Source organism: Acipenser ruthenus, unplaced genomic scaffold, assembly GCF_902713425.1.
Source record: "Acipenser ruthenus unplaced genomic scaffold, fAciRut3.2 maternal haplotype, whole genome shotgun sequence".
NCBI classification, from domain to species: Eukaryota; Metazoa; Chordata; class Actinopteri; order Acipenseriformes; family Acipenseridae; genus Acipenser; species Acipenser ruthenus.
In genome coordinates, this window is record NW_026707532.1 from 3,251 (window position 1) to 64,756 (window position 61,506).

The 61,506-nt window shown below is 42.3% G+C and overlaps 2 protein-coding genes across 2 annotated transcripts; both read left to right on the forward strand.

The window, feature by feature from the left end:
* Window positions 1-2,029: 2,029 nt before the first annotated feature.
* On the forward strand, window positions 2,030-17,676 carry LOC117967999 (plectin-like). Its single transcript, XM_059018953.1, has 6 exons — window positions 2,030-2,362; window positions 3,045-4,124; window positions 4,452-5,826; window positions 7,212-7,214; window positions 10,435-10,568; window positions 16,577-17,676. Exons 1-6 carry the CDS (start codon window positions 2,332-2,334, stop codon window positions 17,341-17,343), a joined length of 3,390 nt encoding a protein of 1,129 aa, XP_058874936.1. The 5' UTR covers window positions 2,030-2,331; the 3' UTR covers window positions 17,344-17,676.
* Window positions 17,649-60,497, forward strand: LOC117432672 (rootletin-like; the record flags this gene model as incomplete). The annotated part of the gene is made up of 11 exons (XM_059018969.1): window positions 17,649-19,036; window positions 22,395-22,458; window positions 23,976-24,060; window positions 27,192-28,097; window positions 31,445-32,728; window positions 33,079-33,734; window positions 34,903-34,960; window positions 38,865-38,939; window positions 41,121-42,224; window positions 52,141-53,001; window positions 58,293-60,497. Coding segments are annotated over 11 exons (7,491 nt in total), but the record flags the coding sequence as incomplete, so codon positions are not given.
* Window positions 60,498-61,506: the final 1,009 nt, after the last annotated feature.

Below are 61,506 nucleotides of genomic sequence, written 5' to 3' on the forward strand. Positions count from 1 at the left end.
TGCACTGGATCAGGGATTCAAAACAACTGGCTTTACAAAGAGAGAACACAAAGACCCTTGCTTACTAAGAACCTTCAGTATACACAGGATGACAGCGTGGATCCTATTGCAGAGCGGTTTGAGCCAGTCCAGGTTTTACATGAAGAAGATTCCCATTGCCTACCCTGTGGGAGTATTTACAGCTTCACAGTGATTTGATCAGTTTCACTTCTGGCGTTTCAACAACACTCTGCAGCAGTTCAATTAATTAATTAATTAGTCAATCAAACCCGATTTTAAGAAAACATTATTTTTGATGTTCATGTTAAATCATTGTGTTACCAGTTTAACCACAGCGTTTATTCCCAGCCCGAGTCTGGTTCCGATTAACCCTTTACTGTCCGGGGCGCTGAAACTCAAACCGGGACGAGCAGCCAGAGAGTCCCCCTGCAATTCCAGAGACGAGGCTGCGCTTGATACGCAAAGGCAGGCTGTGCTGTGCAGGGGGTCAGTCTGGGGGGTGCAGATTTAGGCTGCAGCGCGAGCATCATTCAGCTTCAAATGCAATCTATTTATTAACCTGAACATTTACAAAAATTAAAAAAAATAAAAGCTATAAATGAAATTAAGAAATAACAGTCAAACGAAAAAGCCTACCCTTAACTATTACATATAGAACTCGTGTTTTATATCGACGTAATTAGAAAAAAATACAAATAGAAGCTTTGATGCCTCCTCAGTATTATTATTATTATTATTATTATTATTATTATTATTATTATTATTTCTTAGCAGACGCCCTTATCCAGTGCGACTTACAATTGTTACAAGATATCACATTATTTTTACATACAATTCCCCATTTATACAGTTGGGTTTTTACTGAAGCAATCTAGGTAAAGTACCTTGCTCAAGGGTACAGCAGCAGCGTCCCCCCACCTGGGATTGAACCCACGACCCTCCGGTCAAGAGTCCAGAGCCCTAGAGTGGTGGAGAGTATGAAACTGCCACCATTGCGGCTCCTGTATAGAGTCAGCATCACCTACTAAACTATAGGGCAGCTGGAGCCAACATGGCAGACATGGGAGTCAGTTTCATAACTTTATCAACTGCACGAGCGCGACCACACCTTACGACAAATCAGAGCAAGGCATGCTGGGAGATGAGCAGCGCCCAGCACACAAAATCACAAAGAAAACATCTTAAACAAAGAGCTGACCTGCGCATTTAAATAAACACAAGCGGCGTTTTTAGATGGCATGTATGATTTCACGCAGCCGCGCATGTCCCCAGCTGCTCTCATGCGATTATGAAGTACAATGTCACACGTTTGCGAGCTACGATCATTTGTACTCGTGTGTATAATAATTATAACGAGCGCGTTTTTAATGTATTGGTGTAGTTTATGCGGACTCTGTGTAGACTTGAGTTAGAGATTTCAGAAGGAGTTCGGTCCCGGTAGATTCGAGTCGTGTCTGAATCATTTCATCACTTGTTCCTGGGCTGATAACTCGAATCTCAATCGGATGCAGACGAAAGTCGAAAACTTTGTGCCCGGGGGAGATGAGATATATATTATATAAACTGTGCTAGTTTTAAACTTTTACACAATCTTGACGATTCTGTCCCGGTTAATTGTTCCATATTATTTTAGTTCTGCCTTAACTGGATTCATAGTAACCCTGTGTGTTTTTTAAAATGTTAGGTTTCAGAAGTGAGGCAGCGGTAGAATTGTGCGAGTGAGTGAGTGTGTTTTTTTGTAAAGTTTCAAATGCTTTTGTATATTTTTAGTTTATTTTTGTTTTCGTTTTAAGAGACTTCATTTTGGTGTGCCTTTACTAAGATACACGTGTGGTTTCAATGGTTGTGTAAAGAAATCTGGTTTTGCTCTAGTGTGGGCGTCTGTGTTTCAGTGCGCTTCAGTTCTAGCTGCGCTGTCGTAGTTATTGTGAATCGGGACAGCCCTGGCTATAGGACTACAGCTCCCAGCATGCCTCTGCGCCCGCGGACATGGTGAGGGATGCTGGGAGCTGTAGTTCTTTAACTGCAATGCAATGGCCGGTGCTGTATCACATTTCTACTGGTTCTAGTCCCTGTTGTTTAAATATCATTCTTATATTATCCGCGCATTACAATTTGAAGAAGCCTCGCCAGCGCATTTGATCCAATCCGTTCTCATGTCGGTACAGCAGCAATCCCTTCATATTAACAGATCCTCAGCGGTTGGTTTGATCCGCTTCTGTGCCGGTGTTGTAACACCTGGCTGCGGCTTATCCTGACGTCACGTCCCAGCGACACGCCCCCTGCTTCCTTGCTGTTTGAAAAGCCTCGTCAAAGCGCCGCTGTAGAGAGATGGCAGCTGCGGGTTTTGAACCCGGTGCCGGTGAGTTAAAAACATGACTGTCTTATTAAAGTCGAGGGCGATGTAATAATTACGAGACTGCGTCGAAACAAGAGTTTTATCAGGTTAAAGGAAAGAAAGAAGAACAAGTTTACTTTAGGTTTCAGGTTGAAACGAGCTCGCACAGACTCAGTTGTTACAGTTCATAGTTTTTTTTACAGTCTTATTTGATAAAATACACGCTTTGTTTCTTTCTTTCTAATACATCTCGACGTTGCCTACTTTATCGAGTCGGATAATCTGCAGTATAAAAGCTTCTCCGCGGCTGATTTTCATTCCCCGCGGGTGTTCTACATTACCACACATGTCTGTAATTATACAAAGTATTATTATTATTTGTTTATTTAGCAGACGCCTTTATCCAAGTCGACTTCCAGAGACTAGGGTGTGTGAACTATGCATCAACTGCAGAGTCACTTACAACTACGTCTCACCCGAAAGACGGAGCACAAGGAGGTGAAGTGACTCGCTCAGGGTCACACAGTGAGTCAGTGGTTGAGGTGGGGTTTGAACCGGGGACCTCCTGGTTACAAGCCCTTTTCTTTAACCACTGGACCACACAGCCTCCTTGTGAAAATAAAACGTGTCCCGAGCGCATCACAGCGTCAGCAGCAGCCATGGCTTTCATTTCTAAGAGGAGCAAACTGTTCTTTCTCTTTAACAGGGCGGGGAATCATGGCTGCAGAACAAGAGGCTGAAGAAACTGTTTCTCAAGAGCTGCACAGCGTCTCTGAGCTGAGGATCGTGCTGCTTGGGGGATGGAAGGCTGGGAAGAGTTCATCAGGAAACACCATCCTGTGCAGAGAGGAGTTCAGACCTGAAGCCAGCTCCTCTGCAGTTATGAAAGAGTGTGAGAAGAGAACAGGAGAAGTGTCTGGGAGACGGGTCACTGTGGTCGACACTCCACACTTGTTACTCACAGACCGGGTCGAGATTGAGAGATGTGTTTCTCTGTCTGCCCCTGGACCCCACGCTTTCCTCCTGGTGATACCTGTGTATCCGAAAGAAATGATTGACACTGACCGTGAGTCTATACTAGCACAGTATTGCAAACCCTTTGATAAAGTGCAGGAGCTGTTTGGTGAGAGAGCTGTGAGGAACACGATGATCCTTTTCACCCACGGGGATGATCTGACAGGCAGGACGATTGAGCAGTACATTGAGGAAGCTGGTGAGGAACTCCAGCAGCTTGTTGAGAAATGTGGGAACAGGTATCATGTTCTCAACAATGAGGACAGGGGCGATCGCACTCAGGTCACACAGCTCCTGGACAAGATAGACAACATGGTGAAGGGCAGTGGAGATGGCTATTTCACCAATGAGATGTACCAGCAAGCAGAGAGATGGAATAGACTAAAGGAACAGGAGCTGAATGAAAAACACAAAGAGGAGCTGAGGATGAGAGAAGAGGAGATGAAACAGAAATATGAGGAGGAACAGAGGAGGAGAGAAGAGAAGATGAAACAGAAATATGAGGAGGAACAGAGGAGGAGAGAAGAGGAGATGAAACAGAAATATGAGGAGGAACATAGGAGGAGAGAAGAGGAGATGAAACAGAAATATGAGGAGGAACAGAGGAGGAGAGAAGAGATGAAACAGAAATATGAGGAAGAACAGAGTAGGAGAGAACAGGAGCTGATGAAGTTGAGGAAGCAAATGAAGGAGGAGGAGCTGGAGAAAGAGGCAGAGGAATCCAAGCTGCCTGTCAGGAGAAGGAACAGCAATGATGGAGATCGTCCCAACTGTAAGTATTCCTTTTATTCCCCCGACTGTCAGTTCAGTAAAATCATCTTTCTGAGGTCCTAGAACAAAGAAACATTGATTGATGCTTTAAATAATAGCAAATAAACTACTAGAAAAAATACTAATAAATCATTCTGCATCCTGTCACTCTCTATAAAGAGTGTTTTTCAGTATTGCAGAATACTACAGTAATATTTCATGTAGACATCTGACTTGCAGGTTAATCATAGAATATCTGTGGTGCTTTAGAGACATCGTGAGCAGAGTCAAGCACAGTCACAGATGTGACATTTCACTTTTCTGAAACAATACACTTGTTGTTTTTCAGTGTCTGGAGGTGAAGGAGAGGCTCCCCTTGCAGATACCCAAGCGCCTCCCAGCCCCCCTGAGCTGAGGATGGTGCTGCTTGGGAAGACTGGGTCTGGGAAGAGTGCAGCAGGAAACACCATCCTGGGCAGAGAGGAGTTCAGATCTGAAGCCAGCTCCTCTGCAGTAACGAGGGAGTGTGAGAAGAGAAAAGGACAAGTGGCTGGGAGACGTGTTGCTGTGATCGACACTCCAGAGCTCTCTCAGGACAAACTCCAGATTAGGAGCTGTGTTTCTCTGTCTGCCCCGGGACCCCACGCTTTCCTCCTGGTGATACCGGTGGGCCACTTCACAGAGGAAGAGAGGAGAGCAGTGGAGACAGTCCAGGAGATATTCAGTGAGGAGGCTGTGAGGAGGCACATGATGCTCCTTTTCACACACAGTGACAAACTGAAAGGCAAGACCATTGAGGATTATATTCAGACAGGCAGCAAGGAGCTCCAGCAGCTTGTTGAGAAATGTGGGAACAGGTATCATGTTCTCAACACTGAGGACAGGAGCGATGGCACTCAGGTCACACAGCTCCTGGACAAGATAGACAACATGGTGAAGGGAAGTGGAGGCTGCTACTACACCAGTGAGATGTACCAGCAAGCAGAAGCCAAGATCAGACAAAGACAAGAGGAGATACTGAAGGAGGAGGAAGAGACAATATTGAGGGAGGAAGAGGAACTGAGGGCAAAGCACCTGAAAGAACTGGAGAACACGAAAAGGAAGATGAGATTGGAAATCCAGAAACGAGACGAGAAGATCAGAGAGCTGGAGGAGAGCATAGGAGAGCTGGAGGAAGAGCTGAGGAAAGAACAGGGAGAGAATCACAGGATCAAACTGGAGGAAGAGCTGAGGAGGAAGAGAGAGGAGAGAGAAAGGGCGGAGCGAGAGAAGGAGGAGTGCATGGAGAAGGGGGAGAGAGAGAGGGGAGAGTACGAGGAGAAACACAGGAGAGAGAAAGAGGCAGTCAGGCAGCGCTACCAGGAAATCATTAGACGAGATGCAGAGAGAGTCAATGAGTTTATAAGCAGATATGAAAAGCCAGCTGAAGCGAGAGGAGAAAGGGCAGCACTAGGGGCAGTGATGGGTACAGTAGCAGGAGCACTGAGAGAAGGGGCTGAGGTAGGGGCAGTATTACACACAGTATCCAGAGCAATAAGAGAAGAGACAGCGCTAGGGGCAGTAATGCACGCTGCAAAGGAAGCAGTAAGAGAAGGAGCAGCTCAAAGGGCAGTGATCAGTGCAGTAGCAGCAGCACTGAGAGAAGGGGCTGCGATCGGGACAGTATTGCGCACAGTAGCAGAAGCAATAGAGGCAGCACCACAGGAACCCAGTCAAGAACAGTGAGACAGGGGGTGGGGCTATTGAACAGGGGGTGGTGTTAGTGAACAGGGGGTGGGGCTATTGGAGAGGGGGTGGGGTTATTGGACAGGGGGTGGGGTTATTGGGCGGCATTGTTGAGTAGTGGTTAGGGTTCTGGACTCTTGACCAGAGGGTCGTGGGTTCAATCCCAGGTGGGGGACACTGCTGCTGTACCCTTGAGCAAGGTACTTTACCTAGATTGCTCCAGTAAAAACCCAACTGTATAAATGGATAAGTGTATGTAAAAATAATGTGTACAAAATAATGTAATTGTATGTACAAATAATGTGATATCATGTAAGAATTGTAAGTCGCCTTGGATAAGGGCGTCTGCTGAGAAATAAATAATAATAATAATATTGGAGAGGGGGTGGGGTTATTGGGCAGGGGGTGGGGTTATTGAAAAGGGGGTGGGGTTTAAGGATTAGCCTTGCTGTTGTAACCACATGTATATTTTACACACATTTTAAATGAAAGACAACAGTTCAAATGCAGGCTGCTTGTATGTGTGTGTGTGTGTGTGTGTGTGTGTGTGTGTGTATATATATGTATTGTTTATAAGATGTATTTGTAAGCGAGATAAACACCTTTTAAAATAAAAGGACACAATACAGTTCCTTAAAACTGAGATGAACTTAAAGAAGTAGAAAGTTAATGCAGATTTAATTTTGTTTGATTTCATTCATAAGAATCTTTAGGGGTGCCAATAATTCTGACACCTATCTTTTTGAGAAAATGTTTTATTACTTGTTAATAAAATGTTTTTTTTTCTCTGAGCAATTGTATTAGAATAAAAGAACATGGCTTTCACATATATTTGAGCATAAAATATAGCGCATTACCTTGTGTTGTTTATTTTATAGAGCCTTTTTAGCTCACCTTGATCAATCATTTTGAAGGTGCCTGTATGTGTGTGTATATATATATATATATATATATATATATATATATATATATATATATATATATATATATATAATATTGTTTATAAGATGTATTTGTAAGCGAGATAAACACCTTTTAAAATAAACGGCGTCCTGTGGTGTTCTTGTAAAGATGTGTATCAGTAATCAGCCCGCGTGTTAGCCTTGGGCTCCTAGCTGCAGAACAAGGTCAGCTGCTTCACTATTGAAAACATCCGACTCTATTACAAACAGTGTAGGAGTGTGTGTGTGTCTGTGTGTGTGTGTGTGTGTGTATTGTCTGTGCTCTGATTCCCTGAGACAGCGTTGTAAAGAGATGTCTACTCAGGAGATAATAAAGTCATGAATAATAATACACAATAATATCACACTTTTAAAACCTCGTCCCGTTTTTATTTTTCATTTCTCTGAATGCATATTCTTGTGTAAAATGCTGTTGCCGTCAGCAGGTGCGATAGCTGCTAATGAGATCATGATCATTGCTGTATTTAATCAGCACTAGCGACACAAAGCTGACATCTGTGAAATACTGAAGCCTTTATTGAAGTCTGTGTTGATGGATTAAACACAACGCGGTCTTCAAAAACTGTTGTTCAATCAGCCAGCGACGAGCTGTGACTATCAGACTTTATTTAATTCAGCAAAAACTACTTCATAAAAAATAATAATTTTAAAAAATGCTGAAAAATCTCATGAGTTGAATCTTTGTGTTATAAAAACGCCTCCCAGAAAACGCAGCCGTGTACCAGCGGGTGGGAAATGTCTGCGTGTTTATTGACACAGTTTCGTATCCCGGTGATTTTAAAGGACTCCGCTAACAGAACAGCAGGTTCGGGTCTCGCTGCTGCGGTTTTATATAAGGCTGCTGTTCATGTTAAAGCTTCAGATGCCATTGTCTTGTTACTGTCCCCTTACCTTGTTATGATGCGTGCAATCACTCGCAATGCTTCTCACTGCAATTACTCACACACAGGGTGGTTATTTTTTAATTTAATTGATTGTATTTTTTGAATCCGCAGTTTTGAGTCCCCCTGCAATTGCAGAGACGAGGCTGCGCTTGATACGCAAAGGCAGGCTGTGCTGTGCAGGGGGGGTCAGTCTGGGGGGTGTCTAGTTTAGGCTGCAGTGCGCGCATTGCAGCGGTCCCGCTCCGGGACTGTATTTGAGGTTTCACCGCTCCACATCAAACCCACAGTAACGCCACCTGTTCAAACCCCGATACACTCCTCCGTGACGCTGCAGACGGGAGAACAACTCGGGGGGGAAGAAAATGACGGCGCTGACTACTGAAGAGGAGAGAACTGGTAGGAGAAGCCCCGGGCTGCTGCTGTTTGTATCGACACCTGTAAGGATGTGCTTTTATTGAGGGCTTTTACCGTTTACATCTCCTCGGCATTGCCCGCCAAAAATGAACAAACAACACAGCGGCGCGGACCCCGAGCAGCGCGAGCTGCCAATTCAAACTGGAGGAGTTCGAATCCCAACGGCTGAAGCGGCGCCGCCTGAATATATTAGCGTGGAGTTAAAGATTACACATCAATAAATAAGATATTACTACATACAGTTTAAAATAATATACGGTAGTATCAATACATTTCAAAAGTCTCGTTTACACCGGGTGGTTGTGTAAAAATGTTTCTATTAACGGAATATAAGAATGGTCAACATTAGCCTACGAAGGGGAATCTGTGGAGAAAATACAAGTTATCAGGTAGGTGTTTTTATTTTTATTATTAATATTATTATCGGGTTACGGATGGGTTAAGAGATGTTTTTAATTATGTTTTAAAGTTTGAATATGAATGAAAAAAATAGTTCCGGTTTGAATTTTGTGTTTTGGTAAATTGAGATGACGTTGACTTCTTATTAAGTCAGCGACCGTTGTTGTGTTTAAATGTAATTTTAAAAGTTTAAATATGAATGAAAAAATGTTATATTCAGGTGTGGAGTTTGTATTTTGGTAAAATGTGTGGAAATGTATTTCTTATTAGCCCGGGTTCTTATTCAGAAATACTTTTTTTTTTTTTCGTCGCCTGGCAACGGCGCCCTTTTCCTGTCGGGTGTTAGTAAGGATTGTGATCGGGGCTGCCCCGGTGATATTAGGGTCTGTTGGCATATTCGCGTTGTCTTGGGCCACTCGTGTCAGGCTGAGTTTCTATAAAGAGTGACGCTACAAAGCGCATTCATTTTTAAGGCTGCCCGACACGAAGCGGAATTGGTTCACAAACAGCCAGCAGACACGGCCCAGGGAACACGCTGTTAAACTGAGATATTCTGTCTCGCTGCGCTGGAGTCGCTGCAATAAAAATCACATTCTTAGTTCGGGGCTTTTCTCTTGAACCCTTATTTTGTTGAGGTTAGCTGTGAAACTAAAGGGTTCGGCTCATACATTTACCCATTAGGGGTCTGTCAGTCAGTATGTAACATCTCAAACTCTTTGGTTTCAGTATTGCGTTTATTACATAGAGCGCTGTGTGTGTTGTTCGGTGTTGCTGTATAATGCTTGACTCGGCTGCCCTCTTCAGGACAGATTGTGCACATGCGCAGATCCCGGCTGGAAGGTATTCTGTTCACCTGGCATCTAGCCTGGTTTGTTTGGAAATGTACAATACTGGAAATGAATTGTCTTGCGGGTTCAACAAGCAAACTGGTTGCAGCTGGTCCAGTTTCTCAGGGATATTGTAGTCGCTGGAAAGTTGACCTGTTGTGTGGATTTGTTGATTTCTTCCAAAGTAATGCTTCTGTGCCTGTGGGTTTGCATAGAGTGCAGAATGACTGAAGGGACGCATTGCAAATATGTTTTTAATACATGTATTGGATACACTTCAAAATATATTCAGTTCCATTATTTAATAAATGTACTTGCAATAATAACCCCCATGTTGTTAATGTATGGAGCTCCATCCTTACAGTAACAGAATCGGGTGTGAAACGCATGCAGTAAATATCAGTAAATTATAACTACAGTATACCATGTAATTATTGCACCTGCATTTTGAACTGTATCTCATTTATTGATGTGACTTGAGGTGTGTCTGTGTTTGTGCAGCTTGCTATACCCTCCATTTAAACGAGATCAATCTTTTAATTAGAACTCGGTTATCATTCAGTTTGTCCTGCAATGCGGTCGCTGCCATGTTATTATTTTCTGAATATGGCAGCCCATAGTAACTGCAATGTAACTACAATAGTAACTGTGGCATTGCAGTGCTGTTAATGGTACCTATGAAGTACTGTATGTTGATGAAGCAATCGCTGCATGTTAAATATCCCTTTTTAAAGTGTGTCGGCTCTATTCAGTGAACAGGGATCTTTGCTCACTGGCAGTATCAGTTTGAGATGCACCAGGAGACACGGCACCTTTAATTTACAGGACATGCAGTAATAAAACTGGCCAGAGGGGGGCGCTTGTTTGTAATTGTCATTCTGCCACCACTGCTGCAGCTTCACCTGCTAATATCTCATAAAGCATTTCACATGCCAGCTTCACATTTACAATGCCATGGAAACAATACAGTGTAGACTGATTCCTCTCAATCCGACTCCAAGGATCTCATCCTTAAAACACAGTTAAAGTCTATTGAAACAGGCAGTTTAGAGCCCCGCACACACAGGAGCACACTTTGCACCCTGGCAGTACCAGTGTGTTCATTTACAGCAATAAAACAGAAAATCATATAAGAGGTGGTGTGGCACTAAATCAATAAAAACTGTAGAGATCAAGCTCCCTTTGGACTCCAGCGCCATTGTCTTCACTAGGGAGCAGAAGAAGGGAGAGATGGGGGCCGCCGGTTCAGACCCTGGTGAGTTATTTCTTCAGATCTTCATTTCTGTAAAGAATCGGTTCACTTAATGCTGTGCTGGACAGCAGGACTCTTATAACAAGTATAGAGTCACTGAGTGAGAAACAGTGCAAAGTAACAAGCTAGAAATCAATGTGAGAGACTGGGCAGGGCAGGTTTGCTTTCAAGTTCATGTATTTAATGATCCAGCCTTGTGCTTTTCAAAGCTTGCTCAGGCTGTCGCTTGCTTTCAAATTGTATTGAAAATTAAGTTAAAGTAATCAAACAAAAACTTTATAAACATAAAAAAATATAAATGAGACAATTCATGGAAGCCTGGGCACCCACCATTCCAGCTGGATATGAAATCAGCTTTTAATATACAATGGCATTGTTCTTTAGATTTCCATTACACGAGAGTAGATGTTAAAACTTCATGCTGATTTGAACTCGGCTCTCGCCAAGATAAGCACCAACTAAGACGTAGCTTTACAGTAAGCTAATGTGATCCATCTGTGTCTCCATCCATTTATGTTTCCTTCCATCTGATGATGTAGATATCCTTCTGTCTGGTGTTAATGGCTGAAGTGTAATGCTGACTCCAGGGATCAGCTTATTTTGCCTCCCTGGCGCATCAGCACACACAACGGCTGCGATGCTGGCTCCGGGGATCAACCACAGTGCGGCCTCCCCAGCGCATCAGCATGACAACCGTCTGGATTGAGCTAAGTAGGGTACATCTCTGGGGTTTTCAAGTGGGCACCTTCCATCCTCAGTGTTTCGTCGACTAGCCCACGACACCTCAAGAGGGCTCGACGGTGATTCTGGCGTCCCAGCATCACCCCCCTCCGTCCTCCACTCAACTCAGCCCAGCTTACTTACCTGTACATCAGCGTTTCTTTCTTTCTATTGTGCTTGAGATCCCCAGCCAGAATCTTTCCGTCTCAACCACAGCCAGTTGCTGCTCCTCTCTGCTGCTTCAGATAAGTTCTTCACTGTGCGACGCAACTCTTGGCCACTGAATCCGACGTCTCTGAGAAACCGGGTTGTAGAGTGTGCCACAAATCCTGGTTTTAATATTTTAATGAAATTAATAGAATACGTTTTCCAAACTGAAAATGACACGTCATCCATGGAAGCCTGGCCACACACGATTCCTGTTGGATAAACATGAAGTCAGGGTTTTAACATGGCAAATGTGATCAATTAATTTCCAAAATAAATCTATTAACGAGCAGGGAGGGGAGCCGATATTTTAATCCTTTAGACGGGTTCCCATGTTCTAGATGCACAATGGTGCTTTTTTAATGTAAGAGACCGCACCCTTAATTTACAGGACAGAGTCCAACAGCAGGAAATGTGATATCTGTTACAGCTGCACTTTGGATCCTGATCTGTATCTTATTCTGTTTAGCTGATGTATCGAACCCTCACTCTTCTGTTCAGATATTTATTGAAAGTTTGAACACGTTATCATTGTGAGCAAATTGTTCAAAGTGAATGTGAAAGTAAATCTAAATGTAAAATTGAGTTTGCTGAATCAGAATTAAAAGGGATTGGGGGTTTCTACCTGCATATTATTACAGTTATTAAACATGAGCTCATAACAGTGTAATCTCTTTATAAACTATGGGGCTCCTTTAATTAACATATATATTTTAAACATGAGCTCATAACAGTGTAATCTCTTTATAAACTATGGGGCTCCTTTAATTAGCATATATATATTAAACATGAGCTCATAACAGTGTAATCTCTTTATAAACTATGGGACTCCTTTAATTAGCATATATATTTTAAACATGAGCTCATAACAGTGTCATCTCTTTATAAACTATGGGGCTCCTTTAATTAGCATATATATTTTAAACATGAGCTCATAACAGTGTCATCTCTTTATAAACTATGGGGCTCCATTAATTAGCATATATATATTAAACATGAGCTCATAACAGTGTCATCTCTTTATAAACTATGGGGCTCCATTAATTAGCATATATATTTTAAACATGAGCTCATAACAGTGTCATCTCTTTATAAACTATGGGGCTCCATTAATTAGCATATATATTTTAAACATGAGCTCATAACAGTGTAATCTCTTTATAAACTATGGGGCTCCTTTAATTAGCAGCACACAGTGAAAGCTTGAGCTCACACTGCTGCACAGGAGTTTGGATCCAGACCCATTTCTCATGTTGTTCATTTGAAACCTGGGTTTAGGGAAGGTATGCAGGGACTAAAGAAATAACCTGAACAATAATAATAATAATAATAATAATAATAATAATAATAATAATAATAATAATAATAATAATATGTTCCAACACAAGCCCCTGATTTACTTGTATGTGCATGTGTATAGTTTAGTGTGTGTGAGTGCATGTGTATAGTTTAGTGTGTACCTCCTCTCTGTACACCCCAACCCTGCAGCACGGACAGCTGCAGGTTCTTATACTCTGGCCGAGGGGTTAAGTAGCTGTTAATTATCTTATTACCCCTCGGCCACAGTCTGCACGCATTTGGTAAGGATGCGCGACTGTCTAGCTAGTTAAATAATCAGTAGCTGATCAGTTATGCATCCTCACGGGGTTTTAAATTATAAATAATAACAAAAGACGTGGCACTTTTAAAAATACAAATAATAATAAATAGGGGCGGGACACTCCGCCACAAGAAGTCAGGCTTATTGGTCTGTAGTTACCGAACAGGTTTTTGTGGATCGGTATTACGTGTGCTATTTTCCAGTCTGTCGGTACAACCCCTGTGTCAAGAGACTGTTGCATGATCTTGATTAGCGGTTTGTAAATAACTTCTTTCATTTCTTTGAGTACTATTGGGAGGATCTCATCTGGCCCAGGGGATTTGTTTATTTTAACACTTCTGCCTCTGTTATGCTAAAGTTATTTAAAACTGGATAGGAACAGGTTGACATAGGAAGCAGTCATTTGTCATTTCCACCATTTCAATTTCGTCTGTCGTGCTCCCCACCGGGTTTTGCCATTTTATACAGGGGAAGTTGAAATCCCCCATTAGTATGGCTTCTCCTTTGCTACACGCATTTCTAATGTCATTGTATAACATATTATTTTGCTCGGCGTCTGAATTTGGCAGTCTATAGCATGCTCCTATTATTATGCCCTTTGAATTTTTATCCATTATTCTGACCCATGTTGATTCAGCGTTGTTTTCTTCGTCCAGATTTAACACCTGGGCTTCAAGGCTATTTCTTATGTATAGCGCTACCCCTCCACCTCTTCTGTCCTGCCTGTCTTTCCTATACAGTGTGTACCCACTAATATTATATTTGCCTCCATCACTCTCAGACAACCAAGTTTCTGTAACACCTATCACATTGTAGTTACTTGTTAGTGCAGAAGCTTCAATTTCTAATATTTTGTTTCTGAGACGTCTAGCATTTAGATAAATATATTTAATAGTGGTCTTACCTGAGTTGTTGCCCTTGTTTTGATGTGGTCTCCCTTCTTTTTTTTTTGTTTTCTCCCCCCTTCCTTTCTAGTTTAAATGCTTCTGAACCTCCTCAAGGATCCTTTCTCTGAGTATATTTGTTCCCTTTCTGTTTAAGTGCAGTCCGTCCCACCTGTATAGATAGTCCTTGTTGTAGAATGTGCTCCAATGTTCAAGAAAGGTGAAGCCTTCCTGTGTGCACCACGATTTCAGCCATGCATTTTGATTTCGTATTTCCAGCTGTCCATATTGTCCTTTGCAAGGTGCCGGCAGTATCCCAGAAAATACCACAGTTTTGGTCTAGTCTTTTAATTTCCTTCCTAGATCTCTGAATTTGTTTTGCAGGGATCTTGGCTTGTCTCTTCCAATGTTGTTTGTACCGATGTGGATGACTACTACCGGGTCATCTCCTGTTCGTTCTAGGAGCCTGTCCACGTTCTCAGTGATGTGCATGACAGAGGCTCCTGGAAGGCAGCACAGTGTTGTAGTAAGGGGGTCCAAACTGCGAACTGAGCTTGCTGTGTTTCTCAATATGGAGTCCCCAACAATCATGACCTCCCTTCTTTTTGCTGCCTGGTCAGCACTGTTTATAGGGTCCTGGATGTTGTTCCTTTCATTCTCTTGATGGTGGTTTTGATCATCTACATTTTGAAGTGGCTCAAATTTGTTGGATGTTTTGATTTCTGGTGGTTGTGTTTGACTAAGTTTCTTTTTTTCCCTGCTTCTGCCTATCTGAACCCAGCTGTTTTGACTCTCTTCCATCTCTCTGGTGGCTTTCAGTTTGCTAGGGGTGCTGACTTCCATGAATTGTGGGTGTGCCAGCTCCTCAAGCTCCTGTTGCTGTCTCATTTCCTGCAGCTCCATTTCTAGCATTTCTACTTAATAGTTTAAGCAAGTCCTGGATCGTGGGGCACTTTACACACACTTGGTTGAGCTCTGCTGGGTTTTCTCGGATTTCCCATATCATGCAGGTGTCACAGATTACTGGCTTGACACCTGCATGATGAAGTAGCAGCAACACAGCAGCTAATAGCAGATACCAGGCTTGAAGAGCATGGAAAGTGTGAGAGAACAGGCGGGTCTTGAGAGTTGATTTGAAGCGAGCGACGGTGGGAGCGTCACACTCGAAGCCGGGAGAGAGTTCCAGAGAGGCGGAGCCATGAAGCTGAACGAGCGCTCCCTCCAAGTGGGGATAACAAGCGGGCCAGAGTTGGAGGACTTCCGATTCCGGGCAGGGACATAGCGGGTCAGAGAGGCTGGAAAGATAAATTATCACAAGATGTCGACATTTCAAACCATTAGTAAAATAACTTTTATAAGATACTGGTCATATATATTGTGACAGGGTGTTACGTCACGTGCGTGGATAGCTGCTGTTTACAAAGTACAGAGACATTGGGGGGGTGGAGTTGAAACGCCGGCACAGGCGCGCAGGATTTATTAATACAAAACAGAAATAAAAGTGTGGTCATGTGACGTTACCACCGATGGTAACACACAGAGGACACATACAGCAAACTGTACAAAAGGCAAAATAAAACACAGTAGAAAAACTACAAATAAAAGGTGCCCCAGAGGGCGAGCGCTAGCCTTAAAACGAGGTGTCCCGCTCCAGGAACCGGCTACACTACGTAACCCTCGCTATACATCACATGGGATCACTATCCCCTAAACTACCCTACTCATGAGCCGGTATTCATACAACGACTCGTGTGGTTTCAATGGTTGTGTAAAGAAATCTGGTTTTGCTCTAGTGTGGGCGTCTGTGTTTCAGTGCGCTTCAGTTCTAGCGGCGCTGTCGTAGTTATTGTGAATCGGGACAGCCCTGGCTATAGGACTACAGCTCCCAGCATGCCTCTGCGCCCGCGGACATGCTGAGGGATGCTGGGAGCTGTAGTTCTTTAACTGCAATGCGCTGGGCTGGGCTGTATCACATTTCTACTGGTTCTAGTCCCTGTTGTTTAAATATCATTCTTATATTATCCGCGCATTATGCCGGTGTTGTAACATCTGGCTGCGGCTTATCCTGACGTCACGTCCCAGCGACACGCCCCCTGCTTCCTTGCCGTTTGAAAAGCCTCGTCAAAGCGCCGCTGTAGAGAGATGGCAGCTGCGGGTTTTGAACTCGGTGCCGGTGAGTTAAAAACATGACTGTCTTATTAAAGTCGAGGGCGATGTAATAATTACGAGACTGCGTCGAAACAAGAGTTTTATCAGGTTAAAGGAAAGAAAGAAGAACAAGTTTGCTTTCGGTTTCAGGTTGAAATGAGCTTGCACAGACTCAGTTGTTACAGTTCATAGTCTTTTACAGTCTTATTTGATAAAATACACGCTTTTTTTTTATAATACATCTCCACGTTGTCTACTTTATCGTGTCGGATAATCTGCAGTATGAAAGCTTCTCCGCGGCTGATTTTCATTCCCCGCGAGTGTGATACATTACCACACACGTCTGTAATTATACAAAGTGGAAGTAAAACGTGTCCCGAGCGCGTCACAGCGTCAGCAGCAGCCATGGCTTTCATTTCTAAGAGGAGCAAACTGTTCTTTCTCTTTAACAGGGCGGGGAATCATGGCTGCAGAACAAGAGGCTGAAGAAACTGTTTCTCAAGAGCTGCACAGCGCCTCTGAGATGAGGATCGTGCTGCTTGGGAGAAGCTGGGCTGGGAAGAGTGCAGCAGGAAACACCATCCTGGACAGAGAGGAGTTCAGATCCGGACTCAGTGTCTCTGCAAGAACGAGGGAGTGTGTGAAGAGAACAGGAGAAGTGTCTGGGAGACGGGTCACTGTGGTCGACACTCCAGACACAGACCGGGTTGAGGTTGAGAGATGTGTTTCTCTGTCTGCCCCGGGACCCCACGCTCTCCTCCTGGTGATACCCGTGTATCCAAAAGAAACGATTGATACTAACCGTGAGTCTGTAGTAGAATGGTATTGCAAATCCTTTGATAAAGTGCAGGAGCTGTTTGGTGAGAGAGCTGTGAGGAACACGATGATCCTTTTCACCTACGGGGATGATCTGAGAGGCAGGACGATTGAGCAGCACATTGAGGAAGCTGGTGAGGAGCTCCAGCAGCTTGTTGAGAAATGTTGGAACAGGTATCATGTTCTCAACAATTGGAACAGGAGCAATCGCACTCAGGTCACACAGCTCCTGGACAAGATAGACAACATGGTGAAGGGAAATGGAGGCTGCTACCTCCCAAATAAGATTTACCAGAAGGTAGAAGAAAGGATTAGACTAAAGGAACAGGAGCTGAATGAGAAACACAAAGAGGAACTGAGCAGGAGAGAAGAGGAGATGAAACAGAAATATGAGGAGGAATAGAGGAGGAGAGAAGAGATGAAACAGAAATATGAGGAGGAACAGAGGAGGAGAGAAGAGGAGATGAAACAGAAATATGAGGAGGAACAGAGGAGGAGTGAAGAGGAGATGAAACAGAATTAGTATTCCTTTTATTCCCCCCGACTGTCAGTTCAGTAAAATCATCTTTCTGAGGCAAATACGAAGTTCAGTCTTTCTGTGGGACTATTAAAAAAATACCAATAGACTTGCAGGTTAATCATAGAATATCTGTGGAGCTTTAGAGACATCGTGAGCAAAGTCAAGCACAGTCACAGATGTGACATTTCACTTTTCTGAAACAATACACTTGTTGTTTTTCAGTGTCTGGAGGTGAAGGAGAGGCTCCCCTTGCAGATACCCAAGCGCCTCCCAGCCCCCCTGAGCTGAGGATGGTGCTGCTTGGGAAGACTGGGGCTGGGAAGAGTGCAGCAGGAAACACCATCCTGGGCAGAGAGGAGTTCAGATCTGAAGCCAGCTCCTCTGCAGTAACGAGGGAGTGTGAGAAGAGAAAAGGACAAGTGGCTGGGAGACGTGTTGCTGTGATCGACACTCCAGAGCTCTCTCAGGACAAACTCCAGATTAGGAGCTGTGTTTCTCTGTCTGCCCCGGGACCCCATGCTTTCCTCCTGGTGATACCGGTGGGCCGATTCACAGAGGAAGAGAGGAGAGCAGTGGAGACAGTCCAGGAGATATTCAGTGAGGAGGATGTGAGGAGGCACATGATGCTGCTTTTCACACACAGTGACAAACTGAAAGGCAAGACCATTGAGGATTATATTCAGACAGGCAGCAAGGAGCTCCAGCAGCTTGTTGAGAAATGTGGGAAATGTGAGGACAGGAGTGATCGCACTCAGGTCACACAGCTCCTGGACAAGATAGACAACATGGTGAAGGGAAACAACGGCAGCTATTACACCAGTGAGATGTACCAGCAAGCAGAAGCAAAGATCAGACAAAGACAAGAGGAGATACTGAAGGAGAAGGAAGAGACGATACTGAGGGAGGAAGAGGAACTGAGGGCAAAGCACCTGAAAGAACTGGAGAACATGGAAAGGAAGATGAGATTGGAAATCCAGAAACGAGACGAGAAGATCAGAGAGCTGGAGGAGAGGATAGGAGAGCTGGAGGAAGAGCTGTGGAAAGAACAGGGAGAGAATCACAGGATCAAACTGGAGGAAGAGCTGAGGGGAAAGAGAGAGGAGAGAGAAAGGGCGGAGCGAGAGAAGGAGGAGTGCATGGAGAAGGGGGAGAGAGAGAGGGGAGAGTACGAGGAGAAACACAGGAGAGAGATAGAGGCGATCAGGCAACGCTACCAGGAAATCATTAGACCAGAAGCAGAGAGAGCCAATGAGTTTATAAGCAGATATGAAAAGCCAGCTGAAGCGAGAGGAGAAAGGGCAGCACTAGGGGCAGTGTTGAGTACAGTAGCAGGAGCACTGAGAGAAGGGGCTGAGGTAGGGGCAGTATTACACACAGTATCCAGAGCAATAAGAGAAGAGACATCACTAGGGGCAGTAATGCACGCTGCAAAGGAAGCAGTTACAAAAGGGGCAAAAGAAAAGGCCATTAAACATGCAGTAGCAGGAGCACTGAGTGAAGGGGCTGTGATCGGGACAGTATTGCACACAGTAGCAGAAGCAATAGAGGCAGCACCACAGGAACCTAGTCAAGAGCAGTGAGACAGGGGGTGCTGCTATTGGACAGGGGGTGGGGTTATTGGACTGAGGGGTGATATTATTGGACAGGGGGTGATGCTATGGGAGAGGGGGTGGGGTTATTGGGCGGCAGTGTTGAGTAGTGGTTAGGGCTCTGGACTCTTGACCGGAGGGTCGTGGGTTCAATCCCAGGTGGGGGACACTGCTGCTGTACCCTTGAGCAAGGTACTTTACCTAGATTGCTCCAGTAAAAAACCCAACTGTATAAATGGGTAATTGTATGTCAAAATAATGTGATATCTTGTAACAATTGTAAGTCGCCCTGGATAAGGGCGTCTGCTAAGAAATAAATTATATTAATGATATTGGAGAGGGGGTGGTGTTATTGGACAGGGGGTGGGGCTTATGGATTAGCCTTGCTGTTATAACCATATGTATATTTTACACACCTTTTAAATGAAAGAGAACAGTTCAAATGCAGGCTGCTTGTATTGTGTGTGTGTGTGTGTGTGTGTGTGTGTGTGTGTGTGTGTGTATATATATATGTACTGTTTATAAGATGTATTTGTAAGCGAGATAAACACCTTTTAAAATATAAGAACACAATACAGTTCCTTAAGACTTAAGTACTATGTTAATGCAGATTTAATTTTGTTTGATTTCATTCATAAGAATCTTTAGGGGTGTCAATAATTCTGACACCTATCTTTTTGAGAAAATATTTTATTACTTGTTAATAAAATGTTTTTTTTTCTCTGAGCAATTGTATTAGAATAAAAGAACATGGTTTTCCCATATATTTGAGCATAAAATATAGCGCATTACCTGTGTTGTTTATTTTATAGAGCCTTTTTTGCTCATCTTGATCAATCATTTTGAAGGTGACTGTGTGTGTGTATATATATATATATTGTTCATAAGATGTATTTGTAAGCGAGATAAACACCTTTTAAAATAAAGGGCGTCCTGTGGTGTTCTTGTAAAGATGTGTATCAGTAACCAGCCCTCGTGTTAGCCTTGGGCTCCGAGCTGCAGAACAAGGTCAGCTGCTTCACTATTGAAAACATCCGACTCTATTACAAACAGTGTAGGAGTGTGTGTGTGTCTGTGTGTGTGTGTGTGTCTGTGTGTGTGTGTGTGTGTGTATTGTCTGTGCTCTGATTCCCTGAGACAGCGTTGTAAAGAGATGTCTACTCAGGAGATAATAAAGTCATGAATAATAATACACAATAATACCACACTTTTAAAACCTCGTCCCGTTTTTATTTGTCATTTCTCTGAATGCATATTCTGGTGTAAAATGCTGTTGCCGTCAGCAGGTGCGATAGCTGCTAATGAGATCATGATCATTGCTGTGTTTTATCAGCACTAGCGACACAAAGCTGACATCTGTGAAATACTGAAGCCTTTATTGAAGTCTGTGTTGATGGATTAAACACAACGCGGTCTTCAGAAACTGTTGATCAATCAGCCAGCGACGAGCTGTGAATATCAGACTTTATTTAATTCAGCAAAAACTACTTCATAAAATCCTTAAAAATCTCATGAGTTGAATCTTTGTGTTATAAAAACGCCTCCCAGAAAACGCAGCCGTGTAACAGCGGGTGTGAAATGCCTGTGTGTTTATTGACACAGTTTCGTATCCCGGTGATTTTAAAGGACTCCGCTAACAGAACAGCAGGTTAGGGTCTCGCTGCTGCGGTTTTATATAAGGCTGCTGTTCATGTTAAAGCTTCAGATGCCATTGTCTTGTTACTGTCCCCTTTACCTTGTTATGATGCGTGCAATCACTCGCAATGCTTCTCACTGCAATTACTCACACGCAGGGTGTTTATTTTTTTATTTAATTGATTGTATTTTTTGAATCCGCAGTTTTGAGTCCCCCTGCAATTCCAGAGACGAGGCTGCGCTTGATACGCAAAGGCAGGCTGTGCTGTGCAGGGGGGGTCAGTCTGGGGGGTGTCTAGTTTAGGCTGCAGTGCGCGCATTGCAGCGGTCCCGCTCCGGGACTGTATTTGAGGTTTCACCGCTCCACATCAAACCCACAGTAACGCCACCTGTTCAAACCCCGATACACTCCTCCGTGACGCTGCAGACGGGAGAACAACTCGGGGGGGGGGAAAAATGACGGCGCTGACTACTGAAGAGGAGAGAACTGGTAGGAGAAGCCCCGGGCTGCTGCTGTTTGTATCGACACCTGTAAGGATGTGCTTTTATTGAGGGCTTTTACCGTTTACATCTCCTCGGCATTGCCCGCCAAAAATGAACAAACAACACAGCGGCGCGGACCCTGAGCAGCGCGAGCTGCCAATTCAAACTGGAGGAGTTCGAATCCCAACGGCTGAAGCGGCGCCGCCTGAATATATTAGCGTGGAGTTAAAGATTACACATCAATAAATAAGATATTACTACATACAGTTTAAAATAATATACGGTAGTATCAATACATTTCAAAAGTCTCGTTTACACCGGGTGGTTGTGTGAAAATGTTTCTATTAACGGAATATAAGAATGGTCAACATTAGCCTACGAAGGGGAATCTGTGGAGAAAATACAAGTTATCAGGTAGGTGTTTTTATTTTTATTATTAATATTATTATCGGGTTACGGATGGGTTAAGAGATGTTTTTAATTATATTTTTAAAGTTTGAATATGAATGAAAAAATAGTTCAGGTTTGAATTTTGTGTTTTGGTAAATTGAGATGACGTTGATTTCTTATGAAGTCAGTGACCGTTGTTGTGTTTAAATGTAATTTTAAAAGTTTAAATATCAATGAAAAAATGTTATATTCAGGTGTGGATTTTGTATTTTGGTAAAATGTGTGGAAATGTATTTCTTATTAGCCCAGGTTCTTATTCAGAAATACTTTTTTTTTTTTCGTTGCCTGGCAACGGCGCCCTTTTCCTGTCGGGTGTTAGTAAGGATTGTGATCGGGGCTGCCCCGGTGATATTAGGGTCTGTTGGCATATTCGCGTTGTCTTGGTCCACTCGTGTCAGGCTGAGTTTCTATAAAGAGTGACGCTACAAAGCGCATTCATTTTTAAGGCTGCCCGACACGAAGCGGAATTGGTTCACAAACAGCCAGCAGACACGGCCCCGGGAACACGCTGTTAAACTGAGATATTCTGTCTCGCTGCGCTGGAGTCGCTGCAATAAAAATCACATTCTCAGTTCGGGGCTTTTCTCTTGAACCCTTATTTTGTTGAGGTTAGCTGTGAAACTAAAGGGTTAGGCTCATACATTTACCCATTAGGGGTCTGTCAGTCAGTATGTAACATCTCAAACTCTCTGGTTTCAGTATTGCGTTTATTACATAGAGCGCTGTGTGTGTTGTTCGGTGTTGCTGTATAATGCTTGACTCGGCTGCCCTCTTCAGGACAGATTGTCCACATGCGCAGATCCTGTCTGGAAGGTATTCTGTTCACCTGGCATCTAGCCTGGTTTGTTTGGAAATGTACAATACTGGAAATGAATTGTCTTGCGGGTTCAACGAGCAAACTGGTTGCAGCTGGTCCAGTTTCTCAGGGATATTGTAGTCGCTGGAAAGTTGACCTGTTGTGTGGATTTGTTGATTTCTTCCAAAGTAATGCTTCTGTGTCTGTGGGTTTGCATGGAGTGCAGAATGACTTAAGGGACGCATTGCAAAGATGTTTTTAATACATGTATTGGATACACTTCAAAATATATTCAGTTGCATTATTTAATAAATGTACTTGCAATAATAACCCCCATGTTGTTAATGTATGGAGCTCCATCCTTACAATAACAGAATCGGGTGTGAAGCGCATGCAGTAAATATTAGTAAATTATAACTACAGTATACCATGTAATTATTGCACCTGCATTTTGAACTGTATCTCATTTATTGATGTGACTTGAGGTGTGTCTGTGTTTGTGCAGCTTGCTATACCCTCCATTTAAACAAGATCAATCTTTTAATTATAACTCAGTTATCATTCAGCTTGTTCTGCAATGCGGTCGCTGCCATGTTATTATTTTCTGAATATGGCAGCCCATAGTAACTACAATGTAACTGCAATAGTATCTGAACATGTAAACAGCACGTTCGTTCCAGCAGTATAATAAATATATGTGACATGGATAGAATCAGTGTTGTATAAAGTCCAGGACCTCTAGTGTGTCTTATGTTCAGTATTACTCTAATATACATGATGCTACCTGGATAGAATCAGTGTTCTAAATTACAGTACTATTAATGGAGCAGCAACTGGCTGTGGTTGAGACGAAAAGATTCTGGTTGGGGATCTCAAGCACTGTAGAATGAAAACAACGTCGATGTAAAGGAAGGTAAGTAAGCTGGGCTGAGCTGAGTGGGGGACTGAGGGGGGTGACGCTGGGATGCCAGAATCACTGTCAAGCCCTCTTAAGGTGTCGTGGGTCCGTCGACGAAACACCAAGCGTGGAAGGTGACCATTTGAAGACCCTCAGAGAGGTACCCTACTCAGCTCAGTCCAGACGGTTTTTAGGGAGGCTGCACTGTGGTTGATCCCTGGAGCCAGCATTGCAGCCGTTGTGTGTGCTAATGCGCTGGGGAGGCAAAATAAGCTGATCCCTGGAGCCAGCATTACACTTCAGCCATCAACACCAGGCAGAAGGATATCTACATCATCTATTGGAAGGAGACGCAGATAGATCACATTAGTTTACAGTAAATGAAGCTACGTCTCAGTTGGTGCTTATCTTGGTAAGAGCTGAGTCCAATATCAGCATGACGTTTTAACACCTACTCTCATGTAATGGAAATCATGGTACCTATAAAGTACTTTATATTGATGAAGGAATCAACTGAATGTAAAATGGACTCTGTCTAAAGTGTGTCAGCTCTATTGAGTGAACAGGAAACTTTTCTCACTGGCAGTAGACTGTTTACAGCAATAAAACAGTAAAACCATGTAAGCACAGGTGATGTGGCACTAAAGAATTAAAAACTGTACAGATCAAGCTCCATTTGGACTCCAGCGCCATTGTCTTCACTAGGGAGCAGAAGAAGGGAGAGATGGCGGCCGCCGGTTCAGACCCTGGTGAGTTATTTCTTCAGATCTTCATTTCTGTAAAGAATCGGTTCACTTAATGTTGTGCTGGACAGCAGGACTCTTATAGCAAGTATAGAGTCACTGAGTGAGAAACAGTGAAAAGTAACAAGCTAGAAATCAATGTGAGAGACTGGGCAGGGCAGGTTTGCTTTCCAGTTCAGGTATTTAGAGACGGTGCAATGATCCAGCCTTGTGCTTTTCAAACCTTGCTCAGGCTGTCGCTTGCTTTCAAGTTGTATGAAAATTAAGTTAAATAAATGTTAACAACACATTTTAATACATATCAGCCAGTTCACGGATGGCTGGGCACACACCATTCTCACTGGATATGAAATCAGCTTTCAGTATTCAATTGTGTTGTTCTGTAGAAACCTCACTGAGGCTGTAGCATTTATCTATTGACATTTTAATTAAATTAATAAAATAACTTAAAAAGACATGTCATCCATGGAAGCCTGGCCACACACGATTCCTGTTGGATAAACATGAAGTCAGGTTTTTAACATGGCAAATGTGATCAATTAATTTCCAAAATAAATCTAATAACAAGCAGAACTATTCAATTAAGCAATGTGATTTCTGAACCCGGAGGGCAGGGAGGAGAGCGGGTATTTTGTGTTTTAGATGAGTTCTCATACTGTAGATATACAATGCTGTTTTTCAAAATGTAAGACACCACACCTTAAATTGACTGGACAGAGTCCGACAGGCAGCAATAAAAACAGGCACTGAAGAGAGAAGGAAATCAGATATGTGGTTTCTATCTTATTGGGGGTTTCTACCTGCTTATTTCCTTACAGTTATATAAAAAATATATACTGTATATATTTTAAACATGAGCTCATAACAGTGTCATCTCTTTATAAACTATGGGGCTCCTTTAATTAGCATATATATATTAAACATGAGCTCATAACAGTGTCATCTCTTTATAAACTATGGGGCTCCTTTAATTAGCATATATATTTTAAACATGAGCTCATAACAGTGTAATCTCTTTATAAACTATGGGACTCCTTTAATTAGCATATATATATTAAACATGAGCTCATAACAGTGTCATCTCTTTATAAACTATGGGGCTCCTTTAATTAGCATATATATTTTAAACATGTACTCATAACAGTGTAATCTCTTTATAAACTATGGGGCTCCTTTAATTAGCATATATATTTTAAACATGAGCTCATAACAGTGTAATCTCTTTATAAACTATGGGGCTCCTTTAATTAGCATATATATATATTAAACATGAGCTCATAACAGTGTCATCTCTTTATAAACTATGGGGCTCCTTTAATTAGCATATATATTTTAAACATGTACTCATAACAGTGTAATCTCTTTATAAACTATGGGGCTCCTTTAATTAGCATATATATATTAAACATGAGCTCATAACAGTGTAATCTCTTTATAAACTATGGGGCTCCTTTAATTAGCATATATATTTTAAACATGAGCTCATAACAGTGTCATCGCTTTATAAACTATGGGGCTCCTTTAATTAGCATATATATTTTAAACATGAGCTCATAACAGTGTAATCTCTTTATAAACTATGGGGCTCCTTTAATTAGCATATATATTTTAAACATGAGCTCATAACAGTGTAATCTCTTTATAAACTATGGGGCTCCTTTAATTAGCATATATATTTTAAACATGAGCTCATAACAGTGTAATCTCTTTATAAACTATGGGGCTCCTTTAATTAGCATATATATTTTAAACATGAGCTCATAACAGTGTAATCTCTTTATAAACTATGGGGCACTGCTCCTTTAATTAGCAGTTCGGAGGGTTCTGACCTTCTCTGGACAAATTATTAGGACACATGTTACACCTGCACATGAAAGAACAAACAAGAAATCAAACTGCTGGTGCTACAAACCTGCTGACAAACAATTCAGACACTTCACTGACTCTCCTGATTAATGTGCACTATTTGTTTGAAGAGCTTGCTAGTTGTGTCTCTGTACAGCAGCTCCACACATACAGGAACATTATAATTATTATTTATTTATTAGCAGACACCTTTTTCCCGGGCGACTTACATTTGTTACAAAATATCACATTACAGATAAGAGCAGTTATAAAGTACAGTAAAATCAGTAGCAAATAAAAGCAAAATAAAGAAAAGTAAATAATAACATTAAACTTAAAGTAAAAATATTTGCTTATCGAAGTCCAGTAAGTACGATAAATGGATGAGAGTGATTTCATATAAGAGCATATACAAAAAACGTGAATATGGATACCTATAAGAGATTTTATATATAAAAGCATTATATTACAAAATCAAATACAAGATACGGGAAGTAGTTATAATTAAGAGCAGTAGTGGAATACGGCGAGGTATGGAGCAGTTCAGTGCAAGTACAAGCTGATGCAAGTACTGGTACAATTGGGTGCCATTTAGTCCGGAGTTGTGAAGTTTACAGATACTATCTGAACAGGTGTGTCTTGAGGAGGTGCCGGAAGGTGGTCAGGGACTGTGCGCTCCTGATATCCGTGGGTAGGTCATTCCTCCACTGAGGTGCAAGGGGGAGTACAGCTAGTCTGCTGGAGGGGGGGTGTAGGGAGAAATGATGTATCTGGAAATTGGAGGGAGCAGAAAGGTCAAGACAGTGATAGGCTAGTACAAGAGTTTTGAATTGGATGCGAGCAGTGATAGGGAGCCAGTGCAGAGAGCAGACCCGAGGTGTAGCGTGGGAGAAATGAGGAAGGGGAAAGCAAGGCAGGCAGCAGAGTTTTGGATGAGCTGGAGCGGACGGATAGCAGAGGCAGGGAGGCCGGCCAGAAGGGAGTTACAGTAGTCAAGGCTGGACAGGACCAGGGCCTGAACTAGGAGCTGCGTGGAGTAGTTGGTGAGGAAGGGACGAATTCTGTGTATGTTGCTGAGGAAGAGTCCCAGGTCAGTGAGGGAGGGCAGGAGAATTGAGTGGTTGACTCTATCAAAGGCTGCAGAGAGGTGGAGGAGAATTAGGACAGAGGAGAGGGCTGCCGGTGCTGTATGTGACAGGGAGGGTTCTTTCAGCACAACAACAAGAGGAGAAAACTAATCCATGGAAAGCTTTCATTTCTAAGAGGAACAAACTGTTCTTTCTCTTTAACAGGGCGGGGAATCATGGCTGCAGAACAAGAGGCTGAAGAAACTGTTTCTCAAGAGCTGCACAGCCCCTCTGAGCTGAGGATCGTGCTGATTGGGAGATGCTTGACTGGAAAGAGTACAGCAGGTAACATCATCCTGAACAGAGAGGAGGGTAGATCTGGATTCATCACCTCTGAAGTAACGGAGGAATGTGAGAACAGAACAGGAGAAGTGTCTGGGAGACGGGTCACTGTGGTCGACACTCCAGACTTGTTAGACACAGACCGGGTCGAGATTGAGAGATGTGTTTCTCTGTCTGCCCCGGGACCCCACGCTTTCCTCCTGGTGATGCAGGTGTATACAAAAAAATCTATTGTCACTCACCGTGAGACTGTAGTAAAAAACTATTGCAAAGCCTTTGATAAAGTGCAGGAGCTGTTTGGTGAGAGAGCTGTGAGGAACATGATGATCCTTTTCACCTGCGGGGATGATCTGAGAGGCAGGACGATTGAGCAGCACATTGAGGAAGCTGGTGAGGAGCTCCAGCAGCTTGTTGAGAAATGTGGGAACAGGTGTCATGTTCTCAACAATGAGGACAGGAGCGATGGCACTCAGGTCACACAGCTCCTGGACAAGATAGACAACATGGTGAAGGGAAGTGGAGGCTGCTACCTCCCAAATGAGATTTACCAGGAGGTAGAAGAAAGGATTAGACTAAAGGAACAGGAGCTAAATGAGAAACACAAAGAGGAACGTAGCAGCAAAGAAAAGGAGATGAAACAGAAATATGAAGAGGAACAGAGGAGGAGAGAAGAGGAGCTGATGGAGAAGTTGAGGAAGCAAATGAAGGAAGAAGAGCTGGAGAAAGAGCCAGAGGAATCCAAGCTACCTGTCAGGAGAAGGAATAGCAATGAAGGATTACCCCCCACCAGTAAGTTTGTTTCAAATTGTTATATATATATATATATATATATGTATATATTATATATATATATACCCATTGGAGATACAGACCAGGAGGGAAAGTGCAGCTGTAACAGATATGAAATGTCCTTCTTAACATGGCAAATCTGAGCAATACATTTCCAAACCAAACCTAATAATGAGCAGAGCTATTCATTTAAGCAATGTGATTTCTAAACCTGGAGGGCAGGGAGGAGAGCGGGGATCCTGTGTTTAAGACGAGTTCCCATGTTCTAGATACACCAGGAGACACGGCACCTTTAATTTACACCACATGCAGTAATAAAACTGGCCAGAGGGGGCGCTTGTTTGTAAATGTCTTTCTGCCACCACTGCTGCAGCTTCACCTGCTAATATCTCATAATCCATTTCACATGCCAGCTTTACATTTACAATGTTACCTCTTCACTACAGAGCTTGATGAGTTAATAATATTGATAACACCATCAGAGCTGTACTTACCTCTTCACACAGAGCTTGATGAGTTAATAATATTGATAACAGCATCGCTCCTGTACTTACCTCTTCACTACAGAGCTTGATGAGTTAATAATATTGATAACAGCATCGCTCCTGTACTTATCTCTTCACTACAGAGCTTGATGAGTTAATAATATTGATAACAGCATCGCTCCTGTACTTACCTCTTCACTACAGAGCTTGATGAGTTAATAATATTGATAACAGCATCAGAGCTGTACTTACCTCTTCACTACAGAGCTTGATGAGTTAATAATATTGATAACAGCATCGCTCCTGTACTTACCTCTTCACTACAGAGCTTGATGAGTTAATAATATTGATAACAGCATCGCTCCTGTACTTACCTCTTCACTACAGAGCTTGATGAGTTAATAATATTGATAACAGCATCGCTCCTGTACTTACCTCTTCACTACAGAGCTTGATGAGTTAATAATATTGATAACAGCATCGCTCCTGTACTTACCTCTTCACTACAGAGCTTGATGAGTTAATAATATTGATAACAGCATCAGAGCTGTACTTACCTCTTCACACAGAGCTTGATGAGTTAATAATATTGATAACAGCATTGCTCCTGTACTTACCTCTTCACTACAGAGCTTGATGAGTTAATAATATTGATAACAGCATCGCTCCTGTACTTACCTCTTCACTACAGAGCTTGATGAGTTAATAATATTGATAACAGCATCGCTCCTGTACTTACCTCTTCACTACAGAGCTTGATGAGTTAATAATATTGATAACAGCATTGCTCCTGTACTTACCTCTTCACTACAGAGCTTGATGAGTTAATAATATTGATAACAGCATCAGAGCTGTACTTACCTCTTCACTACAGAGCTTGATGAGTTAATAATATTGATAACAGCATCGCTCCTGTACTTACCTCTTCACTACAGAGCTTGATGAGTTAATAATATTGATAACAGCATCAGAGCTGTACTTACCTCTTCACTACAGAGCTTGATGAGTTAATAATATTGATAACAGCATCGCTCCTGTACTTACCTCTTCACTACAGAGCTTGATGAGTTAATAATATTGATAACAGCATCGCTCCTGTACTTACCTCTTCACTACAGAGCTTGATGAGTTAATAATATTGATAACAGCATCGCTCCTGTACTTACCTCTTCACTACAGAGCTTGATGAGTTAATAATATTGATAACAGCATCGCTCCTGTACTTACCTCTTCACTACAGAGCTTGATGAGTTAATAATATTGATAACAGCATCGCTCCTGTACTTACCTCTTCACTACAGAGCTTGATGAGTTAATAATATTGATAACAGCATCGCTCCTGTACTTACCTCTTCACTACAGAGCTTGATGAGTTAATAATATTGATAACAGCATCGCTCCTGTACTTACCTCTTCACTACAGAGCTTGATGAGTTAATAATATTGATAACAGCATCGCTCCTGTACTTACCTCTTCACTACAGAGCTTGATGAGTTAATAATATTGATAACAGCATCAGAGCTGTACTTACCTCTTCACTACAGAGCTTGATGAGTTAATAATATTGATAACAGCATCGCTCCTGTACTTACCTCTTCACTACAGAGCTTGATGAGTTAATAATATTGATAACAGCATCGCTCCTGTACTTACCTCTTCACTACAGAGCTTGATGAGTTAATAATATTGATAACAGCATCGCTCCTGTACTTACCTCTTCACTACAGAGCTTGATGAGTTAATAATATTGATAACAGCATCGCTCCTGTACTTACCTCTTCACTACAGAGCTTGATGAGTTAATAATATTGATAACAGCATCGCTCCTGTACTTACCTCTTCACTACAGAGCTTGATGAGTTAATAATATTGATAACAGCATCGCTCCTGTACTTACCTCTTCACTACAGAGCTTGATGAGTTAATAATATTGATAACAGCATCGCTCCTGTACTTACCTCTTCACTACAGAGCTTGATGAGTTAATAATATTGATAACAGCATCGCTCCTGTACTTACCTCTTCACTACAGAGCTTGATGAGTTAATAATATTGATAACAGCATCGCTCCTGTACTTACCTCTTCACTACACAGCTTACCACAGGGAGCGCTGTCACTGTTTGACATCTTCCTCAGTTAACATCATTGTGGATCCAGTGTTTTTCATTTAATACCTGCCAGACTTACCTGTACAATACCTGTATAAGAAACAGATTAACCAGGGTTTATAATACTAGATAGACATTGTGTTTTGTGTAAAAGTGTATTTATTATAAACAGTTTATTTATGGTGAAATATTTTGAAAGTTCCTAATTTAATTAAAAATTAAAATCATTTCATTATAAGTTAATTTTAATTTATTAAAGAGATAAGCTAAGATGGCTATTTGTGGGTATTATTGAGTGTCCTTAAACTTTGATATTTTTTCAGAATATTTGCAAAGTCCTGGAAATAGTCGTGAAACCTCAGATTTCTTGGGGGTTTAAAACTGAATAAATAATTTGGGTGAAGAAATCTAGTTCTGAGTGTTCTGAGCTTCTCTGGACAAATTATTAGGACACTGTTACACCTGCATATGAAAGAACAAACAAGAAATCAAACTGCAAATGATACAAACCTGCTGACAAACAATTCAGACACTTCACTGATTCTCCTGATTAATGTGCACTATTTGTTTGAAGAGCTTGCTAGTTGTGTCTCTGTACAGCAGCTCCACACATACAGGAACATGCCAGTGCTGTGTGTGACAGGGAGTGTTCTTTCAGCACAGCACGACAACAAGAGGAGAAAACTAATCCAGGGCTTCACATGGAAAGCTTTCATTTCTAAGAGGAACAAACTGTTCTTTCTCTTTAACAGGGCGGGGAATCATGGCTGCAGAACAAGAGGCTGAAGAAACTGTTTCTCAAGAGCTGCACAGTGCCTCTGAGCTGAGGATCGTGCTGCTTGGGAGAGAGAGGGTTGGCAAGAGTGCATCAGGGAACACCATACTGGGCAGAGAGGAGTTCAGATCTGGATTCATGGCCTCTACAAGAACGAAGAAGGGAACAGGGGAAGTGTCTGGGAGACGGGTCACTGTGGTCGACACTCCAGAGATCTTCAAAACAAACCGGGACGAGATTGAGAGATGTGTTTCTCTGTCTGCCCCGGGACCCCACGCTTTCCTCCTGGTGATACCAGTAAAAAAAAAAAAAACTCAATGGAGGCAATCTGTAGTAAAACATCTTGGCGGAGGCCTTAATAAAGTGCAGGAGCTGTTTGGTGAGAGAGCTGTGAGGAACACGATGATCCTTTTCACCTTCGGGGATCGTCTGAAAGGCAGGACGATTGAGCAGCACATTGAGAAAGCTGGTGAGAAGCTCCAGCAGCTTTTTGAGAAATGTGGGAACAGGTATCATGTTCTCAACAATAAGAACAGGAGCGATCGCACTCAGGTCACACAGCTCCTGGACAAGATAGACAACATGGTGAAGGGAAGTGGAGGCTGCTACCTCCCAATATCATCTGAAATTTACCAGGAGGTAGAAGAAAGGATTAGACTAAAGGAACAGGAGCTGAATGAGAAACACAAAGAGGAACTGAGCAGGATAGAAGATGAGATGAAACAGAAATATGAGGAGGAACAGAGGAGGAGAGAAGAGAAGAAACAGAAATATGAAGAGGAACAGAGGAGGAGAGAAGAGGAGATGAAACAGAAATATGAGGAGGAACAGAGGAGGAGAGAAGAGGAGATGAAACAGAAATATGAGGAGGAACAGAGGAGGAGAGAAGAGGAGATGAAACAGAAATATGAGGAGGAACAGAGGAGGAGAGAAGAGATGAAACAGAAATATGAGGAGGAACAGAGGAGGAGAGAAGAGATGAAACAGAAATATGAGGAGGAACAGAGGAGGAGAGAAGAGATGAAACAGAAATATGAGGAGGAACAGAGGAGGAGAGAAGAGATGAAACAGAAATATGAAGAGGAACAGAGGAGGAGAGAAGAGATGAAACAGAAATATGAGGAGGAACAGAGGAGGAGAGAAGAGGAGCTGATGGAGAAGTTGAGGAAGCAAATGAAGGAAGAGGAGCTGGAGAAAGAGGCAGAGGAACCCAAGCTGCCTGTCAGGAGAAGGAACAGCATTGAGGGCTTACCCCCCGACTGTAAGTTTGTTTAAAATTGTTCTACAGATACAATATTTTTAATTATTTCACTGGCTCTCGCAATGCTACCATGGAACTGAATGAGTCTTACAGTTTATATATACTTACTGTATATATATATATATATATATATATATATATATATATATACACACAGTGTATGCTGTGTGGGGTGGAAATGGACCTGTCTTCCACTAGTTATATATATATATATATATATATATATATATATATATATATATATATATATATATATATACAGTGTCACTGTATATTATGTTGTGAAGGGAAAAAAATTCTGTGTTTTACACCTAGATCTCCAGTTATTATTAACTGCTTCTCTATTTCAGTGTCTGGAGGTGAAGGAGAGGCTCCCCTTGCAGATACCCAAGCGCCTCCCAGCCCCCCTGAGCTGAGGATGGTGCTGCTTGGGAAGACTGGGGCTGGGAAGAGTGCAGCAGGAAACACCATCCTGGGCAGAGAGGAGTTCAGATCTGAAGCCAGCTCCTCTGCAGTAACGAGGGAGTGTGAGAAGAGAAAAGGACAAGTGGCTGGGAGACGTGTTGCTGTGATCAACACTCCAGAGCTCTCTCAGGACAAACTCCAGATTAGGAGCTGTGTTTCTCTGTCTGCCCTGGGACCCCATGACAAAAGCTGCTCCACCAGTGAGGGGAAAGAAAGGGCCAGAAATGTGAGGATAAGGAAGAAGAGAGATGAGCAGATTGACAGGGTGGGGTATGAAAAGAGCAAACTGCTAAAGGAGAGGCCAGGAGAGCTGGAGCTACAACTGAAGCTGAGGAGAGAGATGGAGAGATCCAGAGTGCTGGAGAGGGAGCTGAAGAGAGCACAAGAGGCAGAGCAAGAGCTGAAGAAAGAGAGAAAGAAAATGAGCGAGCTGGAGGAGAAGCTGGAGCGGAGGAGGGTGAAATCCAGAGTGCTGGAATGGGAGAGAAAGGAGAGAGAAAAGGTAGAGCTGAAGAGGGAAAAAGGGAATAAGCAAAGGATTGTGAAGTTTTAAAATCAAAGACCAGGAGGATTAGGAGCCGTGTTCTAAGATACACATCACTGAAAAAACCCACAGCCCAGAGTTTACTTCAGTACAATACAATGCATTTACATAATGATGCATCAGCTCAGGTTGCTTCAATGAGTCTCTTTCCTCACATTCAAACAGAACAACATCTAACTGGTAGAACAGACTGGGCACCAGATTCTTATCATAGCAGATGTTGGTTTGTGACATCCAGCTGTGGAAGACTAAGATCATCGAGTAAAAAAGAAACGTCTCAACTGGCGACATGTGTCTCACTTCATCCGACAGCAAAGGAAAAGCAGATTCCTGGCTTCGGCTAGAGATAGAATAGGTTGAGGGCGACCCCTTGTGGGCCTCTACCTATTTTACATGTTCTGCAGAAAATGTAAAAAGATGTGGTAGAAAAAAGGAAAAATTGTGTAAGTGTGTTTTTAAATGACTTTTGTCTACTACATATATAAGGAGGCTGTGTGGTCCAGTGGTTAAAGAAACAGGCTTGTAACCAGGAGGTCTCCGGTTCAAATCCCACCTCAGCCACTGACTCACTGTGTGACCCTGGGCAAGTCACTTCACCTCCTTGTGCTCGATCTTTCGGGTGAGACGTAGTTGTAAGTGACTCTGCAGCTGATGCATAGTTCACACACTGTAGTCTCTGTAAGTCGCCTTGGATAAGGGCGTCTGCTAAATAAACAAATAATAATAATAATAATATACAACAGCATTAGGCTGCAGTGCTGAGGCTACCTCTCTGTGCTTTACAATGCTTTCACTGTGCTTTATCACACTTTGCTGTGTTTTTACTATGAGAAACTTCTTTAAGTAGTGAACTGTGTTCTTTAATAAGTGTTCCCAAGTCTTCCTATGTATTTTTTAAATATTTATATATATATATAAATTGACCACAAAACATACAGTACAATTAATATTACAAGTATAAGTCTCTGTATGTGTGTGCATGTGTTAACAGTACAAAAGTAGAAATTGCAAGCAATATATCGCCCTCTACAGGTGCAATTCTAATGGTGGTGCTTCCTCCATGGGCTTTGCCTATCTTGGTTTCTTCCCATTGAAATTGCAAAAAACATGTGGTGCATGAAAGCGTTCTCTTATTGGATTAAGCGCAGTAATTTTTTTTGTACAGGGAGACAGCGCCACCGACCCTGTATTGCACATGTGCGAGAGAGCGACGATTGAGAAGAGTGAGAGAGAGTGAGAGAGAGTGCGAGAGATAGAGTGAGCTAGATGCAATTGGATTTTTGAACTTGACAATTTTAATTATCGCAGTTACACCAATTAGGAAATAGTAATATATTTGGAGGAAGCCTCAGTAATGAAGGAGGTAGGAGAGGAGCTCCTTTTTTATCAACAAGTTAACTGTTATAAATTTTTAAAGTTATAATTTTTACTATTCAATTCTTAAAGCCAACTTGTGTTTAAGTCAGTTAGTTTTCAATGTTGTCATAACATTTGTGCTTAATTGTTGTCATTGTTATTATTATGAAATTATTACAACTACTGAGATGATAAATTGTGTCTTTTTTTTCCTTCTAATTACATTGATGGTTAAATGCAGAACAAGGAAGCACTAGCTATGGTATAGCTCATGTAATATTAATATATCATTGAATTAACAAATTTTCCCCCAAAAAACTATTTAAAAAAAGCAAACATGTCATTTTTTGTATTAATACAGTAGATTACATTACAATATTATTTTGTTTATTACAGTAGATTACCAGCAGTGAAACAGTAAAGACAGGGAGACAGACGAGAGAGAGAGAGAGAGAGAGAGAGAGAGGGAGAGAGAGAGAGAGAGAAAGAAGGAGGGATTGAAAAGGACAGAGTAGACCTCAAACAGCCATCCACCCAGTCTGCCCTGCTGTGTGATCAGAGAGAGGGAAGGAGATTAATACGTCTTCAGCTAACCACCCACCTAGGGAGCTTTTTCCACACTAACACCATCAGCCTGTGAGCTGCTCTGTGACACCCTTATATACACAGGTAGGCTCCTCTGACACACACCAACACACACAAGAGTGCCGTACAGCTGGGTTCAGCCACAACTCAAACTCACTAATTCTCCACTCGCGCTCCCGCCTCCCCTGCCACAGACCTCACCAGCTGCCACTGATGCAAATATATGACAAAAGTCTCGTTTCCATAAATGTTAACGGAATATAGAAATGGTGAAGATTATGAAGGGGAATCTGTGGAGAAAATAAAAATAAAAGGTACGTTTTTGTTTTTTAATAATAATAATAATAATAATAATAATAATAATAATAATAATAATAATAATAATAATAATAATAATTACTATTTATACATATACAACAGCATTAGTCTGCAGTGCGCGCATTGCAGCGGTCCCGCTCCGGGACTGTATTTGAGGTTTCACCGCTCCACATCAAACCCACAGTAACGCCACCTGTTCAAACCCCGATACACTCCTCCGTGACGCTGCAGACGGGAGAACAACTCGGGGGGGGAAGAAAATGACGGCGCTGACTACTGAAGAGGAGAGAACTGGTAGGAGAAGCCCCGGGCTGCTGCTGTTTGTATCGACACCTGTAAGGATGTGCTTTTATTGAGGGCTTTTACCGTTTACATCTCCTCGGCATTGCCCGCCAAAAATGAACAAACACCACAGCGGCGCGGACCCTGAGCAGCGCGAGCTGCCAATTCAAACTGGAGGAGTTCGAATCCCAACGGCTGAAGCGGCGCCGCCTGAATATATTAGCGTGGAGTTAAAGATTACACATCAATAAATAAGATATTAGTACATACAGTTTAAAATAATATACGGTAGTATCAATACATTTCAAAAGTCTCGTTTACACCGGGTGGTTGTGTGAAAATGTTTCTATTAACGGAATATAAGAATGGTCAACATTAGCCTACGAAGGGGAATCTGTGGAGAAAATACAAGTTATCAGGTAGGTGTTTTTATTTTTATTATTAATATTATTATCGGGTTACGGATGGGTTAAGAGATGTTTTTAATTATATTTTTAAAGTTTGAATATGAATGAAAAATATAGTTCAGGTTTGAATTTTGTGTTTTGGTAAATTGAGATGACGTTGATTTCTTATTAAGTCAGCGACCGTTGTTGTGTTTAAATATAATTTTAAAAGTTTAAATATGAATGAAAAAATGTTATATTCAGGTGTGGATTTTGTATTTTGGTAAAATGTGTGGAAATGTATTTCTTATTAGCCCAGGTTCTTATTCAGAAATACTTTTTTTTTTTTGTTCGTCGCCTGGCAACGGCGCCCTTTTCCTGTCGGATGTTAGTAAGGATTGTGATCGGGGCTGCCCCGGTGATATTAGGGTCTGTTGGCATATTCGCGTTGTCTTGGTCCACTCGTGTCAGGCTGAGTTTCTATAAAGAGTGACACTACAAAGCGCATTCATTTTTAAGGCTGCGCGACACGAAGCGGAATTGGTTCACAAACAGCCAGCAGACACGGCCCAGGGAACACGCTGTTAAACTGAGATATTCTGTCTCGCTGCGCTGGAGTCGCTGCAATAAAAATCACATTCTTAGTTCGGGTCTTTTCTCTTGAACCCTTATTTTGTTGAGGTTAGCTGTGAAACTAAAGGGTTAGGCTCATACATTTAACCATTAGGGGTCTGTCAGTCAGTATGTAACATCTCAAACTCTTTGGTTTCAGTATTGCGTTTATTACATAGAGCGCTGTGTGTGTTGTTCGGTGTTGCTGTATAATGCTTGACTCGGCTGCCCTCTTCAGGACAGATTGTGCACATGCGCAGATCCTGTCTGGAAGGTATTCTGTTCACCTGGCATCTAGCCTGGTTTGTTTGGAAATGTACAATACTGGAAATGAATTGTCTTGAGGGTTCAACGAGCAAACTGGTTGCAGCTGGTCAAGTTTCTCAGGGATATTGTAGTCGCTGGAAAGTTGACCTGTTGTGTGGATTTGTTGATTTCTTCCAAAGTAATGCTTCTGTGTCTGTGGGTTTGCATAGAGTGCAGAATGACTGAAGGGACGCATTGCAAAGATGTTTTTAATACATGTATTGGATGCACTTCAAAATATATTCAGTTACATTATTTAATAAATGTACTTGCAATAATAACCCCCATGTTGTTAATGTATGGAGCTCCATCCTTACAATAACAGAATCGGGTGTGAAGCGCATGCAGTAAATATTAGTAAATTATAACTACAGTATACCATGTAATTATTGCACCTGCATTTTGAACTGTATCTCATTTATTGATGTGTCTTGAGGTGTGTCTGTGTTTGTGCAGCTTGCTATACCCTCCATTTAAACGAGATCAATCTTTTAATTCTAACTCAGTTATCATTCAGCTTGTTCTGCAATGCGGTCGCTGCCATGTTATTATTTTCTGAATATCGCAGCCCATAGTAACTGCAATGTAACTACAATAGTAACTATGGCATTGCAGTGCTGTTAATGGTACCTATGAAGTACTGTATAGTGATGAAGCAATCAGCTGCATGTTAACTGTCCCTGTGGCAGGGCCGAGGCCCCATGTAGAAATGTTTGAACGTAAATATATTGTATGTAGTGTTTGTATATTGTGTGTAATGTTTGAATGTAAGTTTGGCAGGCCTGAGGTTAAAATCCCATCCCTGCCAAACCCATATGCAGAATGTGGCTGGTTTTAATTGATTATTTGATGATCAATGAAGCCCAGGCACATGGTTTAAAAGAGGAGCCAGATCCTTTGTTTGGGAGAGAAGGAAGGGAGTGAGAGAGAAGGGCAGAGAGCAGCACCACGATAGCACAGCTTGGGTGCATTTCTGATTTGTGTGTTTGTTTAAATCTTTTGTGTGTTTTTTTGTTAGTAAAAGTGCGTCAGAGCGCTGAATCACAGTTTGCTGCCTCTGCCTTGACTGTTTCTGCCTTGACCTTGTGACAGCTACGCCACAGTCCCCTTTTTAAAGTGCGTCGGCCCTATTGAGTGAACAGGGAGGCATTCCAGAGCCACTTCCCCCTGAGCCTGGACTGCCTGGCAGGATCACTGTGTTTATTTAATGCAGTAAAACTTTAAATCCGATAAGAAGAGCAGTGGCACTAAATTAATAAAAAAACGTTACTGATGAACTTACCTTTGGACTCCAGCGCCATTGTCTTCACTAGGGAGCAGAAGAAGGGAGAGATGGCGGCCGCCGGTTCAGACCCTGGTGAGTTATTTCTTCAGATCTTCATTTCTGTAAAGAATCAGTTCACTTAATGTTGTGCTGGACAGCAGGACTCTTATAACAAGTATAGAGTCACTGAGTGAGAAACAGTGCAAAGTAACAAGCTAGAAATCAATGTGAGAGACTGGGCAGGGCAGGTTTGCTTTCCAGTTCAGGTATTTAGAGACGGTGCAATGATCCAGCCTTGTGCTTTTCAAAGCTTGCTCAGGCTGTCGCTTGTTTTCAAGTTGTATTGAAAATTAAGTTAAAGTAATAAAACAAAAACTTTATAAACATAAAAAATTATAAATGAGACAATTCATGGAAGCCTGGGCACACACCATTCCAGCTGGATATGAAATCAGCTTTCAATATACAATGGCATTGTTCTTTAGAAACCTCACTGAGGCTGTAGCATTTTTCTATTGAAATTTTAATTAAATTAATAAAATAACTTAAAAAGACACATTAGCCACGGAAGCCTGGCCACACACGATTCCTGTTGGATAAACATGAAGTCAGCTTTTTAACATGGCAAATGTGATCAATTAATTTCCAAAACAAATCTAATAACGAGCAGAACTATTCAATTAAACAATGTGATTTCTGAACCCGGAGGGCAGGGAGGAGAGCGGGTATTTTGTGTTCTAGACGAGTTCTCATACTGTAGATATACAATGCTGTTTTTTAAAATGTAAGACACCACACCTTAAATTAACAGGACAGAGTCCGACAGGCAGCAATAAAAACTGGACAACAGGGAAATGTGATACCATTTACATGTACTTTGGATCCTGATCTGTATCTTATTCTGTTTAGAGGATGAATTGAACCCTCACTCTTCTGTTCAGATATTTATTGAAGGTTTGAACAGATTATCATTGTGTGTCAATGATTCAGAGTGAATGTGAAAGTAAATCTAAATGTAAAGGTTAGTTTACTTCATTTAGAATTGAAAGAGTTTGAGGGTTTTCTACTTGCTTTTTTTCACACAGGTATCAAATAAACAAATTATATTAAACATGAGCTCATAATACAGTGTAATCTCTTTATAAACTATGGGACTCCTTTAATTAGCATATATATATTAAACATGAGCTCATAACAGTGTAATCTCTTTATAAACTATGGGACTCCTTTAATTAGCATATATATATTAAACATGAGCTCATAACAGTGTAATCTCTTTATAAACTATGGGGCTCCTTTAATTAGCATATATATTTTAAACATGAGCTCATAGCAGTGTAATCTCTTTATAAACTATGGGGCTCCTTTAATTAGCATATATATATTAAACATGAGCTCATAACAGTGTAATCTCTTTATAAACTATTCGGCTCCTTTAATTAGCATATATATATTAAACATGAGCTCATAACAGTGTAATCTCTTTATAAACTATGAAGCTCCTTTAATTAGCATATATATTTTAAACATGAGCTCATAGCAGTGTAATCTCTTTATAAACTATGAGGCTCCTTTAATTAGCATATATATTTTAAACATGAGCTCATAACAGTGTAATCTCTTTATAAACTATGGGGCTCCTTTAATTAGCATATATATTTTAAACATGAGCTCATAACAGTGTAATCTCTTTATAAACTATGGGGCTCCTTTAATTAGCATATATATATTAAACATGAGCTCATAACAGTGTAATCTCTTTATAAACTATGGGGCTCCTTTAATTAGCATATATATTTTAAACATGAGCTCATAACAGTGTAATCTCTTTATAAACTATGGGGCTCCTTTAATTAGCATATATATTTTAAACATGAGCTCATAACAGTGTAATCTCTTTATAAACTATGGGGCACTGCTCCTTTAATTAGCAGTTCGGAGTGTTCTGAGCTTCTCTGGACACATTATTAGGACACTGTTACACCTGCACATGAAAGAACAAACAAGAAATCAAACTGCTAATGCTACAAACCTGCTGACAAACAATTCAGACACTTCACTGACTCTCCTGATTAATGTGCACTATTTGTTTGAAGAGCTTGCTAGTTGTGTCTCTGTACAGCAGCTCCACACATACAGGAACATGCCAGTGCTGTGTGTGACAGGGAGTGTTCTTTCAGCACAGCACGACAACAAGAGGAGAAAACTAATCCAGGGCTTCACATGGAAAGCTTTCATTTCTAAGAGGAGCAAACTGTTCTTTCTCTTTAACAGGGCGGGGAGTCATGGCTGCAGAACAAGAGGCTGAAGAAACTGTTTCTCAAGAGCTGCACAGCGCCTCTGAGCTGAGGATCGTGCTGCTTGGGGGAGGGAAGACTGGGAAGAGTGTAGCAGGGAACATCCTGGGCAGAAAGGAGTTTAAATCTGGATTCCTGGCCTCTGCAAAAACAAAGAAAGAGTGCGAGAAGAGAACAGGGGAAGTGTCTGGGAGACGGGTCACTGTGGTCGACACTCCAGACTTGTTACACACAGACCGGGTCGAGATTGAGAGATGTGTTTCTCTGTCTGCCCCGGGACCCCACGCTTTCCTCCTGCTGATACCAGTAAAAAAAAAAAAAACTCAATGGAGGCAATCTGCAGTAAAACACCTTGGCGAAGGCCTTAATAAACTCCAGGAGCTGTTTGGTGAGAGAGCTGTGAGGAACACGATGATCCTTTTCACCCACGGGGATGTTCTGACAGGCAGGACGATTGAGCAGCACATTGAGGAAGCTGGTGAGGAGCTACAGCAGCTTGTTGAGAAATGTGGGAACAGGTATCATGTTCTCAACAATAAGAACAGGAGCGATCGCACTCAGGTCACACAGCTCCTGGACAAGATAGACAGCATGGTGAAGGGAAGTGGAGGCTGCTTTTACAAGAGTGAGATGTACCTGGAGGTGAAGGAACAGGAGCTGAATGATAAACACAAAGAGGAACTGAGCAGGAAAGAAAAGGAGATAAAACAGAAATATGAGGAGGAACAGAGGATGAGAGAAGAGGAGATGAAAGAGAAATATGAGGAGGAACAGAGGAGAGAAGAGGAGATGAAACAGAAATATGAGGAGGAACAGAGGAGGAGAGAAGAGGAGATGAAACAGAAATATGAGGAGGAACAGAGGAGGAGAGAAGAGGAGATGAAACAGAAATATGAGGAGGAACAGAGGACGAGAGAAGAGGAGATGAAACAGAAATATGAGGAGGAACAGAGGAGGAGAGAAGAGGAGCTGATGGAGAAGTTAAGGAAGCAAATGAAGGAAGAGGAGCTGGAGAAAGAGGCAGAGGAATCCAAGCTGCCTGTCAGGAGAAGACACAGCAAGGAGCTCATCAACCCCACCAGTGAGTGAGATTCAAATTATTCTTCTAAGATACAAATGAGTTTGTTCCATGAAGGTGAAATAATACAGAACTGAAAAAAAGAAAGATAAACTCTTATCGTCTGAGCTAGAAAGAGGATCTTGAGCAATATTATTATTCTGCCAGGCTCTGTCCGTTGACATATTAGATTCTCCAAGAATAGAGGACTAGTCACACCCTATTCCCATTGGAGAGATATGAGGTTAGCTTTTTAATATGGCAAATGTGATCAATTACATTGAAACTTAAGATGAAGCCCAAATTTCCCACTCTCAACTTAAGGAAAAAAAAGAAAGATGCTTTTATAAAGATGTGTTTACACATATAAGAAAATGACGTATGGAGGCAGTGTGCTGTCACGCAGAGCATTACAGTTATGAGCTGCTTCTCATTTCCAGTCTGCTGTCACACACACAGAGCATTACAGTTATGAGCTGCTTCTCATTTCCAGTCTGCTGTCACACACACAGCATTACAGTTATGAGCTGCTTCTCATTTCCAGTCTGCTGTCACACACACAGCATTACAGTTATGAGCTGCTTCTCATTTCCAGTCTGCTGTCACACACAGCATTACAGTTATGAGCTGCTTCTCATCTCCAGTCTGCTGTCACACACACAGCATTACAGTTATGAGCTGCTTCTCATTTCCAGTCTGCTGTCACACACAGCATTACAGTTATGAGCTGCTTCTCATCTCCAGTCTGCTGTCACACACAGCATTACAGTTATGAGCTGCTTTTCATTTCCAGTCTGCTGTCACACACACAGCATTACAGTTAAGAGCTGCTTCTCATTTCCAGTCTGCTGTCACACACAGCATTACAGTTATGAGCTGCTTCTCATTTCCAGTCTGCTGTCACACACACAGCATTACAGTTATTCACTGCTTCTCATTTCCAGTCTGCTGTCACACACAGAGCATTACAGTTATGAGCTGCTTCTCATTTCCAGTCTGCTGTCACACACACAGCATTACAGTTAAGTGCTGCTTCTCATTTCCAGTCTGCTGTCACACACACAGCATTACAGTTATGAGCTGCTTCTCATTTCCAGTCTGCTGTCACACACACAGCATTACAGTTATGAGCTGCTTCTCATTTCCAGTCTGCTGTCACACACACAGCATTATAGTTATGAGCTGCTTCTCATTTCCAGTCTGCTGTCACACACACAGCATTACAGTTATGAGCTGCTTCTCATTTCCAGTCTGCTGTCACACACAGCATTACAGTTATGAGCTGCTTCTCATTTCCAGTCTGCTGTCACACACAGCATTACAGTTATGTGCTGCTTCTCATTTCCAGTCTGCTGTCACACACACAGAGCATTACAGTTATGAGCTGCTTCTCATTTCCAGTCTGCTGTCACACACAGCATTACAGTTATGAGCTGCTTCTCATTTCCAGTCTGCTGTCACACACACAGCATTACAGTTATGAGCTGCTTCTCATTTCCAGTCTGCTGTCACACACAGCATTACAGTTATGAGCTGCTTCTCATTTCCAGTCTGCTGTCACACACAGCATTACAGTTATGAGCTGCTTTTCATTTCCAGTCTGCTGTCACACACACAGCATTACAGTTAAGAGCTGCTTCTCATTTCCAGTCTGCTGTCACACACACAGCATTACAGTTATGAGCTGCTTCTCATTTCCAGTCTGCTGTCACACACAGCATTACAGTTATGAGCTGCTTCTCATTTCCAGTCTGCTGTCACACACACAGCATTACAGTTATGAGCTGCCTCTCATTTCCAGTCTGCTGTCACACACACAGCATTACAGTTATGAGCTGCTTCTCATTTCCAGTCTGCTGTCACACACAGCATTACAGTTATGAGCTGCTTCTCATTTCCAGTCTGCTGTCACACACACAGCATTACAGTTATGAGCTGCTTCTCATTTCCAGTCTGCTGTCACACACACAGCATTACAGTTATGAGCTGCTTCTCATTTCCAGTCTGCTGTCACACACAGCATTACAGTTATGAGCTGCTTCTCATTTCCAGTCTGCTGTCACACACACAGCATTACAGTTATGAGCTGCTTCTCATTTCCAGTCTGCTGTCACACACACAGCATTACAGTTATGAGCTGCTTCTCATTTCCAGTCTGCTGTCACACACACAGCATTACAGTTATGAGCTGCTTCTCATTTCCAGTCTGCTGTCACACACACAGCATTACAGTTATGAGCTGCTTCTCATTTCCAGTCTGCTGTCACACACACAGCATTACAGTTATGAGCTGCCTCTCATTTCCAGTCTGCTGTCACACAGAGCATTACAGTTGTGAGCTGCTTCTCATTTCCAGTTTACTGTCACACTGAGCATTACAGTTAAGAGCTGCTTCTCATTTCCAGTCTGCTGTCACACGCAGAGCATTACAGTTATGAGCTTCTTCTCATTTCCAGTCTGCTGTCACACACACAGCATTACAGTTATGAGCTGCTTCTCATTTCCAGTCTGCTGTCACACACACAGAGCATTACAGTTATGAGCTGCTTCTCATTTCCAGTCTGCTGTCACACACAGAGCATTACAGTTATGAGCTGCTTCTCATTTCCAGTCTGCTGTCACACACACAGCATTACAGTTATGAGCTGCTTCTCATTTCCAGTCTGCTGTCACACACACAGCATTACAGTTATGAGCTGCTTCTCATTTCCAGTCTGCTGTCACACACACAGCATTACAGTTATGAGCTGCTTCTCATTTCCAGTCTGCTGTCACACAGAGCATTACAGTTATGAGCTGCTTCTCATTTCCAGTCTGCTGTCACACACACAGCATTACAGTTATGAGCTGCTTCTCATTTCCAATCTCGTCACACACAGCATTACAGTTATGAGCTGCTTCTCATTTCCAGTCTGCTGTCACACACACAGCATTACAGTTATGAGCTGCTTCTCATTTCCAGTCTGCTGTCACACACAGAGCATTACAGTTAAGAGCTGCTTCTCATTTCCAGTCTGCTGTCACACACACAGCATTACAGTTATGAGCTGCTTCTCATTTCCAGTCTGCTGTCACACACACAGAGCATTACAGTTAAGAGCTGCTTCTCATTTCCAGTCTGCTGTCACACACACAGCATTACAGTTATGAGCTGCTTCTCATTTCCAGTCTGCTGTCACACACACAGAGCATTACAGTTAAGAGCTGCTTCTCATTTCCAGTCTGCTGTCACACACACAGCATTACAGTTATGAGCTGCTTCTCATTTCCAGTCTGCTGTCACACACAGAGCATTACAGTTAAGAGCTGCTTCTCATTTCCAGTCTGCTGTCACACACAGCATTACAGTTATGAGCTGCTTTTCATTTCCAGTCTGCTGTCACACACAGCATTACAGTTATGAGCTGCTTTTCATTTCCAGTCTGCTGTCACACACAGCATTACAGTTATGAGCTGCTTCTCATTTCCAGTCTGCTGTCACACACACAGAGCATTACAGTTATGAGCTGCTTCTCATTTCCAGTCTGCTGTCACACACAGCATTACAGTTATGAGCTGCTTCTCATTTCCAGTCTGCTGTCACACACACAGCATTACAGTTATGAGCTGCTTCTCATTTCCAGTCTGCTGTCACACACACAGCATTACAGTTATGAGCTGCTTCTCATTTCCAGTCTGCTGTCACACACACAGCATTACAGTTATGAGCTGCTTCTCATTTCCAGTCTGCTGTCACACACAGAGCATTACAGTTATGAACTGCTTCTCATTTCCAGTCTGCTGTCACACACACAGCATTACAGTTATGAGCTGCTTCTCATTTCCAGTCTGCTATCACACACAGAGCATTACAGTTACTCACTGCTTCTCATTTCCAGTCTGCTGTCACACACAGCATTACAGTTATGAGCTGCTTCTCATTTCCAGTCTGCTGTCACACACACAGCATTATTTTCTCCCAATTTGGAATGGTCAATTATTTTATTACGGTCGGCTCACCGCTACCACCCCTGCGCTGACTCGGGAGGGCGAAAATGAACACACACTGTCCTCCGAAGTGTGTGCCGTCAAGCCGACCGCTTTTTTTCACGCTGCGGACTCCCCATGCAGCCACCCAAGAGCTACAGCGTCGGAGGACAACGCAGCTCTCGGGCAGCTTACAGGCAAGTCCGCAGGCGCCCGGCCAGACTACAGGGGTCGCTGGTGCGCGGTGAGCCGAGGACACCCTGACCGACCTAACCCTCCCTCCCCCTGGGCGACGCTCGGCCAATTGAGCGCCGCCCCCTGGGAGCTCCCGTCCTTGATCGGCAAAGGAGGAGCCTAGATTCGAACTCGCGACTTGCAGGCTATAGAGCGCATCCTGCACTCACGTGGAGCGCCTTTACTGGATGCGCCACTCGGGAGCCCCTAGAGCATTACAGTTATGAGCTGCTTCTCATTTCCAGTCTGCTGTCACACAGAGCATTACAGTTATGAGCTGCTTCTCATTTCCAGTCTGCTGTCACACACACAGCATTACAGTTATGAGCTGCTTCTCATTTCCAGTCTGCTGTCACACACAGCATTACAGTTATGAGCTGCTTCTCATTTCCAGTCTGCTGTCACACACACAGCATTACAGTTATGAGCTGCTTCTCATTTCCAGTCTGCTGTCACACACACAGCATTACAGTTATGAGCTGCTTCTCATTTCCAGTCTGCTGTCACACACAGCATTACAGTTATGAGCTGCTTCTCATTTCCAGTCTGCTGTCACACACACAGAGCATTACAGTTATGAGCTGCTTCTCATTTCCAATCTCGTCACACACAGCATTACAGTTATGAGCTGCTTCTCATTTCCAGTCTGTTGTCTCACACACACAGCATTACAGTTATGAGCTGCTTCTCATTTCCAGTCTGCTGTCACACACACAGCATTACAGTTATGAGCTGCTTCTCATTTCCAGTCTGCTGTCACACACAGAGCATTACAGTTATGAGCTGCTTCTCATTTCCAGTCTGCTATCACACACACAGCATTACAGTTATGAGCTGCTTCTCATTTCCAGTCTGTTGTCTCACACACACAGCATTACAGTTATGAGCTGCTTCTCATTTCCAGTCTGCTGTCACGCACACAGCATTACAGTTATGAGCTGCTTCTCATTTCCAGTCTGCTGTCACACACAGCATTACAGTTATGAGCTGCTTCTCATTTCCAGTCTGCTGTCACACTGAGCATTACAGTTATGAACTGCTTCTCATTTCCAGTCTGCTGTCACACACACAGCATTACAGTTATGAGCTGCTTCTCATTTCCAGTCTGCTGTCACACACACAGCATTACAGTTATGAGCTGCTTCTCATTTCCAGTCTGCTGTCACACACACAGCATTACAGTTATGAGCTGCTTCTCATTTCCAGTCTGCTATCACACACACAGCATTACAGTTATGAGCTGCTTCTCATTTCCAGTCTGCTGTCACACACACAGCATTACAGTTATGAGCTGCTTCTCATTTCCAGTCTGCTGTCACACACACAGCATTACAGTTATGAGCTGCTTCTCATTTCCAGTCTGCTGTCACACACAGAGCATTATAGTTATGAGCTGCTTCTCATTTCCAGTCTGCTGTCACACACACAGAGCATTACAGTTATGAGCTGCTTCTCATTTCCAGTCTGCTGTCACACACAGAGCATTACAGTTATGAGCTGCTTCTCATTTCCAGTCTGCTGTCACACACAGCATTACAGTTATGAGCTGCTTCTCATTTCCAGTCTGCTGTCACACACACAGCATTACAGTTATGAGCTGCTTCTCATTTCCAGTCTGCTGTCACACACACAGCATTACAGTTATGAGCTGCTTCTCATTTCCAGTCTGCTGTCACACACAGAGCATTACAGTTATGAGCTGCTTCTCATTTCCAGTCTGCTGTCACACACACAGCATTACAGTTATGAGCTGCTTCTCATTTCCAGTCTGCTGTCAGACACAGAGCATTACAGTTATGAGCTGCTTCTCATTTCCAGTCTGCTATCACACACAGAGCATTACAGTTATGAGCTGCTTCTCATTTCCAGTCTGCTGTCACACACACAGCATTACAGTTATGAGCTGCTTCTCATTTCCAGTCTGCTGTCACACACAGAGCATTACAGTTATGAGCTGCTTCTCATTTCCAGTCTGCTATCACACACAGAGCATTACAGTTATGAGCTGCTTCTCATTTCCAGTCTGCTGTCACACACACAGCATTACAGTTATGAGCTGCTTCTCATTTCCAGTCTGCTGTCACACACACAGAGCATTACAGTTATGAGCTGCTTCTCATTTCCAGTCTGCTATCACACACACAGCATTACAGTTATGAGCTGCTTCTCATTTCCAGACTGCTGTCACACACAGCATTACAGTTATGAGCTGCTTCTCATTTCCAGTCTGCTGTCACACACAGAGCATTACAGTTATGAGCTGCTTCTCATTTCCAGTCTGCTGTCACGCAGAGCATTACAGTTATGAGCTGCTTCTCATTTCCAGTATGCTGTCACACACACAGCATTACAGTTATGAGCTGCTTCTCATTTCCAGACTGCTGTCACACACAGCATTACAGTTATGAGCTGCTTCTCATTTCCAGTCTGCTGTCACACACAGAGCATTACAGTTATGAGCTGCTTCTCATTTCCAGTCTGCTGTCACACACACAGAGCATTACAGTTATGAGCTGCTTCTCATTTCCAGTCTGCTGTCACACACAGAGCATTACAGTTATGAGCTGCTTCTCATTTCCAGTCTGCTGTCACACACACAGCATTACAGTTATGAGCTGCTTCTCATTTCCAGTCTGCTGTCACACACACAGCATTACAGTTATGAGCTGCTTCTCATTTCCAGTCTGCTGTCACACACACAGCATTACAGTTAAGAGCTGCTTCTCATTTCCAGTCTGCTGTCACACACACAGCATTACAGTTATGAGCTGCTTCTCATTTCCAGTCTGCTGTCACACAGAGCATTACAGTTATGAGCTGCTTCTCATTTCCAGTCTGCTGTCACACACACAGCATTACAGTTATGAGCTGCTTCTCATTTCCAGTCTGCTGTCACACAGAGCATTACAGTTATGAGCTGCTTCTCATTTCCAGTCTGCTGTCACACACACAGAGCATTACAGTTATGAGCTGCTTCTCATTTCCAGTCTGCTGTCACACACACAGCATTACAGTTATGAGCTGCTTCTCATTTCCAGTCTGCTGTCACACAGAGCATTACAGTTATGAGCTGCTTCTCATTTCCAGTCTGCTGTCACACACACAGAGCATTACAGTTATGAGCTGCTTCTCATTTCCAGTCTGCTGTCACACACACAGCATTACAGTTATGAGCTGCTTCTCATTTCCAGTCTGCTGTCACACACACAGCATTACAGTTATGAGCTGCTTCTCATTTCCAGTCTGCTGTCACACACACAGCATTACAGTTATGAGCTGCTTCTCATTTCCAGTCTGCTGTCACACAGAGCATTACAGTTATGAGCTGCTTCTCATTTCCAGTCTGCTGTCACACACACAGAGCATTACAGTTATGAGCTGCTTCTCATTTCCAGTCTGCTGTCACACACACAGCATTACAGTTATGAGCTGCTTCTCATTTCCAGTCTGCTGTCACACACAGCATTACAGTTATGAGCTGCTTCTCATTTCCAATCTCGTCACACAGAGCATTACAGTTATGAGCTGCTTCTCATTTCCAGTCTGCTGTCACACACACAGCATTACAGTTATGAGCTGCTTCTCATTTCCAGTCTGCTGTCACACACACAGCATTACAGTTATGAGCTGCTTCTCATTTCCAGTCTGCTGTCACACACAGCATTACAGTTATGAGCTGCTTCTCATTTCCAGTCTGCTGTCACACACACAGCATTACAGTTATGAGCTGCTTCTCATTTCCAGTCTGCTGTCACACACACAGCATTACAGTTATGAGCTGCTTCTCATTTCCAGTCTGCTGTCACACACAGCATTACAGTTATGAGCTGCTTCTCATTTCCAGTCTGCTGTCACACACAGAGCATTACAGTTATGAGCTGCTTCTCATTTCCAGTCTGCTGTCACACACACAGCATTACAGTTATGAGCTGCTTCTCATTTCCAGTCTGCTGTCACACACACAGAGCATTACAGTTATGAGCTGCTTCTCATTTCCAGTCTGCTGTCACACACGCAGCATTACAGTTATGAGCTGCTTCTCATTTCCAGTCTGCTGTCACACACACAGCATTACAGTTATGAGCTGCTTCTCATTTCCAGTCTGCTGTCACACTGAGCATTACAGTTATGAACTGCTTCTCATTTCCAGTCTGCTGTCACACAGAGCATTACAGTTATGAGCTGCTTCTCATTTCCAGTCTGCTGTCACACACACAGCATTACAGTTGTGAGCTGCTTCTCATTTCCAGTCTGCTGTCACACACACAGCATTACAGTTATGAGCTGCTTCTCATTTCCAGTCTGCAGCCACACACACAGCATTACAGTTATGAGCTGCTTCTCATTTCCAGTCTGCTGTCACACAGAGCATTACAGTTATGAGCTGCTTCTCATTTCCAGTCTGCTGTCACACACAGAGCATTACAGTTATGAGCTGCTTCTCATTTCCAGTCTGCTGTCACACACACAGCATTACAGTTACTCACTGCTTCTCATTTCCAGTCTGCTGTCACACAGAGCATTACAGTTATTCACTGCTTCTCATTTCCAGTCTGCTGTCACACACACAGCATTACAGTTATGAGCTGCTTCTCATCTCCAGTCTGCTGTCACACGCAGAGCATTACAGTTATGAGCTGCTTCTCATTTCCAGTCTGCTGTCACACACACAGCATTACAGTTAAGAGCTGCTTCTCATTTCCAGTCTGCTGTCACACACACAGCATTACAGTTATGAGCTGCTTCTCATTTCCAGTCTGCTGTCACACACACAGCATTACAGTTATGAGCTGCTTCTCATTTCCAGTCTGCTGTAACACACACACAGCATTATAGTTATGAGCTGCTTCTCATTTCCAGTCTGCTGTCACACAGAGCATTACAGTTATGAGCTGCTTCTCATTTCCAGTCTGCTGTCACACACACAGCATTACAGTTATGAGCTGCTTCTCATTTCCAGTCTGCTGTAACACACACACAGCATTATAGTTATGAGCTGCTTCTCATTTCCAGTCTGCTGTCACACAGAGCATTACAGTTATGAGCTGCTTCTCATTTCCAGCGTGCTGTCACACAGAGCATTACAGTTATGAACTGCTTCTCATTTCCAGTCTGCTGTCACACACACAGCATTACAGTTATGAGCTGCTTCTCATTTCCAGTCTGCTGTCACACAGAGCATTACAGTTATGAGCTGCTTCTCATTTCCAGTCTGCTGTCACACACAGCATTACAGTTAGGAGCTGCTTCTCATTTCCAGTCTGCTGTCACACACACAGAGCATTACAGTTATGAGCTGCTTTTCATTTCCAGTCTGCTGTCACACACACAGCATTATAGTTATGAGCTGCTTCTCATTTCCAGTCTGCTGTCACACTGAGCATTACAGTTATGAGCTGCTTCTCATTTCCAGTCTGCTGTCACACACACAGCATTACAGTTATGAGCTGCTTCTCATTTCCAGTCTGCTGTCACACACACAGCATTACAGTTATGTAATGTATTGTCACTAACATTAAGATATGTATTTGAGAGGGTGATGCTCTTTGTAGTGGAGTGAAGAGCTTGCTAGTTGTGTCTCTGTGCAGCAGCTCCACACATACAGGAACATGCCAGTGCTGTGAGTGACAGGGAGTGTTCTTTCAGCACAGCACGACAACAAGAGGAGAAAACTAATCCAGGGCTTCACATGGAAAGCTTTCATTTCTAAGAGGAGCAAACTGTTCTTTCTCTTTAACAGGGCGGGGAATCATGGCTGCAGAACAAGAGGCTGAAGAAACTGTTTCTCAAGAGCTGCACAGCGCCTCTGAGCTGAGGATCGTGCTGCTTGGGGGACGCTTGACTGGAAAGAGTACAGCAGGAAACACCATCCTGGGCAGAGAGGAGTTTAGATCTGGATTTAGCTCCTCTGCAGGAACAAAAGAGTGCGAGAAGAGAACAGGAGAAGTGTCTGGGAGACGGGTCACTGTGGTCGACACGCCACGCTGGTTTCACACAGACCGGGTCGAGTTTGAGAGATGTGTTTCTCTGTCTGCCCCGGGACCCCACGCTTTCCTCCTGGTGATACCCGTGTATGAAAAAGAAGTGATGGACACTCTCCGTGAGTCTATAGTAAAATGGTGTTGCGAAGCCTTTGATAAAGTCCAGGGGGTGTTTGGTGAGAGAGCTGTAAGGAACACGATGGTCCTTTTCACCCGCGGGGATTATCTGGAAGGCAGGACGATTGAGCAGCACATTGAGGAAGCTGGTGAGGAGCTACAGCAGCTTGTTGAGAAATGTGGGAACAGGTATCATGTTCTGAACACTGAGGACAGGAGCGATCGCACTCAGGTCACACAGCTCCTGGACAAGATAGACAGCATGGTGAAGGGAAGTGGAGGCTGCTACACCATGGAGATGTACCTGGAAGAGAAAATTAGTCAAAAGGAACAGGAGCTTAAAGAGATGAAACAGAAATATGTGGAGGAACAGAAGAGGAGAGAAGAGGAGCTGACGGAGAAGTTGAGGAAGCAAATGAAGGAAGAGGCGCTGGAGAAAGAGGCAGAGGAGTCCAAGCTGCCTGTCAGGAGAAGGAAAAGCAATGAATTGCGCCCTCCCAACAGTAAGTTCAGTTAATAATAATATTGTAATATACTAATGAAGCTTTTCTATTGACCGCATTGTTCAATATTAATGTATTCCCGTGTCACAGGAAAAAGTCGATATGGCCTTTACTGCACATTCACGAATTTCTGAAATTAAAGGGAGGGTTCACGATGGCAGTTGGTATTTTCTATCTGTGAACTTTTATTGTTGAGCACCCTGTATATCAACGTTTTGGTTTTAAATTGGTTACCATAAAATTGTAAAACATAGCAAACTGTTTTCAACTTGAAAAATCTTGGCTGAATGACTTTGCTAATGAACTCCAGACATAAATGACATCATTTTAAATAGTAGCACTTTTTAATATGAACACAGGCGGCACGTTAGTCTTTCGTTTGGGGAGGCTGGGCCACACTTTTCCTCTGCATTTATTGAGCCCAACGATGTACAGTAAGATACACAGACACACACAGTATGTGTATGTGTGTATATATATATATATATATAATTTATTTCTTACAGTCGTAAACAAAAACACATTTCAAGAATCACAGTACAAGTATTAATACAATTAAGAGCAAGATAAAATAAGACTTGCATTTTTTTATTACTCTGTTACTCGTGAGTCTGAATACAAAGTTTCATTCCTTGTGTTGAGTTTGAAAAATAGTCGGACTGACAACACAAATAAAAGCTGTGAACCGGATTCATTCTGCTGCGTCTTTTTGAGAACTTGAATAATAATTTACAGCACAAAACAGACCTCGAAACCACTCGGGGACGCTGCATAGATATTTGACATTGTTTTTTTTTCTTCAATATAAGGCGGCCACATAAATGAAGTTTAACACAGCACTGGCTTGTACTTTTAAAACAGGTTCAGCCTATTTAAGCAAATTAGAGAAACAGTCAGGATAACAAGCGGCACTGTTTTTAAAACCTTTAAATCCGTTAACCTGTTCTGCAGTCCTACGGAACCTACACCAATTTCAAGCACCATTTCCATCACTTCACACCAGTTTAAATCAATTATTAATACTGTCTATTAAGCTTCTAAACACACACGTACTATCGTATATTTGCAAAAGAATAACTGCACTTGTATCGTAAACTTTTGAATATCCATATCGGCCTCAGATCGGTGGGAAGAATGGACGTTAAACCTGCCAAGCACCGTCTCCTCCAATGACATTGAAATGCAACTCAATCCTGTATCTTTACTGAAGTGTTGATTTTGATATCCCAGCTGCCCTAGCGGTCTGGCGTTTGCGCAGTAGAAAACGAGAAATATGTTTGTTAGACCTGCTTTGCGTGCTTGCGGGAAATAAATCAATCTTCTCTGACAAATATTTGTTGTGTAGGTCAGAACAATTTCTTGTGAGCGTTTCCCCAAGCCTCTTATACGCTCCCCCTATGAATATGACATAGCATTCCATTTATTGAGATAATAGACTGTATTGTTGTTATTATCCATGATTCTCATTTAATACTGTAATAGTGGTTAACTTTACCTTACTACCCAGGGTTACATTTCTATTATTTTTCATGGTACAAATATTACAATAAAATTAATAAATACATTATAGTTATAGTATTCAGATCGAATCACTGATAGATGCAGTTTTTCCGGTGTTTATTGGCTATCCACCGATTTCATTTGTTTTTTTTGTATCGGGGGTGTTTTATTGGGTAATCATTTTATTAAAACTGAACAGGAATGTGTGTGACTCTCTTCTCAATACAGTTGAGTGGAAATGATGTTTTTTTGTCGTCGTTGTTGTAACAGTGTCTAAATATCAATACTGAAACCGTACCCATTATTTTCATTAATATATGTGTGACACGTATTGCATGACAATCAAATTAGCTTCTTGTTATCGTGGATTTAAAACAAACATAAATCAAACACTGCTGCTCACCCCTGCTACAGAGCTTGATGAGTTAATAATATTGATAACAGCATCGCTCCTGTACTTACCTCTTCACTACAGAGCTTGATGAGTTAATAATATTGATAACAGCATCGCTCCTGTACTTACCTCTCCACTACAGAGCTTGATGAGTTAATAATATTGATAACAGCATCAGAGCTGTACTTACCTCTTCACTACAGAGCTTGATGAGTTAATAATATTGATAACAGCATCGCTCCTGTACTTACCTCTTCACTACAGAGCTTGATGAGTTAATAATATTGATAACAGCATCGCTCCTGTACTTACCTCTTCACTACAGAGCTTGATGAGTTAATAATATTGATAACAGCATCGCTCCTGTACTTACCTCTTCACTACAGAGCTTGATGAGTTAATAATATTGATAACAGCATCGCTCCTGTACTTACCTCTTCACTACAGAGCTTGATGAGTTAATAATATTGATAACAGCATCGCTCCTGTACTTACCTCTCCACTACAGAGCTTGATGAGTTAATAATATTGATAACAGCATCAGAGCTGTACTTACCTCTTCACTACAGAGCTTGATGAGTTAATAATATTGATAACAGCATCGCTCCTGTACTTACCTCTTCACTACAGAGCTTGATGAGTTAATAATATTGATAACAGCATCAGAGCTGTACTTACCTCTTCACTTCAGAGCTTGATGAGTTAATAATATTGATAACAGCATCAGAGCTGTACTTACCTCTTCACTACAGAGCTTGATGAGTTAATAATATTGATAACAGCATCACTCCTGTACTTACCTCTTCACTACAGAGCTTGATGAGTTAATAATATTGATAACAGCATCGCTCCTGTACTTACCTCTGCACTACAGAGCTTGATGAGTTAATAATATTGATAACAGCATCAGAGCTGTACTTACCTCTTCACTACAGAGCTTGATGAGTTAATAATATTGATAACAGCATCGCTCCTGTACTTACCTCTTCACTACAGAGCTTGATGAGTTAATAATATTGATAACAGCATCAGAGCTGTACTTACCTCTTCACTTCAGAGCTTGATGAGTTAATAATATTGATAACAGCATCGCTCCTGTACTTACCTCTCCACTACAGAGCTTGATGAGTTAATAATATTGATAACAGCATCGCTCCTGTACTTACCTCTTCACTACAGAGCTTGATGAGTTAATAATATTCATAACAGCATCGCTCCTGTACTTACCTCTTCACTACAGAGCTTGATGAGTTAATAATATTGATAACAGCATCAGAGCTGTACTTACCTCTTCACTACAGAGCTTGATGAGTTAATAATATTGATAACAGCATCGCTCCTGTACTTACCTCTTCACACAGAGCTTGATGAGTTAATAATATTGATAACAGCATCGCTCCTGTACTTACCTCTTCACTACAGAGCTTGATGAGTTAATAATATTGATAACAGCATCGCTCCTGTACTTACCTCTCCACTACAGAGCTTGATGAGTTAATAATAATGATAACAGCATCGCTCCTGTACTTACCTCTTCACTACAGAGCTTGATGAGTTAATAATATTGATAACAGCATCGCTCCTGTACTTACCTCTTCACTACAGAGCTTGATGAGTTAATAATATTGATAACAGCATCAGAGCTGTACTTGCCTCTTCACTACAGAGCTTGATGAGTTAATAATATTGATAACAGCATCGCTCCTGTACTTACCTCTCCACTACAGAGCTTGCTCTTCAGTTGAATGGTGTGATGTTTGTCTTTGAGCCTTGAGGTCAGCGGTTTCTATTCAGTTCAATGGGCTGAGATGCCAGTTGATTAGAGTGGTGCTGGATGGGAATCCTGACCCCTGTGGTTGAAGCAGGTAATGCAATGCCAGTGCTCTTTGTATTCTAGCTACAGCTTGTATGCTGGCTTCTCTAAAGTGTTTGAAAGACACCTCCCTGGTGTACAGCTCTGTACAGCACATACAAGAACATACAAGCAATCAACTGTTCTTGTTAGAAAGCTAGTGACAATATGGTAACAATATCCTGGGAGATAGTCAGCATGGTTTTAGGAAAGGGTGTCTAACTAACCTGCTTGAGTTTTTTGAGGATGCAACATTGACAATGGATAATTGCAAAGCATACGACATGGTTTATTTAGATTTTCAGAAAGCTTTTGACAAAGTCCCGCATAAAAGATTCATTCTCAAACTGAATGCAGTAGGGATTCAAGGAAATGCATGCACATGGATTAGGGAGTGGTTAACATGTGGAAAACAGAAAGTACTGATTAGAGGAGAAACCTCAGAATGGAGCGAGGTAACCAGTGGTGTACCACAGGGATCAGTATTAGATCCTCTGCTATTCCTAGTCTACATTAATGATTTAGATTCTGGTATAGTAAGCACACTTGTTAAACTTTGTAGAGTGGCAAACACTGTTGCAGCAAATTGAAGAAGGGAACTATGAAAAAGACCTAGGAGTTTATGTTGACTCAGAAACGTCTTCATCTAGACAATGTGGGGAAGCTATAAAAAAGGCCAACAAGATGCTAGGATATATTGTGAGAAGTGTTGAATTTAAATCAAGAGAAGTAATGTTAAAACTTTACAATGCATTAGTAAGACCTCACCTAGAATATTGTGTTCAGTTCTGGTCACCTCGTTACAAAAAGGATATTGCTGCTCTAGAAAGAGTGCAAAGAAGAGCAACCAGAATTATCCCGGGTTTAAAAGGCATGTTGTATGCAGACAGGCTCAAAGAATTGAATCTGTTCAGTATTGAACAAAGAAGACTACGCGGCGATCTGATTCAAGCATTCAAAATCCTAAAAGGTATAGACAATGTCGACCCAGGGGACTTCTTTGACCTGAAAAAAGAAACAAGGACCAGGGGTCACAAATGGAGATTAGATAAAGGGGCATTCAGAACAGAAAATAGGAGGCACTTTTTTACACAGAGAATTGTGAGGGTCTGGAACCAACTCCCCAGTAATGTTGTTGAAGCTGACACCCTGGGATCCTTCAAGAAGCTGCTTGATGAGATTCTGGGATCAATAAGCTACTAACAACCAAACGAGCAAGATGGGCTGAATGGCCTCCTCTCGTTTGTAAACTTTCTTATGTTCTTAACAGGCACACGACTGAGTCACAGCGTTAAACAAGTTACTGTATTGTCACTAACTATGCTTTTCTATGGCTCACATTGTACAACACTCATCTGTTTCTGCAGTAATATAGAATCCCATGATATTTTATACTGGTGCTCTGCAGTCTTCATTCTTGTGTATCTGACTTGCTGATCAATCACAGGAATCTGTTGTGCTTTAGAGAAGTCAGCAGGGTGAAGTACAGTCACAGATATGACTTTTAAATGTGTGGAGAAATAAACTTGACCTGTTGTCTTTCAGTGTCTGGAGGTGAAGGAGAGGCTCCCCTTGCAGATAACCAAGCGCCTCCCTGCCCCCCTGAGCTGAGGATGGTGCTGCTTGGGAAAACTGGGGCTGGGAAGAGTGCAGCAGGAAACAACATCCTGGACGGAGATGAATTTAGATCTGGATTCAGCTCCTCTGAAGTAACGAGGGAGTGTGAGAAGAGAACAGGAGAAGTGTCTGGGAGACGGGTCACTGTGGTCGACACTCCAGACTTGTTAGACACAGACCGGGTCGAGATTGAGAGATGTGTTTCTCTGTCTGCCCCGGGACCCCACGCTTTCCTCCTGGTGATACCGGTGCACAACCAAATACATAAATGGATTCCATGGCAGAAAACTGAAGTAAAAAACCTTTGCAAAGCCCTTAATAAAGTGCATGGGGTTTTTGGTGAGAGAGCTGTGAGGAACACGATGATACTTTTCACCTGGGGGGATCATCTGAGAGGCAGGAAGATTGAGCAGTACATTGAGGAAGCTGGTGAGGAGTTCCAGCAGCTTGTTGGGAAATGTGGGAACAGGTATCATGTTCTCAGCAATGAGGACAGGAGCGATCGCACTCAGGTCACACAGCTCCTGGACAAGATAGACAACATGGTGAAGGGAAACAACGGCAGCTACTACACCAGTGAGATGTACCAGCAAGCAGAAGAAAGGGCCGGAGAAGTGAGGATAGGGAAGAAGAGAGATGAGCAGATTGACGGGGTGGGGTATGAAAAGAGCAAACTGCTAAAGGAGAGGCCAGGAGAGCTGGAGCTACAACTGGAGCTGAGGAGAGAGAGGGAGAGATCCAGAGTGCTGGAGAGGGAGTTGAAGAGAGCACAAGAGGGGGAGCAAGAGCTGAAGAAAGAGAGGGAGGAAAGAAGAGAGCTGGAGCGGAGGAGAGAGAGAGAGCATACAGAAAAGGGGGAGTTGAAGAGGGAAAAAGAGGGGAGGAAAAGAAAACAAAAAATGATTGTTAAAGTTGAATTCGAAGACCAGGAGGATTAGGAGCAGTGTTCTAAGATATACATCACTGAAAAAGCCACAGTACAATACAATGCATTTACCTAATGATGCATCAGCTCAGGTTACTTCAATGAGTCTCTTTCCTAGGTCTTGTGAAGGAAAAACAAACCATTTATAATGTATTTAAATTTAAAAAATCCTTTCTAAGCAGACATTTTATTAAAGTAACATTTTCTTTGACAAAAGAAACCTAAAATATTTCCTGCGAGCCTGTGTTTTCTACCTAAGAGCTTCAGGAATGGTTCTTACAAGCCTGCTGTTATCCTTCCAGGAAGGGAGACAATTCAAACACGTTCAAACAGAACAACATCTAACTGATAGAACAGCCAGGGCACCAGATTCTTATCACAGCAGATGTTGGTTTGTGACATCCAGCTGTGGTAGACCAAGGCCATTGAGTAAAAAACAAACGTCTCAAATGGCGACATGTGTCTCACTTCATCCGACAGCAAAGGAAAAGCAGATTCCTGGCTTCAGCTAGAGATAGAATAGGTAGAGGGCGACCCCTTGTGGAAGAAGCACGAAGGACATGTTACCAGCAGTGCTTATGAGAAAAGACAAATTACAACTAAAGAAACTGAGAACATTTTTACAACATCTTGATTTAAAAATCACTATGAGCACAAAATATGAGAATTTCACTCTCATATCCCCTACAAACCCAAAATATCACTGCCAGCAAATTTGCTAGGAAAGACTCCAAACAAGAGCACACCCCGATATATCTAGTATGTAAAGAAAGGAAATTGCTTCAAGGAAACGTGACAGAAATGTGGAATAAACTATAAAATACCCAGCAAGAGTTATATCCTTTCAAAAGGTTTTCATTCTTGACTTTTATAAATCGCTAAAGATGCATTGACTATAAGCACTGTTAACAGGACAGGGTTAAATACATTTTTTATAATGTTTTATTGTAGTTTTAACTTGAGTTTTCTTTACGTATTACTTCAGTTTTGGTATTATGTTAGTATTAGTTTTTAGCCAGTGTCATGTTGATGTAAAGTATAACAGTGTAATTGTTTAATCGCTGAGTAAATGACGTGTATTCGATTATTCAAATACACTGAAATGACCATCACTAAACGTGCATGACATATTTGGTGTAAGTTTTGATGTTTTGTGATTAAGTATATTATGTAACTTCTGATTAAATAAAATAATTTTAAAATTTCAAGTAGTCTTTCTTTTGTCTTTTCAAAAAGCACCATCAAGCATTTAGTTGAACCTGCTGAAGCAGACATGCAATAATTTCCATTACATGAGAGTAGATGTTAAAACTTCATGCTAAATTGAACTCGGCTCTCGCCAAGATAAGCACCAACTAAGACGTAACTTTACAGTGAACTAATGTGATCCATCTGCGTCTCCATCCATTTGCGTTTCCTTCCATATGATGATGTAGATATCCTGCCTGGTGTTGATGGCTGAAGTGTAATGCAGAAAATGTAAAAAGATGTGGTAGAAAAAGGAAAAAAGGTGTAAGTGTGTTTTTAAATGAGTTTTGTCTACTATGTATACATATACAACAGCATTAGGCTGCAGTGCGCGCATTGCAGCGGTCCCGCTCCGGGACTGTATTTGAGGTTTCACCGCTCCACATCAAACCCACAGTAACGCCACCTGTTCAAACCCCGATACACTCCTCCGTGACGCTGCAGACGCGGGAGAACAACTCGGGGGGGGGGAAGAAAATGACGACGCTGACTACTGAAGAGGAGAGAACTGGTAGGAGAAGCCCCGGGCTGCTGCTGTTTGTATCGACACCTGCAAGGATGTGCTTTTATTGAGGGCTTTTACCGTTTACATCTCCTCGGCATTGCCCGCCAAAAATGAACAAACAACACAGCGGCGCGGACCCTGAGCAGCGCGAGCTGCCAATTCAAACTGGAGGAGTTCGAATCCCAACGGCTGAAGCGGCGCCGCCTGAATATATTAGCGTGGAGTTAAAGATTACACATCAATAAATAAGATATTAGTACATACAGTTTAAAATAATATACGGTAGTATCAATACATTTCAAAAGTCTCGTTTACACCGGGTGGTTGTGTGAAAATGTTTCTATTAACGGAATATAAGAATGGTCAACATTAGCCTACGAAGGGGAATCTGTGGAGAAAATACAAGTTATCAGGTAGGTGTTTTTATTTTTATTAGTAATATTATTATCGGGTTACGGATGGGT

Bases quoted from the DNA above. Each gene is read 5' to 3' on its own strand.
- LOC117967999 (XM_059018953.1), top strand. From the start codon at position 2,332: ATGGCAGCTGCGGGTTTTGAACCCGGTGCCG. The intron at 2,363-3,044 runs GTGAGTTAAAAA...TCTCTTTAACAG, and splicing joins GGGTTTTGAACCCGGTGCCG to GGCGGGGAATCATGGCTGCA. The intron at 4,125-4,451 runs GTAAGTATTCCT...GTTGTTTTTCAG, and splicing joins TGATGGAGATCGTCCCAACT to TGTCTGGAGGTGAAGGAGAG.